The sequence below is a fragment of the Asparagus officinalis genome, chromosome 6 (assembly GCF_001876935.1).
Source record: "Asparagus officinalis chromosome 6, Aspof.V1, whole genome shotgun sequence".
In the NCBI taxonomy this organism is placed as follows: domain Eukaryota; kingdom Viridiplantae; phylum Streptophyta; class Magnoliopsida; order Asparagales; family Asparagaceae; genus Asparagus; species Asparagus officinalis.
This window is the reverse complement of record NC_033799.1, coordinates 5,798,000-5,849,123: the sequence shown is the minus strand read 5'-3', so window position 1 is coordinate 5,849,123 and position 51,124 is coordinate 5,798,000. Positions and strand designations below refer to the sequence as shown.

The 51,124-nt window shown below is 36.8% G+C and overlaps 6 protein-coding genes across 7 annotated transcripts; 2 read left to right on the top strand and 4 right to left on the bottom strand.

Moving 5' to 3' along the window:
* Positions 1,068-8,557, bottom strand: LOC109845352 (eukaryotic translation initiation factor 3 subunit K). The gene is made up of 8 exons (XM_020414600.1): positions 8,330-8,557; positions 4,507-4,563; positions 4,323-4,373; positions 4,160-4,222; positions 3,908-3,958; positions 3,753-3,819; positions 1,532-1,614; positions 1,068-1,442 (listed from the first exon to the last, which is right to left on the bottom strand). The coding sequence occupies exons 1-8, from the start codon at positions 8,429-8,431 to the stop codon at positions 1,239-1,241; spliced, it is 678 nt and encodes a 225-aa protein (XP_020270189.1). The 5' UTR covers positions 8,432-8,557; the 3' UTR covers positions 1,068-1,238.
* On the top strand, positions 17,043-24,054 carry LOC109845351 (sucrose synthase 2). 2 transcript variants are annotated; one of them, XM_020414598.1, is made up of 17 exons: positions 17,043-17,274; positions 18,200-18,267; positions 18,506-18,650; positions 18,988-19,117; positions 19,327-19,478; positions 19,568-19,760; positions 20,465-20,583; positions 20,671-20,887; positions 20,964-21,059; positions 21,143-21,316; positions 21,411-21,527; positions 21,661-21,827; positions 21,924-22,148; positions 22,475-22,793; positions 23,235-23,479; positions 23,565-23,703; positions 23,789-24,054. In XM_020414598.1, the coding sequence occupies exons 3-17, from the start codon at positions 18,553-18,555 to the stop codon at positions 23,843-23,845; spliced, it is 2,448 nt and encodes an 815-aa protein (XP_020270187.1). In that variant the 5' UTR covers positions 17,043-17,274; positions 18,200-18,267; positions 18,506-18,552; the 3' UTR covers positions 23,846-24,054. The 2 variants fall into 2 exon arrangements, with proteins under 2 accessions (XP_020270187.1, XP_020270188.1); XM_020414599.1 differs by lacking the exon at positions 17,043-17,274 and adding an exon at positions 18,099-18,120.
* Positions 24,330-28,440, bottom strand: LOC109845550. The gene is made up of 6 exons (XM_020414812.1): positions 28,319-28,440; positions 27,960-28,152; positions 27,220-27,361; positions 27,014-27,115; positions 24,702-24,775; positions 24,330-24,575 (listed from the first exon to the last, which is right to left on the bottom strand). Exons 2-6 carry the CDS (start codon positions 28,135-28,137, stop codon positions 24,469-24,471), a joined length of 603 nt encoding a protein of 200 aa, XP_020270401.1. The 5' UTR covers positions 28,138-28,152; positions 28,319-28,440; the 3' UTR covers positions 24,330-24,468.
* Positions 40,041-41,426, bottom strand: LOC109845094. The gene is made up of 2 exons (XM_020414284.1): positions 41,202-41,426; positions 40,041-40,951 (listed from the first exon to the last, which is right to left on the bottom strand). The coding sequence occupies exons 1-2, from the start codon at positions 41,417-41,419 to the stop codon at positions 40,210-40,212; spliced, it is 960 nt and encodes a 319-aa protein (XP_020269873.1). The 5' UTR covers positions 41,420-41,426; the 3' UTR covers positions 40,041-40,209.
* LOC109845053 lies at positions 42,208-47,442 on the top strand. Its single transcript, XM_020414239.1, has 5 exons — positions 42,208-42,313; positions 43,001-43,874; positions 43,947-44,147; positions 45,140-45,335; positions 47,019-47,442. The coding sequence occupies exons 2-5, from the start codon at positions 43,041-43,043 to the stop codon at positions 47,201-47,203; spliced, it is 1,416 nt and encodes a 471-aa protein (XP_020269828.1). The 5' UTR covers positions 42,208-42,313; positions 43,001-43,040; the 3' UTR covers positions 47,204-47,442.
* Positions 47,791-48,873, bottom strand: LOC109845664. Its single transcript, XM_020414935.1, has 3 exons — positions 48,355-48,873; positions 48,187-48,267; positions 47,791-48,104 (listed from the first exon to the last, which is right to left on the bottom strand). Exons 1-3 carry the CDS (start codon positions 48,871-48,873, stop codon positions 48,045-48,047), a joined length of 660 nt encoding a protein of 219 aa, XP_020270524.1. The 3' UTR covers positions 47,791-48,044.

Below are 51,124 nucleotides of genomic sequence, written 5' to 3'. Positions count from 1 at the left end.
AACCCTAGCGCGAACTGGTAAATAAGTTGGGGGGTGGAAAAGGATGGACCTTAACGGGGTGTGGAATGCATGCGGGCCGTGGGTTGGAAATCCGAAACCCGGTAAGCGTCTGCCCTTAAAATTAGGAAGGGCAGCAGAAGGGCCCGGAAATCTCCATCAACGGGGGCCCAGCCCATGCGTGCTCCAACAGGCCGTGATGCGCTATGATTTACGGAGCGTTCTGAGCCCGTTTCGGTTCGCTGCAAAAAAAGAAAAAAGAAAAAAGAAAAAGCGACAGCAATGCTGCTGGCAACGTTTGTCTTGGGAAATCAAACTTTAAATTAGTTGTTTGGGTATAATATAAATTTTTTGTAGGAAATATATTTTCGATATAAACTTAGTGTTTAGTTGAAAAATAGTTTGTGGAAACGCTACGTAATTTTGTCATATAAGAAAACTTGTTGTAGGTGGATTTTTAGTTTAGATTTTTCTATGAGGTGAAATTATGAAACTACATTTATTTTTAAATTTTCTTTTTTAAGGGGGAAACTATTNCAACATTTCCTAACTATAAAATCACAAACCAACCAACATATTTATGAATCCGATTGCTCTTTTACTCCTCCATCTCTATTTTCGTCCAACGAAACAACACCTAAATTCCTTTTTCTCTTCATTTTTATTTTTCGGGTGAACTTCATACAACTTTAATTTTTGGGTAAATAGTATATAACATAACCACCCTCCATCAATACTTTCAATGACATCTGTCATCCATCAACATATTTAGCAGCACTTTATGCGGCAAAAAAAAATATTCAATTCATCCTGTAGATTTTACGGTGATGACTGGAAGTATTTCAATACACGATGCATCTACAAGTAAATGGTAACATATTTAGTAAATTCCATCCTCCGCAACATGTGAATTTTCAACCCCCTCGCTGATCTGAGCCACATGTAACGAATTGTAAATCAAGATTATTTCTAAAGCGTGTTGATGAGTTACTTTATTTTATTAGCAAAGCAAAACTAGGATACGGTCGTGGTATTTGAATCGCTAGTTTAATCCTTCGCCACCTTCGAAGAATTGAAAATTGCAATCCATAACCCTCATAATTGCCAAAATAACCATCATAATTAAAAGCGCAACAATAAACTCTTAGCTCCATCAAAAATGAAAGAAGAAGAGAGTAATTCTTATACAGTTTTTAACACATCAAATTCGCATAGAGAAGCGAGGAAGTGCAGATGTGAGTTTAGCTGAGAATGGGAAAGATCCTGGTGACGTGCTCCAATGGGATGCTGTCAGCTGTGTTCTTCTTAAGCTCAGGGTGGTTGAACTCGTTGCGAGGAAGAACGATAAGCTGAGAGCCACCTTGTCCCCTTTCGAGGGCCCAACCAGAGTTGGCTACTTGGTACTCCAAGAACTTGTCAAGGGAGGGAACTTCAATGTTTATGGCCTGTTTTAAGAGGCAAACCCCAAATATATATTGTTGAATATAACTTAAATTTCGGCAGTGCAAGAAATATAAGTAAAATCAAGACCTACCTCTGCAAGGACAGCCCTGGGCACCTTCTGGTAAGTCAAGGAAAGGACATGGATGGCATAATTTTGAACTGCCTTATCGAAACCTGCAGCAAAAACTCGCATCATGATTTCAAGTGGGAATGATTTCAAATTTTACTTCAAATAATCTTCACTTAGTTTCATCCCATCATGTATTGAGCGTGCATGTGAATTTTCACAGTACATACGAACATGTGGTATCTGAATATGAAATAGACTTAAAAAGAAAATTAAGAGGAAAAAGAAAAAAGACGGGCTAAACATGCACTATAAAATTTGCTATGCTACTAGTAGCATTAATCATTTGCCAAATGTTGGACGTAGAGAAATTTAAATCCATTCTGTTATGCATTACATTCAATCCGTCTATGAATTATTAACTGGAGAAGAGTAAATATCAGAAAAACCCCTTAAGTCCTTAACTTTGGACGATTATCGTTTCAAAGCTTATCCGCCCCCCACCCCCCCCCCCCAAACACCTGCGACTGCAGGTATAAATTATCACGAACCCCGTTAACTTTCAGATTTCTCAGAACACCCCCTTTAACTCTTGATTTATTAAAAAAACTCCAATTTAGTGGGTTCTCTAATAAATCTCAAATTATAGAGTGTCATCTGATATTGAAGACGTATAGGGGGTGTATTATAATCGCCCAAAGTTTTTCTTTTTTTTTCATTTTTTGTGCGTGTGTGTGTGTGATGTGGGTGGGGTCGGGGGGGGGGGGGATTCTGTTCTTAATATCTTAGCCTTGATGGACCATTTATACATTTGATTTCACCATAATTAGTGTGATGATGCAGTTGCTATCATAAACTGTCACGCTAAGAACGAACAAGAGAAGCAGCTTAAAAAGCGGAAGTTGTAGGGAAGTTATACAGTCAAGTGAATTGTAACGACATCATGACAAAACAAGAGGAAAAAATGCACATGCACACCAGCCTTCCCTCAGACTCAGCTGCTAAGTGTAATAAGTACAAAATGACATATTACTGTGTGGTCAGTAGAAATCCAGCATAGGTGATCTTGGAAAGTCCTTGCTCTGAGTGTGACACCCCCCAAACCCCACCCAAACAAAAACCCCACCTCCTCCTATTTCAGTTCTTAGTAACACATTATTGGTCTTTGTCACACACATTCAAACGATTGTCTCTTATCATTTAATTAAGATACCTCTGGTTTTTCACTCATTCGTTGATATCCAATTGCAAGTCGTGAATCTAAACATGCTACTATCAGCTAGAAATACATTTGGACTTTTTTGTCCACATAGCACTTCCATTCCAGCAGCCATCTGATAGTACTACTTCAGTTTCATGGGTAATCCGTGGTTACAGAATTCTCTAAAAGCACTTCCTCTACATAAGCTATCCTGCTGGTCCTGGCAGTTCATGCTGCCAACATCCTATTGGATATCCCGATGAATAGTTCAACCTAGGTGATGAAAATCAGCACTCCATCAGTGTAAAACAATTACGGTTTTCTTGGTACTTTGCAGAATATGAAATTGAAACCTTCTGCACTCTGTACTATATAAAATATCTCTCTAGAACCTTTGACAATTTACGACATATAAGCGTGCAACTTAGAACCGAACCCCACATAGCCAAGTTCGTTCATCCAGAAGGGGGAAAAAAGATGATCCCTAATGTTAGGGATAAGAAAGGACTTCTCTGCGTGACCCTGGTAGAATTCAGGTAACAGTATAGATGAACATCTTATCCTATGCTATAAAAAGCCCAAGTAACTTTGTGAGGCAACTCAAAGTATGCACAGTGTCTTGAAACAAATTTTAACATTTTTATGATAAAATGAAGCTTGTAAACTATCTACAGAGCAGATGAGAAATTTTTGCTAAATAGGAGCATAAATAATGGAAACCTGGCGTGTTTGCACCTGGCAGGTGTCAATAATTAGATATAGAAAATTTACAACAGTACAAAAACCCAAAATATGGATCATAGAACAGGATCTGAATTCAAAACAAAATGCAGGGTAATTTAAAGAAGACAACAAAATGACTGTGTAGTTTACACCAAAGTTTGGTTACTTTGAGAGGAGATTCTAAAAATGATACAGGAAACCAGAATTACGATAAAAGGCCATTTTAGGAATGTTATGAAAGTATATCACAGGTAAAGCTAGGTACAAGAATTTGATGATTGGTGCTAAAAGATATGAGGAGAGATGATCGAATTATCATACCTGGAACAACATCAAGTATGCTGCGATTCTTTGCAGCTTCATCCCAAAACTGGTGAAATCTGGCAGTCTATGGTTCCAGCACAAAAGAAAAATTAACAATCAGCTCTGAATCTAAGAAGCACAGTGTAAAATGATATACTGAGACAAATTCAAACCTCTAGATAGTGTGAGAGAACAATCAATGTCTTGAATTGCTCCTCCAGTTGCTGATAAGAACGAGAAAGGAGGGAACATACAGGCACTCTTAGAATAGTACAGCAGCTTAAAATACAATGAAGTATAAATTCAAAAGCAGATAGATAATAGATTGTTTCGATGAAATGCAATCCTAACCTCTTTTTTTTTAATAATTTCACAAAAAGATTCATTTGAAAAGGGAGAAAAGAAAGACAGTGAAAAGCCAATACCACTTGCTCTGGGATTAAGAAGAGACATAGGCTGAAATCTGGTGCTGGCATTGCCATGAGAGCCTGTTACAAAGGGATATAACAAAGAAAGTACCATATTCAAATTTAAATATAAGGAGAAGCAGAAAATTTTTTGCAGCATGTTGTATCAAATTTAACAAACCTTTATCAAGATACGAGCTACAATTTGGATGTTCATTCTTTCTGGCTCAAACTGCAAGAAAGGATGTTAATTGAAGAAAAGACGAGTGGGGTGTAAAACCAAATTCTATGAAATGTGTGTTTGCCATGCTTGTGTGTATGAATGTGCGCAGAGGCACATCTGTTGTTGAATATAGGATCCCAACCTGATAAAGTCGAAGAAGGCAAAGATTTGCATCCAGGCTGTAAGTTTGAGAAGAAACCTGAGGAAAAAGTTGAAAGAATTCATAATGCAAAAAGTGAAGCTGGCTGAAGTGTGTGCAGGAAAAAGGCATAATCCACAAAACAACCTATAAACAATTGCTCGCACCCAAAACCCAGAAAAATTAAGAGAACCCCCTACCAGTCAAAACTAGGGGTGAGCACGGTTCGGTTTTTACTACGGGTGAGCATGGTTCGGTTCAAACCGAAAAAACCGACCGAACCGAAACTAACAGTTCAGGTCGGTTTTATCTGTGAGGCGGTTCGGTTCGGGTTGAAAAATTTTCAACCCGAACGAACTATACCCATTAACAATCAAACCCTAACCGTTCAACCATTCCCTCAAATATCAACGAAGTCTCAAACCCTAAAATCCTCCAGCCGCCTCTCTCTCTCTCTCCCCCAACTCATGGCGAGCTAACCCACCTCTTTGCCCAGCTCGCTACCAATCTCCAGCGATCCACCGCCTCAACCTCCACCAACCCCTCCTCCTCCTCCGATCCGTCAAGCGCATCTCGTCTATCGCCGCCTCTTTCAGCTCGCAAATCCCAAGAACTAGGGTTTTGGACGCCGCCCTCTCGCTCATGTGCTTCAACTCTTCTCAGGTCTCAATCTCCTTCATCCCATCCTATGGTAAATTACAAGAGCTTTTTTTATTTTTTTTTTCTCTTTTTCAAGAAACCCCTAGTTCTATCTGTTTGTGTTTCTTACGTATGTTTGTTTTACATGTCTATGGTTGGGTAGCTCATTTTCCTTTTTTTTATTTAATTTTTATGCCAGTTATAACCAGTATGTCAATTGACTGAGTACAATTAACATTATGTTCCACTGATTTTTAATAATACAGCCCTGGGAATCTGTATTTAGTAGTTCAGAGAAGCTTTTTGTTTGCCATTCTTATGACCAAGTTAGTATAATTGTTTGGTTATGTATCTATAGAGTATAATTTGAATACTGCTGTTTCTTTTCCTTTTACACAGTCTGCAGGAAATGCGTTTTTCAGATATTAGATGATGAGGAAGTGGACTGTTGCCCCATATGCAAAATTGATATCGGTTGCGTACCAATTGAGACGCTCAGGTAAATTTAACTGCTGTGATTTTTTTCTCTCTTAGTTTTATTGGTATATTTCATATTTGATGAATCGATTGACTTGTTTTCAGCCTAGCTGCTTACTGATTTCCTGATGTAGTGCGTTTATATCATGCTGATATTATCTTTCTAGTATTATTATTATATTCAGCTTTATTTTTTCTGGAAATGGTTGAGGGCAGAAAGAGGAAAGTACCAAAACAACACAAAAGTATGTATTTTGATGATCAAACAGCATGAAAATGTTTATCTATTTAGTAGGACGTCGCTTGTTTCATTACTTTAATGGGAATTTAGAATGCATCTTGATTAGAACCGAACAAACCGAACCGAACCGTACCAAACCGATTTGCAACGATTCGGTTCAGTTTTGAATTGTAGGTGGTTCAGTTCGGTTGTTCAAATTTGCGTAAAAACCGACCCGAACCGAACCGTGCTCACCCCTAGTTTTTACCAAAATTTGAACAACCGAACCGAACCACCTACAATTCAAAACCGAACCGAATCGTTGCAAATCGGTTCGATGCGGTTCGGTTCGGTTTGTTCGGTTCTAATCAAGATGCATTCTAAATTCCTATTAAAGTAATGAAACAAGCGACGCCCTACTAAATAGATAAACATTTTCATGTTGTTTGATCATCAAAATACATGCTTTCGTGTTGTTTTGGTACTTTCCTTTCTGCCCTCAACCATTTTCAGAGAAAATAAAGCTGAATATAATAATAATACTAGAAAGATCAGCATGATATAAACGCACTACATCAGGAAATCAGTAAGCAGCTAGGCTGAAAACAAGTCAATCGATTCATCAAATATGAAATATACCAATAAAACTAAGAGAGAGAAAAAAATCACAGCAGTTAAATTTACCTGAGCGTCTCAATTGGTACGCAACCGATATCAATTTTGCATATTGGGCAGCAGTCCACTTCCTCATCATCTAATATCTGAAAAACGCATTTCCTGCAGACTGTGAAAAAGGAAAAGAAACAACAGTATTCATATTATACTCTATAGATACATAACCGAACAATTATATTAACTTAGTCATAAGAATGGCAAACAAAAAGCTTCTCTGAACTACTAAATACAGATTCCCAGGGCTGTATTACTAGAAATCAGTGGAACAGAATGTTAATTGTACTCAGTCAATTGACATACTGGTTATAACTGGCATAAAAATTAAATTAAAAAAAGGAAAATGAACTACCCAACCATATACATGTAAAACAAACATAGATCGTAAGAAACAAAGAAACACAAATAGATAGAACTAGGGGTTTCTTGAAAAAGAGAAAAAAAAAATCAAAAAAACTCGTGTAATTTACCATAGGATGGGAAGAAGGAGATTGAGACCTGAGAAGAGTTGATGCACATGAGCGAGAGGGCGGCGTCCAAAACCCTAGTTCTTGGGATTTGTGAACTGAAAGAGGTGGCAATAGACGAGATGCGCTTGACGGATCGGAGGAGGAGGAGGGGTTGGTGGAGGTTGAGGTGGTGGATCGCCGGAGATTGGTGGCGAGCTGGGCAAAGAGGCGGGTTAGCTCGCCATAGTCGCCATGAATTGGGGGAGAGAGAGAGGAACTGAGAGAGGCGGCTGGAGGATTTTAGGGTTTGAGACTTCGTTGATATTTGAGGGAATGGTTGAACGGGTCGGGTTTGATTGTTAATGGGTATAGTTCAGTCGGTTCTCATAGATAAAACCGACCCGAACTGTTAATTTCGGGTCGGGTCGGTCGGTTTTTTCGGTTTGGACCGAACCATGCTCACCCCTAGTCAAGACAGAAGAAGTTTGATAATAAACTAGAAGCTACTTGGACGAAAATGAATTTGAGGCCACTGACGATCACAATTTGGAAATTTTGTAAAATCCATAATGCAAGGGAGATAATTATGCGACTATAGATGATAGCAACACAAGGACGAGATAATAAATTGATATGCTAATGGTACATGAAATAGGTTTATGACACTAATCATAGTTACTCAGCTAAACTCCCAAAATTCTGACTCCCAAAACTTTGAAAGACCATGTACGCATGCCCATATGCTCAAAATACCCCTAACATTTTGAAGGTTGCTGCAAAGAAAGAGGAGTTTTTTTGGAAATCAAGAGAAATGACAGTGTGTAATCCAATATGTGTAATTTTGAATTGGAACCTAGGAAAATATGATCCATATTACATTTTGTCAACATCATGGTAAATATTATACATGGAATTCTAATAATGAGATTAAATATCAAGAAAACTAATTTTTCAAGGAATATCTTAAAGAGTGATTAATCCAGGTGCATATCTTTCAGAACATTTCGCTTTTCGAACATTTCATCGAGGCAGCTATTCTCTAAAACACAAAATATTAAGTTCTCATCGATCGCTAAATGAGTGCAGGATACAACACAGAACAATTTTAACTTCCCTGAATTTAATGCTTTTTTGGATCCCAATTCTTAAAAGCCTAAAAAGGAACAGTTTTTTTTTTACAAATCCATTCAACAAACTATATTCTTTTCGTAAAAGAAACTAAACTTTCGCTCCCATCATAAACTCAAACCATAAATCTATAGCCTATTTCAAACAAACGCATAATCAAACCGATTAGCATTAAAACAACGAAAACTTATCCTAAATCGCAGTCCGCTGATCGAAATATGAACTCAGGTTAGGGTTTCACCTGCTCGTTGACGTAGTTCTCGAGATCGGAGAGGATGTCGGGGTTGTAAGGATTCACTGCCACGAGCTGCTCTACGGTGTACGAGAGCTGTTCTTTCGCCATTTTTTTGAGATTCGAAAACCCTAACTGAGAAAAGCACGCGGCTTTTGAAAACTCTAAAAACCCTAGAAACGAAAATTTTAGACGAGGAACCGAAGGAGACTGGTTTTTCGGGTCGGATAAGATTGAGTCGAGTTCGACCCGGTATGGCTGGGTAGGTTAGAGCAGCACACAACTCTAACGTGGTTAAGCAGCAGAATATTAGTGGGCTACGCGCTGTTATTCATTCTCATTCCCTTTATCGAACCCAACCCCTCATTTATTGGGCCTGGCACCAGCCAGCCCATCTTACCGTTCATTTATTGGGCCTTCATACAATGGGCTACCTTTGTATCTCCACCCGCAATGTTCCATACAATCATGAGAATTCAAGCAAAAAAACTACTTGCTGTCCAAGCCAGATCCAAATCCGCCGAGTTAAATATGTAAATAGTTAAAATTATTCAAGAGAATCTAGTCGAATTGGTAGTTATCTATGAGTAACACTCCGAACTCTTAGGTTTGACTCTTTTGTAGAGCACCCACAAAAATTTATTTTCCTGGGATATTCGAGACGTCCGTTGAGGATGCGATGCGAAGGATTGTGGAGTTTCCTCGTCAAACAAAGAAAAAAAATAGTTGAAATTATATTAAAAAGTTATGATGTTTGAAAAATATTACTTAAAAATGAAAATAAAAAACAAATTCTCTACCTAATGCACTCCATACATCTCAAGTCGATCTCAAAATTCCATGCACTGCAAATTTTTTTTTTTGACAAGGGAAACCTGGTCACCTCAGCTCAGCATAACTCCTTTGGAATCCGCTAGCGATCCTGGTTCGATTCCTCTTGGTCCCCACTATTTTTCCTGCAAGGAGCTACCCTTAATACCAGTGGCTCATCCCCACCGACAGGGGTGGGGGCTAAGCCAGAGAGCCCAGAAAAACCTCGGGTCCCCCCTCCCACCCTAAACTTGAGAGGACCAGGTGAATGCAGCTACATGGATTTGAACCCCCGACCAACTAGGGAGATCTCCATCTCGCACTTTCGTGGCGCTAGCCAGAAGTCCCACCCGCGGTTGGTTATGCAATTTGCAATTTGCAATTTGCAGCCGTGAAAGATTTCCTTTAAACTAGACCAACAATAAAATGGTGCAGACAAAAAACGTATCTTTAATTGCTTTTAAAAATCTCTTGCCTCTAACACCCCCACAGGCTTCGACCTTTTTCTCTGCGTTCTTTCATGATGATATCTTCAGTTGCGTGCCGCGCCCAAGGAATGAGTTATTCTAGTGACGATTGCCTGTTCTCTGATTTCTAAGGATAAGTTATAGTATTGAGTGATTGATATTTCCCTCTAATTGAGGAAGTATTAAGCGTATATTTTTTTTTTTTGCTATAAAATTATGCAAATAGATGATAGGCTTCAATAATTACGCACGCAATCAGTCAACAATTGGTTTCCTGCTGCACATTATTAATTTTCGATTGTCTGTCCTGCAGATGACAAGTACCGATATATATAAAAAAGCTAAAATGTAACTTTATAATAGAACATACTTGGATAAATGAGCTTAATTTCAACTCAAACAGGCTAAAAATCAAAAGGGGTGTGAATATGTATTAATTATGGAGGGAATTTGTGAGCCCGTGATGCTTCAAATTATAATTTTGTGCGATCCTAACAACGCAACTGTCATAAAAAGGCAAAAGGGCATCGTGCAGAAATGAATAAATCAGAGAATAAAACGTCCAAAAATAGAAGCGTGACTGGAGCTTATTAAATTTCAAATGGGATTATGGGAGGGCGGACGTTGTTCTGTCGGTTCACGATTACTAGTGGTCTCTGACCAGAGCAGTGAATAAGAACCCACTTGCATGATTACACACATTTTTCACCAACGTGGTAGGGCCCATTACTAAGTTTTTCCTATGGAAAAATCATATGAGACTAATAAAATCCTAAGGTGCGTTATGTCTGGCAATTTCAAAAGGAAAAATTTCCCTAAAGACTCAAAATATGAGGCTAACATGGAGACATGTGAGATGTCCCCCTCCTATTGCATAATGAGCTGGTCATCACTGTAGCAAAGCTCAACCCCCACTCAGACCAATTTTCACCTAGTTATAAAAAACATCAGATCTAGAACAGATTTATTTTGTCATATCAAACAAAGAATGTACTTTTAAACCGGTAAATGCTACATTGAAACTAGTACAGATAACTAAAATCAATGCACGTATTTAAATAAAATCAGTACAAACAATATATTGAAATTATCAAATTAATCAAATATTGGATGCTTGTGTTATCTCTATATGATTTTAGAAAAATTTCCCCAATAACCCAAAATATAAATAAATATATGACCAACATTAGGGACAAGTGAGGTGTCACGCTCCTATTGCATAATGAACTGGACATCATTAAATGATGGTCAGCTCATTATGCAATAGAAGGGTGACACCTCACATGTCCTTCGTGTTGGTCCAATGTTTTCGGGTCCCAAAGTCCATGATTTTATATAGGGTGGCACTACAGGCACACCACCAACCACACCTTGGGACACACTCCTCTCTCAACTACAGTACACGGGACCCACATGAAATTTTTTTAAAAAAATCATATGGGCTCCGTGTACTGTAGCTGAGAGAGGAGAGTGTGTCCCAAGGTGTGGTTGGTGGCGTGCCTGTACCATTTTCCTTTTATATAGAGGATCCTCAGTGGTATTTGCTCCTTGATCCAACTAAGCATTGAAATAATCATTTTTCTATGCTCATTTATTTTATTTATTAGGTGAAGTGATTCGAAGTCAAGTACTGTCCTTAACTGGGACTCAAGAGCTACTCCTAGGTTCCGCAGTGGGTTTTAATTAGTTGTTGGGTTAACCTAAACCACAACTTGCAAGCTACCATGGGACGCACTTATTAATGTTTAATTAAAGAGTAGTTGACAGCATCAACTCCCTTGAAAGCAACTGAACGCATAGCCCTAATGACGTGGCGTGAATGACGTGGCGCGCGCTGATTCGTCCACTTCTGCATTTATCGTATCTTCCAACAATAATGCAATAAGATAAAATTAAATGCTGCCGCCTACAAATTCTCCATGAATCAATTGCAAAAGAATAATGATATGTTTGTTTATTAGTGTTTAGTTGACGGAATCATAATTTTGCCACGCTGTCATTTAAAAGCTTTGTAACCTACGTTAACCTATTTTTGATGTGACGAACTTTTAATAAGAATTCGCAAGATTTTGATTGGTAAAAGGAAAGGATTACATCATCCGAAAGAATCATACATAACACCTTATTTTTTTCTCTAATATTTTAAACGCAAAGAGCCTCTTTGCTACAGTCCAATACCCCTCTTAATTAGCTCTGTTCTTCGGCCTTTTCCCTTTTTAATTTTCTTCTTTTTTCCACCTTTTTAACAAATAATAATTCAATCTTTACAAATTTCAACGCTTCGGAATTGGACGCCTCTATTTATGTTGCATCATTACGTCACATCCCGAAAAGCAAATTTTTGTTAATTATTCACGAGTGAGGCGAGCGAGGTTGTGGGCGTTGAGAGCTTTTATGCTTGAAGGGCAAGCAGAACCTAACTTGAGAAGCAATTAAAGGGAGTGACTAATTTGTTGGTCCATCTATAATCTCATCACAAAATTAGTTTGGACAATTTTTTGAAAACACGCAATTTTCAAATTTATATAGTAAAATCGTTTTTTTTTTTTGAAAAAAGTCAGCAAAACCGATCATTTTCAGATGAAAATGGTCGGTTTTGCTGCGGAAGAGTTTTTTTAAACTGCATGGGACTAGCAGTCTCGTGCATTTCGTTTTTCGAACTGCACTCAGTAGATAGTTTTAAAATACACGGGACTGCTAGTCCCGTGCAGTTCAAAAAGAAAACGAAATGCCCGTGCAGTTCGAAAAGAAAACGAAATGCCCGTGCAGTTCGAAAAACACTTCCTCAGCAAAACCGACTATTTTCATTTGAAAAGAATCGGTTTTGCTAATTTTTTTTAGAAATGATCGATTTGTTTATATAAATTAAAAAAATAGCTGTTTTCAAAAAATTGTCCAATTAGTTTCTCTTCGTACACTAAAGTTTTCCTGCTGTATTTTTTTTTCTCCTCTTAAGTTATGCATGCCTAGTAGTTGTGAGTTTTTATGTCCCACAGGCCACAGTTGAGAAAACATAGCATGATCATATTCTCATCTAAGATTTGAGATAGAACTCTGAGATTTAAAAAAAAAATACAAGATTGTGAACAAAGCGGCCAATCTAAAGCTTGGGAGCAAAACAAGGGAGACGAGTCACGAGCTATGAATATAACGATTAGCTTAGGGTTTTTTTTGTTAATTACGAGGGAGAACTGCCATACGATGAGCATATTAAATTATTACTACTTCGCGCTATCGTTTTCTTCCAGATAAATTAATCACCCATATTAACCTCTCTTTAGAAAACGAAATAAGAAAGAATTATCAACTTTGTCTGGTCGTGGTTTAACCGTATGTAACATGTCATATACTAGTTTTCACCTCGTGCAAAACACAACCTCTATTTTATAATTCCGTATTTAAATGCATTTTTTTGTATGTTCTGCAGTAATATTTTTTAAATGTCACATTATCTTTGACTGAGCTAAAAAATAACGTAACAATAATCTTTTTAATCGCCACAGTTCCGATGCTATAAAATAGATTTTTCCCTGCTCCAAAGTTAGAACACAGTTACTCTTTTGGATCTTTTCGCTGAGAACCAAACAAACAAAAACAACGGTATACAGATGCGAGTTTGATCCCGCTACTAAATCACAAATGTTGCCCACTCAACTCTAGCTGGAAGCAAATAATAAAAAAAGAGGTGGGATCATTTATACCACCATTAAATAATGCACTGATTTCTACTTAGACCCCTGTAGTTAGGGCATCTACAACAGCTTCTCTAAAATTTTCTCTAAAATGGGGAAGCAAAAATCATATTCTTCAAATTATTTTTACACTAACTTCAACAGTTTCTCCATTTTGAAGAATTTATTTTTTTCCTCCAAAAATTTGAAGAATGCTGCAGATTTGGGGAAGCTTCCTCATTTTTTTCTCCTCCATCCCTATTTTGGGGAATGAGATGGGGAATCTGTTGGACCAAAAACCTAACTATATTCTTTAAAAGTGGAAAATGGAGAAGCTGTTGGAGATGCTCTTAAACATGTGGCACTCTTTTATTAAGGGATGGGTCGTTTCGACGGTGTGAGGGTTCGAATTTGAGCTCTTTTTTTGGGAAGTGTCAGGGGAGATGGTTTGGAGTTTGTTTCGAATGAAAAATGAGTGGAGAAAGTTGTGTGGAAAATATCTTTCTTTTATTTCTATTTTTTGTTTCAAAAAGAAAACACGAAATGAAATCAACATCTCCACTATTTAATTCATTCCTAACCGTTCAAGTATAATTTCCACATTATTTAGTCCACTTTATCTAATATTTAACCAACTTTGGTGAGAGTAACACCCAAATTTGAAGCTTTTACCTAAGACGTTAGTTTTTCGCTTTTTTTAGGGGCACTTTATTTCAGCTTCTCTTTTCCATGTTGAGTTTTTCGAACCAAACACCTGGGAAAGAGAACTATAGAAAACTTTAAAATTCCAACTTAGGGGCTGTTTGGTTGTATGTTTTTACCGTGTAAAAGGATGGAAAGTGTAAAAAAGTGGGTCCCAATGTCAGTTTTCATCACTTTTAATTGTTTGTTTGTAGTTGTGAAAATAGTGTAAAGTGATTTTATATGCTGATGTGGCTTGTAAAGTAATTTCATAAAAAAAGACATGATTTTAGGAGAAAGCTAATATTGAAATTAGAAAAAATAATAAAAAATAATTCCAACCAATATGATCATTTGAGTAGGGACCACTTTTTACACTTTCCAAACAAACAATTAAAGTTACATTTGCAAACCAAACAAGTAATTTATGATTCCAATGGAATCAAAAACAAACAAAGAAAAGTATACAAGTGAAATTATTTTTGCAATGGGACTAGCAGTCTCGTGCATTTCGTTTTTCGAACTGCACTCAGTAGATAGTTTTAAAATACATGGGACTGTTAGTCCTGTGCAGTTCAAAAAGAAAACGAAATGCCCGTGCAGTTCGAAAAACACTTCCTCAGCAAAACCGACTATTTTCATTTGAAAAGAATCGGTTTTGCTATTTTTTTTTAGAAATGATCGATTTGTTTATATAAATTAAAAACTGCACGGGCATTTCGTACTTTCCAAGTTGTGTCATAAATACACAATTTTACCAACAACAACCAAACAGCCCCTTAAGGTGTCAGTGCATGAAAAATCGTGTTTTATATCCCTTTTAGGGCAGCTTTTAAGTTTCTCCTATTAACTGAAAAAATAATAATAAAGGAAAGATATTTTTACACATGCACCTCCCAAATTATCTATTTTTGCAAATTTACTCTTAAATTCTAGAATTTGCGGACTTATCATTATGTTTCAGCGTTCTATCAAATTAAAAGCTAAAATAAGTTCGAATTTTTAACATTATTATTTTTAAAGGTTAATATAGAAATTTTCAAATAAACAACTAACAAAGGATGCTACCTTGAGGATATTTCTTTTTTTTTATGTTGTTGTTGTTGTTGTTGGTAGTAACCTTGAGGACATTTCTTGAATATAACTTTTGGAGAGCATTTTATACCAGGGCGGCAGAAATTGAGGGCAAATTACCAATTATGTCGATGAGAGGGACAAATTTGCAAATATGCATGTCTTTTTACGTGTAGGAACCTCTGGTAAATCCGCCAGCAGATTTCATTCTTATCCACCGGCTGTCAGATTCCCAAAAGTTGACCGTGCTGTTTGAGCCCAATGCGTCAAAACCCGAATCCGAAACTATCGCCTGACTTATTTGAATCCAGAAAGATCCAAACACCGTGCCTGCTTATGCTGATCCGAGGGAACAACGTACCCTTAACTCAGGGTCTCCCCAATTTAATCGGACAGCTCACCAATTAATCTTGTGGAATCGTGATTCTGATGTCATTAATGGGCCGGATCGTGGGTGGGTATCTGGGTCATTTTCATATGGGCCCACCGGTTAATTTCGATTGGTAGAGAATTGAAGAAAGTTTTTGTTTTTTAAATGGAAAGAATTGAAGAAGGTTAGTATATCTTTTGTCACGCCTAAAGTTTGGTTTAATGGATCTGACTTGCGAAGGGATAAAAGTTGATACAAGTCCTAATTAGGTAACATTGGGTCCACTTACGTAACTTGAGAGGTTGACCTTAGGATTTATGTTTATTAGGGAAAAGATCCATGTGGCATGGACCCCATTAGTAGAGTGAACTTGGAGTTTAGGGGTAATTATTTTGGTAGGTTAGGGCGAGTTTTAGTGGTTGGTGGTGTGGAATTGCTTACAAGTTTATCCAATTTGATTTTTATTACAAGTAATATTTTAAAGTTTTATTGAATTTGGTTGAATATTATATATTATTTTATAAGTTTGTGATGTGTCAAGCGTTTCAAAATGGAAGTTTCATGTACTCTTTTCAAACTCGGAGACGATCCAAAATGTTCAAAAAATGTTATCTGTTCTGATATAAAGTAGTATTTTCTTTTATAATTCAACATAAAGAAGTAATGTATCAACGTTTATACACGTGCTTTACGAGCACTGGTTAAAGAATCCGAACTCCAAACTTCAATCGAGATAGATTCACTTCATTATCAGAATTTTCTTGGTCACTCTTTTGTTAGTGAACAAATCAGATCAGAACTATATACATGCACGCGAATGGACAGATCTTTGCCCTCCATAAGGATAATGAAAATCCAAATCTAAACCCCATCACCCCTCGTGAGCGGCACAAAATTTACTTACATGCGGATAATTTTGATATGACCTAGACTCTTGCTCTTCTTCTATTCTTAAATCTAACATACACCAAAAAGTTCATCTAACGTGAAGATTAAACAAAAGCAGACTTTGTAATCTCAGCATAAAGCACCTCACAAACAACGTTGTCTTTTTCTCTTAAAACATTAGAAAATCTAATACCCGTGATAACTCCTATCCAAATGATCCACGAAAGCTCCACGGAAAAAATGGTAACGTCCGTCCCCTAGTTATTGAGTCTCTAACAAAATTGAAAAATTTCTTAAGAAATTCCCCGTTCAAACATATATTCGACCATCATAATGCACATAATTCCTATCAGACCAAGCAGAATTCAACTCAAAAAATTTTTATTACATCTAGAACCCCACAAAGGTCAAACCCAAAATCAAACCATCAATCTCGGGTCAGAACCCAAACCCAAATCCAAACCCGTTAGCTAAACCAGCACAAATCCAGGACGCCCAACCGCTTGTCCTAATCCTAAACAGAGCATCAGAAACAGGGGAATACCCACCAAAGAATAAATTAAAAAGAAAAAACATAAAATTAAACAAACTTATCTTAATCCTAAGCAATAGAGGATTAAACAAAGCAAATTGTGCCCTCAGTCCTCAGAAAACAAAGGTGGGGGAAAAAGGGAGCAGTGAAAAAAAAACCAGGAGCCATGGCAAGCGGTGGTTTTTTTCAAACAGAGGAATTGGGTCCTTCAAGGAAAGAGACAGGCCCTTTCTCTTCAGTCCCCAATGGTTACCTAATTCACCATCATCATTTTCTAGAAGCTATTTCTCTCTCTTTCTCCAACTCTCCTAAAGTTCTATTTAAAGGGGTCCCTTCTCCTCTCGTTTCTCATTGCATTCGTCCGTTGCTTAATCCCCCCCGTTCATTATTTCATTTACTTTGTTTCTCTTGCTCTCTTTGCTCCATTCGGTTTTGGTTTGGTGATCCTTGAGAGATATTAGGTAATGGTTTCTTTCATTAGTGGAGAAAATGGCTAGAAAAATATGAAATTTTCGCTGACCCAGAAAAAAAGAAAGAAAAAAAAGATCTTTTTGGGTTGAGACATGGGCATGTTTAGTTTGATCATGATGAGAGTAGCTTTGTTGGTAAAAATACCATATGGGTTTCTTTTTTCTGTGCATGTATTATCTGAAAATACAACCCAAATCCAATCTTGCAGTTGGCGAAGAAAAAGGAGAGGACAAAGTTTGTCTTTTGGTTTGAAAACTGAGTAATTTCACTTGACCACGCTGAGTTGCTTGTTCTAATGGAACAACCTTTTTTTTTTCCTCGCATAGTTTTCTAGGAAAATATGGTATAAGCTTCAGAAGTTAGAGACTTTTCTGGCATCATTGCTCTTTTGTATGTGAGGGAAAACGATGCTGTTTCCTTCAATAATTTGCTTATATTTGTTAATGAAATATATTTGAGCATATCCCCATCACTTTTACTCTAATTACTTTATCTTATATATTTGGGAAGTATTAGACAGTGCTAGTAGTTGAAAGAATTCCCATAAATACAAATTGCTTCGGGCCATAATGGTGGTCCTTGTCTTGGCTTTTTAAGATTATTATGGGGGGGAAATTTTGTAGGATGATTAGTATATGCTCTTAGGATTCTGGGTTTTTTCTGCTGACAGTATTGGTGACGTTAAGGTATTTTTACCTACTTATTTGGAAATAGAATGTTACTCTTCTTTTTTACTTTTATCAATCTTTCCCGGGAAAAGGGTTTTTTTTTTACCCCCTATCTAAATAAATCGATGTTCTCTCTTTGTTGATCGTATACCATCATTCTATTTTCTGGTAGAGATTTTTGATCAGTCTCTAAAACATCTCATTTGTTGGTTCTTTTCTCTGATCTGTTCCTTTGAACTTTCCACAGGTCTGAAGTTGAATTGCATCGCAGTCAAAAATCAGAACTTTACTGACAAGCTTGATAAATCATCAAAGGTATTTTTTTTTCTTATATATGCTACAAGCTAATAATCTTTCTAATGGTAGCTTGATCCGTGATTAGTTCCTTCACATCAAGGATTCTTGACTCTCTAGAAGTTCTCTCTGTAGAAGTCAAATAGTCCAGCTTCTGTTGATTGCCAGAAAATTCTCAGCTTCCATCAATGTCTTAGTCCATATGAGGCTCTTTAATATGTTGGTGTTCATAAATTTGCATGTCTCTTGCTGATTGCAGTTTGGTTCATCTTTGTGCGGCTTGAAGTTGGAAAGAAGAAGCCAGCCATGGGTGATCGCGCTTTGACTCGCGTCCACAGTGTTCGAGAGCGTGTAGGAGATAGCCTCTCTGCTCACACTAATGTATTGGTTGCCCTCTTCTCAAGGTATTGAATCTACTCGTCTGGGCTTCTCGGCGTTTCTTAAGCAAAAACTGATGCAAAAGTTCAAGCTTGATGATATAGAACTTTTGGGTTTTTAGATTTTTTTGCTGCATGAGGATTGGTACTGGTCCAATCCTATAGTGAAACTTCTAGTTTTTATGAATCCTTGTGTGACTCTCGACTCCAGCCTTCTTCTGAAAAACTAGAAATCAGTAAAAACAGCTAATTTATGCAGTGATTGAAACCCAATTCTAAGTGAGAGTTGACGTGCATTCTTAGGATTTGTGAAGTTCATATGATCAACTTTATCACGTCTCATTATGTGATTTTGGCTTTACAGGCTTGTTAACCAAGGAAAGGGTATGCTCCAACCCCATCAACTGTTAGCTGAATACGAAGCCGTGATATCTGAAGAAGAGAGGAAGAAGCTGAAGGATGGGGCTTTTGAAGATGTCATCAGAGCAGCACAGGTAATACAAATAGCACATTGAATCTACTTTTATATCCTTCGCATCTGTTAGGAGCATCTTGCATCCATTCAGTTCAGGTGTGAGTTTGATTTAACAGTTTTATACTATGAAATTAGTCCCTCAAATCATTGAAATTTCAATTAGGACTAAGATAAATGCATTAAGACTAATATTATGAACTAGGCTTATGTAAATTTTGATTGTGACAGGAAGGGATAGTCATACCTCCATGGGTTGCTCTTGCTATTCGCCCTAGGCCTGGAGTCTGGGAATATGTGAGACTAAACGTTAACGAACTTCGAGTAGAGGAACTCACAGTGCCTGAATACTTGCAGTTTAAGGAACAACTTGTCGAAGAAAAGTATGCGATCTTGATCTTATATGTGATCTATTTTGTGATCTATGTAAGTTCGTTTCAAATACTAACCGCAGAACTTCTTTGTTTTGCAGCCCTGATAATAATTTTGTATTGGAATTGGATTTTGAGCCCTTCAATGCTTCATTCCCTCGTCCTTCACTGACGAAGTCTATTGGTAATGGAGTCCAGTTCCTTAACCGTCACCTCTCTTCCAAATTGTTCCATGACAAGGAAAGCATGTATCCACTGCTTAACTTTCTTAGGCAGCACCACTATAATGGAACTGTAAGTGTTCATTATCCTTGTCTCGTTTATTTTCTCTTTGTTGATCTCATATTTGTTGATATCATTATTTTATAATTATTTGTCATTTATATGGAGATTGCTTATTATTTAGTAATGCATTAATAAACAAGATTCAGTCTTTTCAAATAAATAAATAAACAAGATTCAGTTAGTTTCCTGCACAATATATGGTAACGTAGGAGCAAATTACCACCATGGGGAGCAAATGCTAAATGGATTTTAAAATTTTCTTTGTTAGCGATGTTGAAGTAGTTACTAATGATAAACAAGAGCAAGTGACCTTACTGAATCAAAATAATGATCTGAAAAAGGGAGTTTAAATAATCGCATAATTCATCTTATAATTTCGTCGTGTATTGGTATGTTCATAGATGTACCCTTACTATCTCATCTGCCTTCTCTGTTTTACTTTGCCCTTCGCTGTCTCACTGTCATATCTGATCCTTACTAATTTTGTTATTATGAATGAATGGTTGACAAAAAAATTGACATATGAAAATGTAAACGTCAAGTGAAAAAAAGTTCGACCTGCTTATAAATTTAACACTAAAGTTCGACCTGCTTATAAATTTAACACTAATTTTGACGGTCGTACAAAGCTAGCAATTATATTTTACTTCATATACTTCATGTAGTTCAGACTATATGTCAGGTTCTCTTAACACTTGTGATGTATCATACAGACAATGATGCTGAACGATAGAATTCAAAGCCTGAGTGCTCTTCAGTCTACATTAAGGAAGGCAGAAAAGTATCTTTTGAGCATTCCACAAAACACACCATACTCTGATTTCACCCACAGGTATTTACCATACAATGCAGCACTTTCCAAAAATCCTTTACATGTTATAGTCAAGATCAATTTAACAGCCATATAAATATTGTTCAGATTTCAAGAGCTTGGCCTGGAAAAAGGTTGGGGTGACACAGCTAAACGTTCATATGACACAATTCATCTGCTACTCGATCTTCTCGAGGCCCCTGATCCTTGTACCTTAGAGAAATTTCTTGGCACCATTCCAATGGTCTTTAATGTTGTCATCCTTTCTCCTCATGGATACTTCGCTCAAGCTAATGTTTTGGGCTACCCCGATACTGGTGGCCAGGTATAATACTAAATCAAATTTCCATTCTTCGATTATTTGTTTTATATTCTGTATTATAACAAATATTATATCGCAGGTTGTTTACATTTTGGATCAAGTTCGTGCCTTAGAAGAAGAGATGCTTCTTAGAATTAAGCAGCAGGGTCTCAATATCACACCTAAAATTCTAATTGTAAGTAAAAACAATATATACACATTTGCTTGCTTATTGTTTCTCCTCTCTTTTATTTAGAACCTTATCCTCTTTTTATTTAGGTGACGAGATTGCTTCCCGATGCTGTGGGGACCACCTGTGGCCAGCGACTTGAAAAGGTTCTTGGAACTGAGCATACACATATTCTTCGAGTTCCATTTAGATCGGAGAAAGGAATTCTTCGCAAGTGGATTTCACGTTTTGAGGTGTGGCCTTACCTCGAGACCTATACCGAGGTAATTCTATGAGATAATATTTTTTTTCAGTTTCTCCATTGTATTTGAATAAGTTAAATGAGGATCTCACCTTATATTAATGTTTCATTAAAAGGATGTTGCAAATGAGTTGGCTCGAGAGTTGCAGGCGACCCCAGATTTGATTATTGGAAACTATAGTGATGGAAATATCGTTGCATCTCTCTTGGCACACAAGTTAGGAGTTACTCAGGTTTGAATGCAAAAACCCTTAACATTAAGTTGTCTGTGTGCGCGTTTTGTTTTTCTTTTTTCTTTTTACTTTTTGTTTTGTTTTGTTTGGTAAGGGATGATAATCATTAATATCAATCTCTTGATTGATGCAGTGTACTATAGCTCATGCGTTGGAAAAAACAAAGTATCCAAACTCAGATATTTACTGGAAGAAATTTGAGAACCAGTACCATTTCTCCTGCCAATTTACAGCTGATCTCTTCGCCATGAATCACACCGATTTCATCATTACAAGCACCTTCCAAGAGATTGCCGGAAAGTAAGAACTAAAATTTTGATCTTTTTCTAACTAGTCAATAACTTTATCATGAAATTTTCGAAGGCAGTGACACAAATTTTTATCTTCTTATCTCAGTAAGGATACAGTTGGTCAATACGAATCCCACACCGCCTTCACTCTTCCTGGTTTATACCGAGTAGTTCATGGAATTGATGTCTTTGATCCAAAGTTCAATATTGTCTCTCCTGGTGCTGACATGTCCATCTACTTCCCTTACTATGAGGAGAGCAGGAGGCTGACATCTCTTCACGCAGAAATTGAAGAGCTCCTCTTTAGTTCTGTCGAGAATGCTGACCACAAGTAATCTCATGCTCATTATGCTCATATCTGTCTCACTAAAGATCTCTTTCCATTTGTATCGGGTACCCTATAGTATGGTGCAATTGCACGGGGCCTTAAATTCTAGTAAATCCTGAGATTACCGATTGTATCGTGTTACCCTTAGAGCGAAAAAATAAACATGCTCTAGATTCACCTGGGTAATTACAGTCAGTAATTTTCAGAATTACTCATCGTGTAGATATGCAGACTCTGGCGTCACCCGTGTAACTACACCATACCTCAGGGTATGAAGATTGTAATTAATCCATCTTTTTATTGAGTAAAAATGTTTTTTGTTCTTGTAGGTTTGTGCTGAAGGACAGGAACAAGCCCATAATCTTTTCAATGGCAAGATTGGATCGCGTTAAAAACATAACGGGTTTGGTTGAGTTGTTTGGTAGGAACCAACGGCTCAGAGAGCTAGTTAACCTTGTAGTGGTGGCTGGTGACCATGGCAAGGAGTCTAAGGATAAGGAAGAGCAAGCAGAGTTGAAGAAGATGTATAGTCTCATTGAGGAGTACAAGTTGGATGGTTCGATCCGTTGGATCTCTGCTCAGATGAATCGGGTTAGAAATGGAGAACTGTATCGATATATCTGTGATACTAAAGGGGCCTTTGTACAGGTACTCCACTCTTACTAGAAAACTCATTGTGTTTTATGGCTGGAAATATGAGCACATTATAGATACTAAAATCATGGCATTACTAGTGCCTAACTTCTTGCAATTATGGGTTAACTTCAGAAGACCGCCATGCACTTTGGGGGTGTTGCAGATAACTCCCTGCACTATGTTAATTTGAGAAAATACCCCTCAACAATTGGGGTGCTGCAGATAACCCCCCTGAACTTTGTGGTGTCTCAGATAACCCCCTAAACTTGCAACTTGTCTCAATGGAACCCCTACCTGTAAATGAAAAACAACCTGTAAATGAAAAACAACTTAAACATTTTTGGGAGGGGGGGAAATCCCCAATTTAGATGTCTGTCGTTTACTCGCCTTAATCTATATGTTTGCATCTGTGTCATTATAAATTGTTTAACAAAACATTTCCATCTTTGTTAGCCGGCGTTCTATGAAGCATTTGGACTCACAGTTGTCGAGGCCATGACATGCGGTTTACCCACATTCGCAACGTCCCATGGTGGGCCCGCAGAGATAATAGTCCACGGAGTTTCAGGCTTCCACATTGATCCGTACCAAGGCGACAAGGCTGCTGAGCTCCTTGTGGACTTCTTTGAGAAATGCAATCAAGATCCAACCCACTGGGAGAAAATCTCTAAAGGAGGCCTTAAACGTATCGAAGAAAAGTAAGACTTGTTTTTTTTCCTCCTCCTTTAATATGTGGGGTGAATTTTAACAGTTTTTTGTGATGTATATTTGAATTGTGTTTAGGTATACTTGGAAGTTGTACTCTGAGAGGCTAATGACATTGGCTGGTGTTTATGGATTCTGGAAGTATGTCTCCAATCTTGACCGTAGAGAGACACGTCGTTATCTTGAGATGTTCTATGCCCTCAAATACCGCAACTTGGTAAGTTTTTTGAATATATGATACACTGAAAATTAAGCTATGATATGAGTACTTATGTTGTAAATTTCTCAAATTTTTGATTCAGGCACGATCGGTTCCTTTGGCTGTTGATGGAGAGAGCGCGATGAACGGAACCAAATAAAAGAGAGAGAGAGAGAGAGGCGAGCTCTGTAGTTTGTTTGGCTGTTAGGGTTAAAAGATTTTCTTCGCTCAATTGTATTTTTCATTGTTCCTTCGCACGAGCTCGATTTGTTATCTGATTGAAGACAGTTTGGTGCTTTCTTGATGTTATTGTGGCGGCATAAGGCTTCAATGCCAAAGTATTTGCAATTTAAAATCTGTCGTTTCCTATGTTTTTTTCCCCATGTAGTCACCAAAAAAAAAAAGTACTTGTTTGGTGCAAAATAACGCAGTTTCCTGAGGAGGTTGCTACTTTTTACAAGGTTCAATGTTGAACTTAATTTTGTGTGATTCTTCTGAAGAAAAGGCGACACGGTTTAACAATTTTGTTTCAAACAGAATTTTCCAAATAGAAGTTTACGATGATTGACCAACTGTGGTTAAGATGGGTGTCAAGCATCCAAGAGATTATGTGCGTATTAAGCCTCTTACTGAATCATGCCGAATTCAAGTAATCTAATCTTGGAAACTCATTTTCACACAGAACGTTAAAAAAGTATCATTAACGTTTAAATTAAAAGTACAAGAGCCTTAAACGGTGGTAAAATGTCAGATACATACATTTGATAAGGAACATTTAAAAAATCAGCCACTGCTAGCCATTTCCCACAGCCTGTTGCTCGTCTCATATGAGGGTAAATCGTTATCGAGCTCGAACTTCTCAGCTCTCTTCATGTTTCTGTCTACAACAACTGATACTCTTTCATTAAGGAGATGCGGTAATGTAACGATGCTATGAAATGAAAGCAAACTTTATGCAAGTAAGCTATGTAGCAGAATATGAGAGCAAAATCAAGTACATGTAGTGAAAAGGATACAGCCGGAGATCTTGGTCTGATCATCTAATATTGGGATGATATTTGTTACTGAAGCACACATGGACAGTAGATTCCTGCAAGAAAAGGCAATTGTTATGCACTTAAAGTGGTGCTTAGGCTGACACGCTCACGCACGCGCACAAAAAACCATGATAAGTTAGTTTTGATAGTAAGCATCTACAGATTTATAAAAAAAAGGCGAAAAAATAGAACGTTAAGGAATATATGCGGTACTAATCCTCTCTTTTGTCTCGGTCCCAGATGAGGGTGATAAAACCATATAATTGTCTTTGGAAATGGAAACGACTCTGAATTGTTCTTTAACCACAGAGACATTTGTCTGATACACTAAAGCCATTTCCCACATACAAGGATAGACATACATGTACATGTTATATTTATGCACAAATGCATTGTGACCTGTAATATAGAGTTTCTGTTAATGATTTAGTATTGCTAGATACCTCATAAAACACAAATGCATTGTGACCTGTAATATAGAGTTTCTGTTAATGATTTAGTATTGCTAGATACCTCATAAAAGATTCAGCAATAGGCAGCAAATGATTGAAGTTTCTGTTAATGATTTAGTATTGCTAGATACCTCATAAAAGATTCAGCAATAGGCAGCAAATGATTGAAACATGCATTTTTTTATCAGATATGACAGGAGACGTCAAACATCAATATTAACTTATTAAATAAGCCTCTGACAAAGAAGACGCAAGTTAGTAAGAATATAAGGACAAATCAGTTACCTCAAATGATTTCCTTTCTATTACACTCAGAATATACTGCTTGTACCATGCCTGTTAGCAAATTGGTTGAAAGAATAATACAGCAAAATAGGAAGGCAGGTTCTACTAAATGATTCCCTTCAAGGAATACAGATGCCTTTTGAATTTACTCAGGAAACTTGAGAAATAGCAAGGAGCAGGGGATTAGCAGTTCTAGAGACGCACACAGGTGTTGACATGCATTTGACAACAGTAATTGGATGAAGTAGCAGTATTTCTTGCCTGTGCTAATGCATGTCTACACATAAGCTGCTTAAAAGACATCAATTTCTGAGACAAGGCAGAATATTTAAAATATTATCTGTTTCTTCTGTTTACATAAATAACCTATCTTTTCAGAAATAATTATGATTGCTGCAGTGACCTTACTTAGCAGCAGTGAGTTGCCAAAATACCAAGTTCAAATATATAATTACCAAAGAGTGCAAAAGAACTACACGTTTGCAGAAAGTCACGAATTTCTCTAAGTTAGCTTCTTGCAGCAGAGGACTGTCGAAAGGTTTTTATACTGATAAAAGATATGTACAAACATGTAGAGAGCATCAAGAAGTATAATCTAATATATTATTCTCTAAGTCACAAGGGTATTTCAAATCTCTAAGGACTCACAGGAACTATTTGGAAAGTGCAAGATAAAGAAACATATTTGATCCTCTGTACTCTGTATGATATAATTTTAACATTCTAAACCATGTCGTAGACATAGTCACAAGTTGGCCTTCAGGCCAAGAGGGAAAACAATTATGAATTCTGCAGATCATTCAAAACAATCAATTTGACCATTACACACATCTAAAGTAGCCCTGCAGGGTTTCATTTTCACCGCAAGAACACTAGTCTGGATCCTGGAAGCATTGAAAAAACAATAAATTTAGAGTTCCCACCATTTTAATTTTGGATCATGGAAGCATCTACTATATTTTTGGGTTATGAAAGCATTAAATTAAGGAGAAAGTTGTGGTTATACAATTAAAGATGAGAAGCATTGGTAAAGGAGATCATTATAATGCAAAAATTCCTGTATATAAAGTCTTAAGTGGCTTCAGATCCGATCTCTATAGTTTTACTCCTAATTAACAACCAAAATATTAGACGGAGCAAAAATATATTTCTTTCCTATTTTTAAAATAAAAATTTGAGGAAATAGCTTGAGTTACCCTCCTAGAAATAGTTCCAACAAAAAAAGAAGCTTTTTGCGGCCTGCTATGTGATTAACAGTCGTCTCCCTCCCTGTGTTCTTTCTATGTGCATAACAACAAATGGCAATATACAAGAAGAAGAGATGTCATACTTGATTATTATTCTTAGGTTTATCACTAATACCCTAGCTGAAGTCAATAATTTGTTTGTGAGGGTACTTATCATTCTTTTACTGAGGAGCAGTTCACATGAACAGTCAAAATTATGTGCAGTGAGTAGTGCTCGGTAGGAGTTAAGCATGATAGGTAATTCAACAAAAGAAAGTATGAATTATAAAGGAGAAAAAATAATCAGAGATGACGAGTAGAGACTCACTGTGCCCTCAACAAATCTTTTTCTCTTTTTTTCACTAGTTCTTTCTGTTCTTCAATGGAAACTCTCTGACGTTCTAGGCCATCAAGCTCCTCATGAATTGCTGTGTTGAAACATATGGAAAGCTATCAGATTTAACTGCACATCATTCACTTCTGCGCTTATACTCATAAAATTTACTAAAGATGCTGAAATCATTTAACACTTATCTTAGTTCTTCGCAGAGTGAGCTTTCTCTTTGGAGTTTCTCTTCCAATTCACTTTGAAGGTGTTCTATTTCTGCATCAGGAACAGTTCCCCTCTTTGTTTTGTCTATATTTTCTTTGCATACACCAATTCTTTTCTGATATTCTGCAATATGGTAATAGAAGCAAATAAATGCTCTAATATGATGCAATACAACTGTAAATTCTCTTATTTCAAATGTGAGACTTATTTAATTGAAGTGCAAGTTTCCCTACCAAAACCCCCATCAAAGCTTAATGTTCTTGTTTTGTGTATATTAGGAGCTCTAGTCTGTACAGTCTTCATTTGTCAATGCAAATTAATCATAAAGAAACCTCCATAAGCTAAAAGCCCAAAAGCAAACCCTCAATTGTTACTTATGAGAAACCTTAGAAAATTAGCTTCTATAAGCTTTAATATATATCATCCCCTCTGACCGAAACCACTTCACAGATATAACATTATATTCATACAACAAATAACTATTACAAAGACAGACTGCTTCACAAATTTGACCTCATAAAATCAGCATTGCGTTTGAATACATGCAGACAATCATCTTCATAGTTTCAGTATCAGAAATTATTATATATTAGCAGCATAAGCTCCCTCAATACTCAAATGACCCCAATTTCATATCAAAATCGATTCGGGTTAATAAATTTCCTTCATTTATCATAATTTCTCCTGCTCTTCATAACTTACTAAAGAACAGAGATTTCACCTTCTAACGACGCTTGAACTTGTTGAGCATCCCCCTGAGTTGCAGCACCAAGCATCTTTCCCCCTTCCATGGATTGCTTCAAGCTCTCGACATCCTTTTCATTGTTGAGTACTCCAATTAGGTCATCGCCAAAAGAAAGAAGCTTTTGTATATCCACTCTCACACTGAGATCTCCCATCCAAAAACCACTCAACTGGAAAGTAATTGGGAAATTTTTAATTTTTAGGGTAAATTTCTGAAGGTCTAGAAACGCATAAAAGCAACAAAAAATAAAAACAAAAACTAGGGTTTTCGAAACCCTTGAACAGAACATCAAATCGTGATTGAAGAAGAACTTAATTAGAAATGAAAAAGATTACCTCTTGATCTCAATTTCTCGTTCTAGGTTTTCAGAAGAAATGAGGACTGAGAACGATTCGGAGCGGGAAAAAGAAATTTTTTTGAAGAAGACGGAGCAATTTCAAGGCTTTTCAACTGGGCTCTTTTAAATTTAGAGCTTGGGGCCTTGTTTCTCCTTTCAGGTTTATTCAGATAGGTCCTTGATAAATCTGAAAATAATCAAAACTTTCAGATCACAAAATCAAACAAGATACTAAAACAAGGGAAAAATGTGTCCAGGCCCCAAAAGTGGGAACTTCGTGTGACTAGCCCCCTTGTACTTTGCCCCATGTGGAATAGCCCCAAAAAATGGGCTTTAATGTTTTAAGCCCCCTCCACGTCAGCTTTATACTAAAAGCAGATGATATTTTACAAAAAAACCAAAACTGCCCTTCTCTTTCTTCCCCAGACGAGTCCTGGAAGTCACTTCTCATTAATGCGATATGATGGTGAAAATGGAGGGAAATTTCCCCCTTTTTTTACTCCATCTAACTAGTTAGTTCTCCATTACTCCTCCTCCTCAGACCAAAATTCTCTCCATAACTCTCTCCATCATGAGCAATAACTAGTTAGTTCTCCATTACTCCTCCTCCTCAGATCAAAATGGCTAAAAAGGACATCATCTGCATTGTCTCTTCGCAGTATAAAGCGGTATTCTTGAAGATTAATTCTTCAACCACCATCTTGGATCTCAAGTTTGATGCGGCAGAGAGGTTAGATCTTCCATACGAGTCATTAATTTTGGCATACGAAGATCAAACAATTGGAAGCTTAAAATTTCTCATTGAGAACGATGGTGATCTGACGTCTATGGTGGAGCATTGCCACAATCTTGGACTGAAAGAGGTTCACGTGCAAGCTTTTAAAGAAGGAGATGATTCTTCGAATAAACAGGAAAACGAGCAAGTCCGACAAGACATGTAGGTTAACTGTAAAATCAATTAACTTAAGTTCTAATCGTCTTCTTGTTAGTTCTATACTAGGTTTAACTGGACTTCAGTTCTAATGTTTTATTTGTCATTAAGCAGTTCTTTGTTATGCTCCATACTAGAGTTCTAATGTTTTATTTGTCAGTTCTAATCGCTATTTTGTTAGTTCTACTAGAGTTATTGCTGGTTCCACTATAGTTCCCATATTGTTAGTCCTAATTGTTATAAATTAGATATAACGTGGTATAAATTAGACAATGTAGGTATAAAATAGAACTAACAAGCCATCAGTTAGAACTGACACTAACACACTACAGATTAGAACTAACACTGTGCATATTATTAGAACTAACACGCTACCGAATAGAACTAACACTGTAGGGGATTAGAACTAACACTCTACAGAATAGAACTAACACTGTGCAGATTAGAACTAACACTCTACAGAATAGAACTAACACTGTGCAGATTAGAACTAACACTCTACAGAATAGAACTAACACTGTGCAGATTAGAACTAACACTCTACAGAATAGAACTAACACTGTGCAGATTAGAACTAACACTCTACAGAATAGAACTAACACTGTGCAGATTAGAACTAACACTCTACAGAATAGAACTAACACTGTGCAGATTAGAACTAACACTCTACAGAATAGAACTAACACTGTGCAGATTAGAACTAACACTCTACAGAATAGAACTAACACTGTGCAGATTAGAACTAACACTCTACAGAATAGAACTAACACTGTGCAGATTAGAACTAACACTCTACAGAATAGAACTAACACTGTGCAGATTAGAACTAACACTCTACAGAACGGAACTAACACTGTGCAGAATAGAACTAACACTCTACAGAATAGAACTAACACTGTGCAGATTAGAACTAACACTCTACAGAACGGAACTAACACTGTGCAGAATAGAACTAACACTCTACAGAATAAAACTAACACTGTGCAGATTAGAACTAACACTCTACAGAATAGAACTAACACTGTGCAGATTAGAACTAACACTCTACAGAATAGAACTAACACTGTGCAGATTAGAACTAACACTCTACAGAATAGAACTAACACTGTGCAGATTAGAACTAACACTCTACAGAATAGAACTAACACTGTGCAGATTAGAACTAACACTCTACAGAATAGAACTAACACTGTGCAGATTAGAACTAACACTCTACAGAATAGAACTAACACTGTGCAGATTAGAACTAACACTCTACAGAATAGAACTAACACTGTGCAGATTAGAACTAACACTCTACAGAATAGAACTAACACTGTGCAGATTAGAACTAACACTCTACAGAATAGAACTAACACTGTGCAGATTAGAACTAACACTCTACAGAATAGAACTAACACTGTGCAGATTAGAACTAACACTCTACAGAATAGAACTAACACTGTGCAGATTAGAACTAACACTCTACAGAATAGAACTAACACTGTGCAGATTAGAACTAACACTCTACAGAATAGAACTAACACTGTGCAGATTAGAACTAACACTCTACAGAATAGAACTAACACTGTGCAGATTAGAACTAACACTCTACAGAATAGAACTAACACTGTGCAGATTAGAACTAACACTCTACAGAATAGAACTAACACTGTGCAGATTAGAACTAACACTCTACAGAATAGAACTAACACTGTGCAGATTAGAACTAACACTCTACAGAATAGAACTAACACTGTGCAGATTAGAACTAACACTCTACAGAATAGAACTAACACTGTGCAGATTAGAACTAACACTCTACAGAATAGAACTAACACTGTGCAGATTAGAACTAACACTCTACAGAACGGAACTAACACTGTGCAGAATAGAACTAACACTCTACAGAATAGAACTAACACTGTGCAGATTAGAACTAACACTCTACAGAATAGAACTAACACTGTGCAGATTAGAACTAACACTCTACAGAATAGAACTAACACTGTGCAGATTAGAACTAACACTCTACAGAATAGAACTAACACTGTGCAGATTAGAACTAACACTCTACAGAATAGAACTAACACTGTGCAGATTAGAACTAACACTCTACAGAACAGAACTAACACTGTGCAGATTAGAACTAACACTCTACAGAACAGAACTAACACTGTGCAGATTAGAACTAACACTCTACAGAACAGAACTAACACTGTGCAGATTAGAACTAACACTCTACAGAATAGAACTAACACTGTGCAGATTAGAACTAACACTCTACAGAATAGAACTAACACTGTGCAGATTAGAACTAACACTCTACAGAATAGAACTAACACTGTGCAGATTAGAACTAACACTCTACAGAACAGAACTAACACTGTGCAGATTAGAACTAACACTCTACAGAACAGAACTAACACTGTGCAGATTAGAACTAACACTCTACAGAACAGAACTAACACTGTGCAGATTAGAACTAACACTCTACAGAATAGAACTAACACTGTGCAGATTAGAACTAACACTCTACAGAACAGAACTAACACTGTGCAGATTAGAACTAACACTCTACAGAATAGAACTAACACTGTGCAGATTAGAACTAACACTCTACAGAATAGAACTAACACTGTGCAGATTAGAACTAACACTCTACAGAATAGAACTAACACTGTGCAGATTAGAACTAACACTCTACAGAATAGAACTAACACTGTGCAGATTAGAACTAACACTCTACAGAATAGAACTAACACTGTGCAGATTAGAACTAACACTCTACAGAACAGAACTAACACTGTGCAGATTAGAACTAACACTCTACAGAACAGAACTAACACTGTGCAGATTAGAACTAACACTCTACAGAACAGAACTAACACTGTGCAGATTAGAACTAACACTCTACAGAATAGAACTAACACTGTGCAGATTAGAACTAACACTCTACAGAACAGAACTAACACTGTGCAGATTAGAACTAACACTCTACAGAACAGAACTAACACTGTGCAGATTAGAACTAACACTCTACAGAACAGAACTAACACTGTGCAGATTAGAACTAACACTCTACAGAACAGAACTAACACTGTGCAGATTAGAACTAACACTCTACAGAACAGAACTAACACTGTGCAGATTAGAACTAACACTCTACAGAACAGAACTAACACTGTGCAGATTAGAACTAACACTCTACAGAACAGAACTAACACTGTGCAGATTAGAACTAACACTCTACAGAACAGAACTAACACTGTGCAGATTAGAACTAACACTCTACAGAACAGAACTAACACTGTGCAGATTAGAACTAACACTCTACAGAACAGAACTAACACTGTGCAGATTAGAACTAACACTCTACAGAACAGAACTAACACTGTGCAGATTAGAACTAACACTCTACAGAACAGAACTAACACTGTGCAGATTAGAACTAACACTCTACAGAACAGAACTAACACTGTGCAGATTAGAACTAACACTCTACAGAACAGAACTAACACTGTGCAGATTAGAACTAACACTCTACAGAACAGAACTAACACTGTGCAGATTAGAACTAACACTCTACAGAACAGAACTAACACTGTGCAGATTAGAACTAACACTCTACAGAACAGAACTAACACTGTGCAGATTAGAACTAACACTCTACAGAACAGAACTAACACTGTGCAGATTAGAACTAACACTCTACAGAACAGAACTAACACTGTGCAGATTAGAACTAACACTCTACAGAACAGAACTAACACTGTGCAGATTAGAACTAACACTCTACAGAACAGAACTAACACTGTGCAGATTAGAACTAACACTCTACAGAACAGAACTAACACTGTGCAGATTAGAACTAACACTCTACAGAACAGAACTAACACTGTGCAGATTAGAACTAACACTCTACAGAACAGAACTAACACTGTGCAGATTAGAACTAACACTCTACAGAACAGAACTAACACTGTGCAGATTAGAACTAACACTCTACAGAACAGAACTAACACTGTGCAGATTAGAACTAACACTCTACAGAACAGAACTAACACTGTGCAGATTAGAACTAACACTCTACAGAACAGAACTAACACTGTGCAGATTAGAACTAACACTCTACAGAACAGAACTAACACTGTGCAGATTAGAACTAACACTCTACAGAACAGAACTAACACTGTGCAGATTAGAACTAACACTCTACAGAACAGAACTAACACTGTGCAGATTAGAACTAACACTCTACAGAACAGAACTAACACTGTGCAGATTAGAACTAACACTCTACAGAACAGAACTAACACTGTGCAGATTAGAACTAACACTCTACAGAACAGAACTAACACTGTGCAGATTAGAACTAACACTCTACAGAACAGAACTAACACTGTGCAGATTAGAACTAACACTCTACAGAACAGAACTAACACTGTGCAGATTAGAACTAACACTCTACAGAACAGAACTAACACTGTGCAGATTAGAACTAACACTCTACAGAACAGAACTAACACTGTGCAGATTAGAACTAACACTCTACAGAACAGAACTAACACTGTGCAGATTAGAACTAACACTCTACAGAACAGAACTAACACTGTGCAGATTAGAACTAACACTCTACAGAACAGAACTAACACTGTGCAGATTAGAACTAACACTCTACAGAACAGAACTAACACTGTGCAGATTAGAACTAACACTCTACAGAACAGAACTAACACTGTGCAGATTAGAACTAACACTCTACAGAACAGAACTAACACTGTGCAGATTAGAACTAACACTCTACAGAACAGAACTAACACTGTGCAGATTAGAACTAACACTCTACAGAACAGAACTAACACTGTGCAGATTAGAACTAACACTCTACAGAACAGAACTAACACTGTGCAGATTAGAACTAACACTCTACAGAACAGAACTAACACTGTGCAGATTAGAACTAACACTCTACAGAACAGAACTAACACTGTGCAGATTAGAACTAACACTCTACAGAACAGAACTAACACTGTGCAGATTAGAACTAACACTCTACAGAACAGAACTAACACTGTGCAGATTAGAACTAACACTCTACAGAACAGAACTAACACTGTGCAGATTAGAACTAACACTCTACAGAACAGAACTAACACTGTGCAGATTAGAACTAACACTCTACAGAACAGAACTAACACTGTGCAGATTAGAACTAACACTCTACAGAACAGAACTAACACTGTGCAGATTAGAACTAACACTCTACAGAACAGAACTAACACTGTGCAGATTAGAACTAACACTCTACAGAACAGAACTAACACTGTGCAGATTAGAACTAACACTCTACAGAACAGAACTAACACTGTGCAGATTAGAACTAACACTCTACAGAACAGAACTAACACTGTGCAGATTAGAACTAACACTCTACAGAACAGAACTAACACTGTGCAGATTAGAACTAACACTCTACAGAACAGAACTAACACTGTGCAGATTAGAACTAACACTCTACAGAACAGAACTAACACTGTGCAGATTAGAACTAACACTCTACAGAACAGAACTAACACTGTGCAGATTAGAACTAACACTCTACAGAACAGAACTAACACTGTGCAGATTAGAACTAACACTCTACAGAACAGAACTAACACTGTGCAGATTAGAACTAACACTCTACAGAACAGAACTAACACTGTGCAGATTAGAACTAACACTCTACAGAACAGAACTAACACTGTGCAGATTAGAACTAACACTCTACAGAACAGAACTAACACTGTGCAGATTAGAACTAACACTCTACAGAACAGAACTAACACTGTGCAGATTAGAACTAACACTCTACAGAACAGAACTAACACTGTGCAGATTAGAACTAACACTCTACAGAACAGAACTAACACTGTGCAGATTAGAACTAACACTCTACAGAACAGAACTAACACTGTGCAGATTAGAACTAACACTCTACAGAACAGAACTAACACTGTGCAGATTAGAACTAACACTCTACAGAACAGAACTAACACTGTGCAGATTAGAACTAACACTCTACAGAACAGAACTAACACTGTGCAGATTAGAACTAACACTCTACAGAACAGAACTAACACTGTGCAGATTAGAACTAACACTCTACAGAACAGAACTAACACTGTGCAGATTAGAACTAACACTCTACAGAACAGAACTAACACTGTGCAGATTAGAACTAACACTCTACAGAACAGAACTAACACTGTGCAGATTAGAACTAACACTCTACAGAACAGAACTAACACTGTGCAGATTAGAACTAACACTCTACAGAACAGAACTAACACTGTGCAGATTAGAACTAACACTCTACAGAACAGAACTAACACTGTGCAGATTAGAACTAACACTCTACAGAACAGAACTAACACTGTGCAGATTAGAACTAACACTCTACAGAACAGAACTAACACTGTGCAGATTAGAACTAACACTCTACAGAACAGAACTAACACTGTGCAGATTAGAACTAACACTCTACAGAACAGAACTAACACTGTGCAGATTAGAACTAACACTCTACAGAACAGAACTAACACTGTGCAGATTAGAACTAACACTCTACAGAACAGAACTAACACTGTGCAGATTAGAACTAACACTCTACAGAACAGAACTAACACTGTGCAGATTAGAACTAACACTCTACAGAACAGAACTAACACTGTGCAGATTAGAACTAACACTCTACAGAACAGAACTAACACTGTGCAGATTAGAACTAACACTCTACAGAACAGAACTAACACTGTGCAGATTAGAACTAACACTCTACAGAACAGAACTAACACTGTGCAGATTAGAACTAACACTCTACAGAACAGAACTAACACTGTGCAGATTAGAACTAACACTCTACAGAACAGAACTAACACTGTGCAGATTAGAACTAACACTCTACAGAACAGAACTAACACTGTGCAGATTAGAACTAACACTCTACAGAACAGAACTAACACTGTGCAGATTAGAACTAACACTCTACAGAACAGAACTAACACTGTGCAGATTAGAACTAACACTCTACAGAACAGAACTAACACTGTGCAGATTAGAACTAACACTCTACAGAACAGAACTAACACTGTGCAGATTAGAACTAACACTCTACAGAACAGAACTAACACTGTGCAGATTAGAACTAACACTCTACAGAACAGAACTAACACTGTGCAGATTAGAACTAACACTCTACAGAACAGAACTAACACTGTGCAGATTAGAACTAACACTCTACAGAACAGAACTAACACTGTGCAGATTAGAACTAACACTCTACAGAACAGAACTAACACTGTGCAGATTAGAACTAACACTCTACAGAACAGAACTAACACTGTGCAGATTAGAACTAACACTCTACAGAACAGAACTAACACTGTGCAGATTAGAACTAACACTCTACAGAACAGAACTAACACTGTGCAGATTAGAACTAACACTCTACAGAACAGAACTAACACTGTGCAGATTAGAACTAACACTCTACAGAACAGAACTAACACTGTGCAGATTAGAACTAACACTCTACAGAACAGAACTAACACTGTGCAGATTAGAACTAACACTCTACAGAACAGAACTAACACTGTGCAGATTAGAACTAACACTCTACAGAACAGAACTAACACTGTGCAGATTAGAACTAACACTCTACAGAACAGAACTAACACTGTGCAGATTAGAACTAACACTCTACAGAACAGAACTAACACTGTGCAGATTAGAACTAACACTCTACAGAACAGAACTAACACTGTGCAGATTAGAACTAACACTCTACAGAACAGAACTAACACTGTGCAGATTAGAACTAACACTCTACAGAACAGAACTAACACTGTGCAGATTAGAACTAACACTCTACAGAACAGAACTAACACTGTGCAGATTAGAACTAACACTCTACAGAACAGAACTAACACTGTGCAGATTAGAACTAACACTCTACAGAACAGAACTAACACTGTGCAGATTAGAACTAACACTCTACAGAACAGAACTAACACTGTGCAGATTAGAACTAACACTCTACAGAACAGAACTAACACTGTGCAGATTAGAACTAACACTCTACAGAACAGAACTAACACTGTGCAGATTAGAACTAACACTCTACAGAACAGAACTAACACTGTGCAGATTAGAACTAACACTCTACAGAACAGAACTAACACTGTGCAGATTAGAACTAACACTCTACAGAACAGAACTAACACTGTGCAGATTAGAACTAACACTCTACAGAACAGAACTAACACTGTGCAGATTAGAACTAACACTCTACAGAACAGAACTAACACTGTGCAGATTAGAACTAACACTCTACAGAACAGAACTAACACTGTGCAGATTAGAACTAACACTCTACAGAACAGAACTAACACTGTGCAGATTAGAACTAACACTCTACAGAACAGAACTAACACTGTGCAGATTAGAACTAACACTCTACAGAACAGAACTAACACTGTGCAGATTAGAACTAACACTCTACAGAACAGAACTAACACTGTGCAGATTAGAACTAACACTCTACAGAACAGAACTAACACTGTGCAGATTAGAACTAACACTCTACAGAACAGAACTAACACTGTGCAGATTAGAACTAACACTCTACAGAACAGAACTAACACTGTGCAGATTAGAACTAACACTCTACAGAACAGAACTAACACTGTGCAGATTAGAACTAACACTCTACAGAACAGAACTAACACTGTGCAGATTAGAACTAACACTCTACAGAACAGAACTAACACTGTGCAGATTAGAACTAACACTCTACAGAACAGAACTAACACTGTGCAGATTAGAACTAACACTCTACAGAACAGAACTAACACTGTGCAGATTAGAACTAACACTCTACAGAACAGAACTAACACTGTGCAGATTAGAACTAACACTCTACAGAACAGAACTAACACTGTGCAGATTAGAACTAACACTCTACAGAACAGAACTAACACTGTGCAGATTAGAACTAACACTCTACAGAACAGAACTAACACTGTGCAGATTAGAACTAACACTCTACAGAACAGAACTAACACTGTGCAGATTAGAACTAACACTCTACAGAACAGAACTAACACTGTGCAGATTAGAACTAACACTCTACAGAACAGAACTAACACTGTGCAGATTAGAACTAACACTCTACAGAACAGAACTAACACTGTGCAGATTAGAACTAACACTCTACAGAACAGAACTAACACTGTGCAGATTAGAACTAACACTCTACAGAACAGAACTAACACTGTGCAGATTAGAACTAACACTCTACAGAACAGAACTAACACTGTGCAGATTAGAACTAACACTCTACAGAACAGAACTAACACTGTGCAGATTAGAACTAACACTCTACAGAACAGAACTAACACTGTGCAGATTAGAACTAACACTCTACAGAACAGAACTAACACTGTGCAGATTAGAACTAACACTCTACAGAACAGAACTAACACTGTGCAGATTAGAACTAACACTCTACAGAACAGAACTAACACTGTGCAGATTAGAACTAACACTCTACAGAACAGAACTAACACTGTGCAGATTAGAACTAACACTCTACAGAACAGAACTAACACTGTGCAGATTAGAACTAACACTCTACAGAACAGAACTAACACTGTGCAGATTAGAACTAACACTCTACAGAACAGAACTAACACTGTGCAGATTAGAACTAACACTCTACAGAACAGAACTAACACTGTGCAGATTAGAACTAACACTCTACAGAACAGAACTAACACTGTGCAGATTAGAACTAACACTCTACAGAACAGAACTAACACTGTGCAGATTAGTAAAATTAGAACTAATTTGTTATAAATTAGAACTAACTTGTTATAAAATAGAACTAGCTTGGTATAAATTAGAACTAATGTGGTTTAAATTAGAACTAACTTGTTATAAAATAGAACTAACTTGATATAAATTAGAACTAACTTGGTATAAATTAGAACTAACATGGTATAAAATAGAACTAACTTGGTATAAATTAGAACAAACTTGGTTAAAATTTTAGAACTAACTTGTTATAAAATAGAACTAACTTGGTATAAATGAGATATAACATGGTATAAATTAGGTTTATAACGTGGTTTAAATTAGAACTAACATAAATTAGATATAACGTGGTATAAATTAGATATAACGTGTAATAAAATAGAACTAACAAGCCATCACACGCTACAGACTTGAACTAACACTGTGCAGAATAGAACTAACACTGTGCAGATTAGAACTAACACTCTACAGAATAGAACTAACACTGTGCAGATTAGAACTAACACTCTACAGAATAGAACTAACACTGTGCAGATTAGAACTAACACTCTACAGAATAGAACTAACACTGTGCAGATTAGAACTAACACTCTACAGAATAGAACTAACACTGTGCAGATTAGAACTAACACTCTACAGAATAGAACTAACACTGTGCAGATTAGAACTAACACTCTACAGAATAGAACTAACACTGTGCAGATTAGAACTAACACTCTACAGAATAGAACTAACACTGTGCAGATTAGAACTAACACTCTACAGAATAGAACTAACACTGTGCAGATTAGAACTAACACTCTACAGAATAGAACTAACACTGTGCAGATTAGAACTAACACTCTACAGAATAGAACTAACACTGTGCAGATTAGAACTAACACTCTACAGAATAGAACTAACACAGTGTTAGTTCTATTCTGTAGAGTGTTAGTTCTATTCTGCAGCGTGTTAGTTCTAATCTGTCTGTAGCGTGTGAGTTCTAATCTGCAGATTAGAACTAACACTCTACAGAACGGAACTAACACTGTGCAGATTAGAACTAACACGCTACAGAATAGAACTAACATAGAATAAGTTAGAACTAACAATGCATAGGTACGAATTAGAATGAAACAAGATCAGTAAAATATGGAACTTACACACAATAGTGTCATGCAACCTGGGACATATGCGACCTTTTGCTTCTTCTTTCCCTCCAAAGCAACTCCAATGCCCCTGATAATTTCATTATAAAAGAACGGGGCCCATGCAACAGAATTGACCCTCTGAATGCTATCCAGGTACCTGAGTAAGGGTCTAGGGATACCTTCCCCTGCTATGGGACTCCATATCATAGAGCATTGGTACAAAATTTGTAGCAGAGCAAAATCCTCGATATCCCGCTTTTTGGTAGATTCAACAAGCCGTTCAAGTAGCCCTTCAAGATGTTTACGTTGGCTGGTTTCTGATTTTTTTAACTTCTTACCCTCTTCAGAAATGAAAAGCTTAGCGAAGTATTCCAGCCATATTCTGCTTCTTGAGTCCCTATTGTTCCTTATGTCCTCCCCATAAATTGGGAAATAAGTATGGTTGTGGACCCATTGCAAATCAAAACTAACATTTTTCATACCCCCACTTTTTGAATCAGGTATACAAAAGGTGTTATTATCTCTATCGAAAAAGCTCAGCAGCAGCTCAAGGGTGGGCCGATCAGCCGCAGGAGCCCCAAACAAAATGTAGTGCTGAAATATAGAACCGCAGTATGCATCCCTATGCCACTGACGGATCTTCGGGGCAAGGCGCTTCATAAATGCCCAATAAGCCCCGATATTGGCCGTTAACCTTAGTGTTTCTGCTGAGCCTGTTAGAGCAATTTTTTCCCTGCAAAAAATTTTCGAATTTGTAAGTTCAATAAGACATATGAAACAATATTAGACCTAGCACTAACGGGAACAAAATAGAGCTAACACGTAATATTATAGAACTAACATTGGACTCATATTAGAACTAACATTGGACTTAAACTAGATCTAACGTTGGTATAAATTTAGAACTAACATTGGACAAAGCCTAGAACTAACAATATTGGGTTAATCTGCATTGTCTGTTCGCAGTATAACATAACACTTACTGTTTTTTTGAGGGGGGTTCGTTGGTACGACCAGCCATTGTCGTCCTCCTTTTCTGGTCTCGCCATTGTAATGCCTCCTTTTGCATTTCGATTAGGGTTTTCGTAGCTTCCGTAGCTTCCTCCGTGCTGCCACCCGCAGATGAAGCGCCTTTTCCTTCCAACTCGGCTCGGTGCCCGACCTCGTAGTCGTTACTGGATTTTTCCGTAGACGACGACATTTTTCCGGCGAAAACTCTAGAAACGTTGAAATTCGTACAGAAATTAGGAAGATGAAGAGTTCTTGATGACGGTGCTAGGTGGAAGAGAGAGAAAGAGAGGGAGAGTACTTGTAAAGGTGAGGGGCACATTAACCCAGCTCAGTCCCATCAGAGGGCAAGATAGTAACTTCCCCTGGGCTTTTTCTGAAAAGAGTCAATTCGGGGCCTCGTCGCAAATACTATGCGTATTTGGGGCTATTCCACATGGGGCAAAGTACAGGGGGGCTAGTCACACGAAGTTCCCACTTTTGGGGCCTGGACACATTTTTCCCCTAAAACAAACCCATATTTTCCATTTTCTATACACCAATAGTACTGTTTACACTACCATTAAAAAAAGTTTTTATTGATTGAGATGTGAATATGACCAAAGAAATATTAGATTATTAATATTTTTATTTGATCCTCATAAAATTAATTGCTTTCTTTTAAACTTTAATGAGTAAATTTGACATACATATTTAAGTTTGTTGGAGATATTACGAGTTTCATGATTATTATCTAGCTCCATAGAAAAAGGTATATACTACTAATTTCCAAAAGAAAAACAATGGTCTAGTAAATATTTATCTAAATCCAATTTACTATCTCCAGGTAATTAGATGAGCCAAAATTTTTGGAAGATGTTTATCTGCAAAAAAAAAGTAAAATGATTAATTTCACAAGACAATTCTACTATCAAATATCAAAAACATGGGGGTCCATATGCAAAAGTTCTCTCTTCTCTGGAATAAAAATTCGAGCTTTATCTGAAAACCCATACGCCTCCTCTTTTGCTTTGCTGTCCCCAGATCAATTTCCTCAAAATTTGGGAATTAATCAATTCCGTAATTTATCATCGACATCAAATTTCTGGTATCCCTATCGTCTCAAATCTCTCAATTTAGATTCTTTTCCTCTTTTCCGCAAAATTTTCAGTTATTTTTTAATTCTAGGGATTGAATTTCTTGCAGTTTAGATTCATTTCGAGGAAAAATTTGGAATCTTTTGGTATCATTCATTGTTATAATCCATCACAAGACCCCTAAATTTGTGTGGAATATGATTGGTTGATGATCAATTTGCAAAAAAGTTATCTTTTATGCTATCATATGCTATGCTATTATCTGGAGAATGAATTTGTAGCTGCTAATCTTATGTTTAGAATATTGTAAGTGGAATTTTACTTTGATCATTGTCCGTCAACTCCATTGATAGTGAGAATTCTTTGCTGATAATTGCATTTTGAACTAAGCAACTTGTATCATATTGGTGGAAGGTAATTTATGAAAGCACTGTTAACATTGAATTACTTGGCCTTTAACCTGTTGGGTTTATTTAATATACTTTTCTCATGTACTAATGAAAAATATGAATATTGTAGAGCCATTTTGCTTTATGTTATCGATCTCTAGGCTTCTGTAGGCTCTTCAGCTTTGCTGAGGTTTTGCGAAGATCTTCATTCTGGGTTCCAGTGCATTTAATTTAATAAAGTTGATTGTTTTAGTGCCTGCCTATGTGATATAAATTGTCGAATCGTATGCACTTGTGCTATACTTGCAGAAGGAATTTCCCCTTTGTCAAATCTTGAATTGCAAGAGATATGGTGAAGATAGAGGGCACAATTCCGTTTTCTTCAGCCTACAAACATGATAGGGAAAGCCGAGATGATGAAAATTTTATATCAGATTTATGGGGTGCAGCAGAAAAGGTTACAAACTCAATATCAACGGGATCATTGAAGCCCAGTAATCTTTATTCATCCAATTTGATTGGTGAATATGATTGGGAAAATGATCTGTCTATTTGCACTCAGCCCAGAGCAAACCCTGAAGTGAACTTGAAGAATTTATTTGGTGGCTTAGTTTCAATTATATTTGGCCACGTTAAAAATTTTAGTGGTATCCAACATCAGCAAACTTCAAATTCCAATGCATCCTTTTTAGGATCTGGAACCGATGGGGATAGTTTTCTACATCCCTCAGTTTGTGTGCCAAGTGCACCACCATTGCTTATCGCAGAAGCTGTCCACTATAGTGCTTACAGGGAGGTACTTGAAGCAGAACCACCAGAGTGGATTCCGGATAGTCATGCTAATTCTTGTATGAAGTGTGATTCTCCTTTCACAGCGATAACTCGGGGAAGACATCATTGTAGATTTTGTGGAGGGATTTTCTGCAGAGCATGCTCAAAGGGGAGATGTTTGTTACCCATCAAATTCCGGGAGCGAGAACCTCAAAGAGTTTGTGATATTTGTTATGACAGGCTTGACCCTTTGCAGGGAATCTTAATTAACTCTATCAGCAATGCCATGCAATCAGCAAAACATGATGTTATGGATTGGACATGCACTCGAGGATGGTTAAATTTGCCTCTGGGTTTATCAATGGAACATGAGATATACAAAGCAGCAAATACTTTGAGGAGCTACTGCCAGGTTAATGTTCTTACTATTTTAATTTGTTTTGTTGTTGTTTAGTTTCAGAGGTCACATACTTTGAATATGCAGGTTGCTCGGTTAAACCCCGAGAAGTCTATTCCTCTAGCGATCCTGAAGGGTGCTAAAGGACTTGCTATTCTGACAGTTGCTAAGGCTGGGGCACTTCTTACTTACAAACTTGGTACTGGTCTGGTAGTATCTCGAAGATCAGATGGGTCATGGTCTGCTCCATCTGCTATAGCTTCTGTTGGGTTAGGATGGGGAGCGCAGGTAGGCATATATCTTCTTTTCTTCTTCTTTTTTTTGGGGGGGTGGGGTCTTCTATCAGGTGTACAACTAGCCATAACGTTACTTAATCATATATCATCTAGTATACGCCTATTTCAAGTTTTATCACTTATTCAGTGAAAGGTTTATAGTAAGTTTGAACACTATATTGTTTTTTGTAAAATGTAATATAAGGAAGTCCTGAAAGTTGTGAAAAAGGAGAAAACAGTTTAAGAGTTTTGGCTACAAACTACTGCTAACATGTGTATAAATGTTACCCTTCGTCAGGTTTAATGGTTTTCATGTATAATGCACCAGTATCAGTCTCACTGTAAAAGTTTAGGACAGAGGGAGAAGAAGATGACGAAGGGATTGGGAGAAGCTAAATTATGCTTGTATTAGGATGCACAGGCAAAGTATTATTTCAAGGTTAGAAACTGTAGGCACTGGCTGATACTTCGGAGAAACGTAATAGGAAAGCAAGTTCCGACTTTTATTATGTGGTTTTTTTAAAAAAATTGGAGGCAAAGTTACTTTTAACAAAGCTAAAAACTATAAAATATGCAGGTTAGATATATGAAAATTCTTGGGGGAGATGTAGGGGGATGGTATGTTTCTTCTAGTATATGTACTTATGTAGTTAGATGTCCTGGCCAGTAAGTTCGGAACTTAACTAGAAAAAAAAAAGAGCAATGGTGGACAGTTCTCGAGTAATTCTGCAAAACATGAGATTGGTTATTATTTGCCAGTTGTCTTTTCTGTATGGTGCAATATAGTTTCTACTTGGATGTTACTATCTTGTATTAGTTTGTCAATATTGAGCTTGATTTTTTTAAAGAAAAGGTTTGAGCCATTTACACGTACACTTGCAAAACACATGCAACAAACTAGTTTTTGAGAAAAAAAAGTTATGCATATGAGGTCATATTTCTACTTGGTTTGGCATGTTCTTCATATGATAAACTCTACACCCCCTTTTTTGTTCCATTGTACAGATTGGGGGTGAGATTATGGATTTCATGATTGTGCTTCATGGCTCTAAAGCTGTCAAGGCATTTACCAGCCGCATGCATTGTTCCGTTGGGGCTGGTTTGAGTGTTGCAGCAGGACCAGTTGGGAGAGTCGTTGAAGCTGATATCCGGGCTGGAGACAGGGGGTCTGGCATGTGCTATACTTACAGCTGTAGCAAAGGTAACATTACTTGAGCTCTTGTGCTGATGAAGTTCGTGGTAGATTTTCATATATTGTGTTTATTATTAATGTGTTATGGATGAATAATTTTAGAATTTACTGGAGCACTGATCCCAATTTATCATGTCTGAGGACTCCAAATATCAGCCTCGTTATCCGTTTTAAGTATGATGTCCATAGAGGGCACCTTGGAATCAAGTAGACTCCATTAAAAATTCACAAGTTGAGATTACTCGAGCATAATATTCACACCTCTAGGTATGGAAGTTTCTTGTCAGGGGCTAATGTAGTTAGGGCGGACCTACAATATCTGCAAAGCTCATTTATCTAGGATCAACTTTAAATATGCCCCTTGAGTGAAAGAGAATGAGAGAATTTCACACGTTTATTCTGAATCTGGACTGCTTATTCCTCTCTTATGGAAGGCATCACTGAGGAACTTTGCCTGACACAAACAAATGAGTAGGATTGTAGTCATTACTACTAATGTATTGGAGTATGATATCATAAGTTGTGATGCTCTGTGCACTATTTCAAATGGACTAGTAACTGTGCACTATTTCAAATGGACTAGTAACTGTTGGGGCTGTTAAGTCCTACTGATGACGTATTTCACCGGTGATCATGATATTAACCCTTAAAGTTATTTAACTGCAATTTTCTTTAGTATGTTCGATTGTACCAGTTGTTCAAAAATACTATTTATCCTACTGTGGTGCTTAAACAAGATATAAGTTTAATGGAGTGTTTTCATACGTATTACCAGATAATGCATTTGAATGATGTTAGTAAGTTTAAGTAATATGTAGTTCTTGAAAAACTATAAATATGAACATTTATATACTAAAAGCTTTGATTGGGGAATGATGTTTGGAAACTTATTGACGTTATGAACGGTTCACATGATCGACACTTAAATGAATCAATGATACAGACAAGTTTACACGAGCAAGATTTTCATAGGACTATGAGATATTGGATTTGAATGGGAATGATTTGTCTCCAAATCCTTTTGAAAGTATCCAAGTGTATTATTACTCTTTTAGTGCATGCATGTGTGAGAGAGGGAGGAATATGGGTTGTTTGAGGAATATTTAAAGATTCTTCGCGTTTGAATTTGCTGTCAGAACCTGCATTTTTTTACTATCCACTGTACTTGTTTAGTTATTTATTTATTTGCATCCTTAAATGTGCATGCATGTTATAATAATAAAATGAATTTTGATTTATTTTTCCCCAACCAAGCACAAATAGACAGTCCAAGATGATGCGTTGCTTAGACTTGCACTATAGGAATATAAACTTTCGGTCCAGATATTTAATCTTGTTCTAAAAGTTTAGAAATCGCTATAAACTAAATTTTATTTGATCTCACATTCTATACCACTATACTAATCAATTCATTATTTTGACTGTTCATTTTACATCTTGGTGATGCATACAGAAAGGAGGTTTAAAAAAATATGACTTTTTTTGGCTTTTAAACACTTAGGGATGATAAAGGTGAGCCGAACCAATCACATGCATTGCCAAACATAAGAATTTGACCCTAAATGTTTCTGAATGAAGCCACGTCTCCCTTCCTCTGTGTAAACATGTATATTACTTTAATTTATGAAATTCAACTATTTTATTCCATGGGACCTAATGTATCTTTTTCTATATGTAATAAAAAAAATTCAGGTGCTTTTGTTGGAGTCTCACTGGAAGGAAACATTGTTGCAACTCGGACGGATACCAATCTAAAGTTTTACGGTGATCCTTATATGTCTACAACCGATATATTGCTGGGGAATGTGGAGTCTCCCAAAGCTGCAGCTCCTCTGTACGCTTCTCTTGATGATCTCTTCTCAAAGATAGGACGTTAGAAGCTTTTACATATGGATTTCTCTTGTATATATCTTGTTAGTCTGGAATACTTGCTTGAAAGTTGAAACCCCTGATAGGTCTCTTTTGTGGTCTTCATATACTTTACTATACTCTCAAAGATAGCATGAATTGTATATTCTTGTTGAATAACATTGTTTCTATATCAGACAGTAGCTACACTTGTGTATATATGTTGCAGCCAATATATGTGATTTATTGCACTTTAAAGTATTTTGAAGTTGCATGGTTTTGGTGCACGATGCATTTGTAGTCAATTAGTTGTATGAAAAATGTAAACCTATTCCAATGTCCCTAAACTGAAAGGGAGAAGAAATGTAAAATCATCAAGACAGTAACCAGTTTCCTTCATTTTAATTCTTACTCGAGATTCTTTGATGGTTTTGCTCTTGGATGAAATACTTCATAACATTTTGAAGTTGCGTGGATTTGATGCATGCTGCATTTATAGTCAATTAGCCATTAGAGTCCAAAAAATGCGAAACTATTCCAATGTCCTTAAATTAAGAAGGGAGAAAGAATGTATAATCATCGAGACAGTAACCGGTGTCCTTCATTTTAATTCTTCCTTGAGATTGTTTGATGATTTTTTCCTTATATGAAACATTAAAACAAATTGATTGCTTACAAGATTGAATAGAATGTTACAACCAATATGTAGCACTACATACAAAAGCTTGTGCTTCACAGAGGTATACAGACTTATAAATAAAATGCTTTAGGTAACTAGTGTTATTAGCTAAATCTATGTCGATATGGAAGTGCCAGTTTCATCCAATTTTGTTGTCTCCAAAAGTATAGTAAAACATATGTAGTCCTGGTTTATAGAAGCGATAATGAGCACTTCTGTGATAGATGAGGGAAGTTATTGAGGAGCAGAGCCTGCAAGATTCGACACATGTTTACAGTTAGTTACTTGTTAATCATACCATACACAAAAATATGAAAACTTATAGGAATCTACCTTGTGTCTCTTTATTGATTCTATCCCTTTGCTGAGTGTCACGATACCATAATCGAAACCTATCCTGCAATCAAGAGAAACCTGCACAACAAGAAGTCAAGGAACAAACACACACCATTAATACCATAAAATATCAAAGCTTGACATTTGATTAAGAAGGGAACGAACCTTAATTCTTGCAAGTGGAAAGTTCAATACATGTGGCTGGACTCCCATACATCCGAGTATTTGCACCTCTACATGAGTACCGTTGATAAGGTCACTGAGGTTGAATTGTTGAATCGATACATACATCATCACTGTCACATTTGTACCGTGAGCAGGCTGATAGAATTTTGGGATATCAACTGTTCCTACTGGCACTTTTTCATATAACACCCCGAACTCTGAGGGGCTGTATTTGATACCGAACTTGTTGGGATTTTGAGTAATGAAGATCAAGGAAGCCATTGAACAGGAAACAGAGATTTCTTTCGCAGAGGTAACATTCAGTTTGAAGGCATTGAGGTGTATGGAATGGAGATGAAAAACGGGTTTCTTCGGTTTGAGAACACAGAGTATTAGAAGAATGGCTGCAGATAATAATGTCAAGCTGAGGAAGATGAAGAAGATGAGGCAGCAATATCTCTTAGCAATTGGGTAATTAGACTCTACCTTCTCAAATTGATTTATGTCTTGTGTCTCCATGTCTACAGTCTTGAATTGCTCTTTTGGTGTTTGTTTTTGTATATATTTGTGAGTACATTAATAGAAGCCTTGTGAAAATGCTAAAGCTTTTATTCCTTTCTTAAAGTTGGCTCACATGCTCTATTGCAAGTATCTTCCTAATTTGTTAATGGCTTGTGCCGATGGATGCCTTGGTTCAAAAGAAAATTCAAAATTCACCTTTTAGCTTGTGTGCCATTATATTTTCACATTCTGTTTAGCTGCAATTGTGTACCTCTTCCAATGTATCCTTTGATGAATGAGTTGCTTATGCCGTTATGCCTTGAAGTATTTCGACCATCTAATTTACTAGCAGGTGTTGTTTGAAGTCAGAAGTAAACCACTTTATTTATTTATTATTTTATTTTATTTTATCTGTAATGAAGCCACATGGAATTAATTGGAGCCCAGTGATGTTGAACTCCAAGAGTAACACAAATGGGCCCATAAAATGTAGATGGGTATGTAGCTCTGGGCAAGATGGAAGGTAGGGATTTAGTTATGGGCCTAATCTAAGCCGGCAGGCCTCTCCTCGCTTCCTTATGACAGACATTTATTTCTTTCTTTCTTTTTTTATCTTACTGCTGATCATTTTTGTTTGAAATTTGGTCTGCGTTGTCAAAATATAGTGGAGGGATCACTAATTTTAATTCTAACCATTATTTATTTCATCAGCGGTCGTGACTAAACATTTTGAATGTGAAAATAAGAATGAATACAATTTACGGGGATACGATCACTGCTATATGTAAATAAACCATAATCTCTCTCACAACCATATATTATTTAAATTAAAAGGTAACGGTCTCTCCGCTACTTTTCGCAACTTGAGAGAATCCAAATACTTTTTCTCCCAAAACATAAAGTCTATAGACCAGTTTAATATCAGAAAATGAAGAAGTTTTGGTCTAATTCAGTTTATAAATAAGTAAATAACCACTTTCATAAATTTGGCTGAACAAAACCAGCTAAAAGTCCTCATTGAGTTTTTTGCCAAACGAGGTCATACAGCTGCCAAACATGGCTTATATTCTACTTTGTTTCTTGCATAAAATCCACAACAGTCCTCTGTATCTAGCTAGCTCTCGATCTGCTGTCCATCTTCCAGTATTGCATCAGTCAAAGGAGCCAAGCATAAAAATATTCGCCCACCATCACCATGCTATGTTTAACTCGTATTTAGCTGTAAATCATAAGTTTTAACATTTAGAATATCAAGGCCATAGACAAGAACTTGTTGCCTTTGCATGGAATAGTCAAGTGATAACTGGTATATTTAAATGCAAGCTGATAAAACTCGATCATTGAGTTAGGCTAAAACCATTAATCTGGTACCAAACCCATTAGTGGTTTTGAAAGTCCCCACGCATAAATTCCATCAACTTGGTGTGATAGCAATTTGGTGTTCATTTAATGAAGAATTGAGTCGTACGCAAGATATATACTTAGGGGCTGTTTGGTTGCACACTTTTTGAGAAAACTTTTCTCAAAACATCTGACAATGTCAAATTTGTAATCAAAAATTTTCCAGAGATTTTTGTAAATTGTGTTTGGTTCAACAAAAAATTTACAGAAATATTTTCTATAAAATATCAAAACCTACCAAATTTTACAAAAAGAAATTTCCTCTCAAAATGAGAGGAAATCACCAGAAATCTGACACATACCATATTTAATTAAAAACCTACTAAATCTTGTTATTTTCTATAAAATTATGAGCTATTTTCTTGTTTTGAACCAAACAAGCAAAGTACAAAAAACAAGAAAATTTGTACTTTTTGATTTCTCAAAACTTTTCCTATAATTTTTTTAAGAAATACAAGGAAATCATATTTTAGGTGAAAAACATTTCCTATAATTTCTAGAAATTCTAGAAATTGAACCAAACACCCCCTTAAACTCCCAAAATTTCTCCGTCATCCCTTCGCATGGGAGAACATCTCGTCTTGACCCTGAGAATGGGGAACATCTACTAAATTTTATGTTGGCGGTGGATAAGTAATGCATCTCTAATATCTTGCCACTCTAATTACCATAGTTGAAACAAAAAGATAAGAATATTTAACTAAGTGGGGGAAAAGATCAGTTCATGTTTGAGAATTGCTATAAGAAATAACAGGAGCAGGGGAACAGGCGGAACAGGCGGCGATTGGGAGTGGGAGGTGACCTAAAGGTGGTACGGTTCTCGAAGCGCCGCTCAGTCTCTTTTCAAGACGGTAAGTTCATTATCTCT

Bases quoted from the DNA above. Each gene is read 5' to 3' on its own strand.
- LOC109845352 (XM_020414600.1), bottom strand. From the start codon at position 8,431: ATGGCGAAAGAACAGCTCTCGTACACCGTAGAGCAGCTCGTGGCAGTG. The intron at 4,374-4,506 runs GTTGGGATCCTA...CCTTTCTTGCAG, and splicing joins GCCTTCTTCGACTTTATCAG to TTTGAGCCAGAAAGAATGAA. The intron at 3,959-4,159 runs GTATTGGCTTTT...CGTTCTTATCAG, and splicing joins TCTTAATCCCAGAGCAAGTG to CAACTGGAGGAGCAATTCAA.
- LOC109845351 (XM_020414598.1), top strand. From the start codon at position 18,553: ATGGGTGATCGCGCTTTGACTCGCGTCCACAGTGTTCGAGAGCGTGTA. The intron at 19,479-19,567 runs GTATGCGATCTT...TTTGTTTTGCAG, and splicing joins GAACAACTTGTCGAAGAAAA to CCCTGATAATAATTTTGTAT. The intron at 23,704-23,788 runs GTAAGTTTTTTG...TTTTTGATTCAG, and splicing joins CCCTCAAATACCGCAACTTG to GCACGATCGGTTCCTTTGGC.
- LOC109845550 (XM_020414812.1), bottom strand. From the start codon at position 28,137: ATGGGAGATCTCAGTGTGAGAGTGGATATACAAAAGCTTCTTTCTTTT. The intron at 27,362-27,959 runs GTGAAATCTCTG...ACCATATTGCAG, and splicing joins AGTTCAAGCGTCGTTAGAAG to AATATCAGAAAAGAATTGGT. The intron at 24,576-24,701 runs GTATCCTTTTCA...AAAGAGTATCAG, and splicing joins TCAGACCAAGATCTCCGGCT to TTGTTGTAGACAGAAACATG.
- LOC109845094 (XM_020414284.1), bottom strand. From the start codon at position 41,419: ATGTCGTCGTCTACGGAAAAATCCAGTAACGACTACGAGGTCGGGCAC. The intron at 40,952-41,201 runs GTAAGTGTTATG...AATTTTTTGCAG, and splicing joins GAACCCCCCTCAAAAAAACA to GGAAAAAATTGCTCTAACAG.
- LOC109845053 (XM_020414239.1), top strand. From the start codon at position 43,041: ATGGTGAAGATAGAGGGCACAATTCCGTTTTCTTCAGCCTACAAACAT. The intron at 43,875-43,946 runs GTTAATGTTCTT...TTGAATATGCAG, and splicing joins CTTTGAGGAGCTACTGCCAG to GTTGCTCGGTTAAACCCCGA. The intron at 45,336-47,018 runs GTAACATTACTT...AAAAAAATTCAG, and splicing joins TACTTACAGCTGTAGCAAAG to GTGCTTTTGTTGGAGTCTCA.
- LOC109845664 (XM_020414935.1), bottom strand. From the start codon at position 48,873: ATGGAGACACAAGACATAAATCAATTTGAGAAGGTAGAGTCTAATTAC. The intron at 48,268-48,354 runs GTTCGTTCCCTT...CTTGTTGTGCAG, and splicing joins TTCCACTTGCAAGAATTAAG to GTTTCTCTTGATTGCAGGAT. The intron at 48,105-48,186 runs GTAGATTCCTAT...CGAATCTTGCAG, and splicing joins AATCAATAAAGAGACACAAG to GCTCTGCTCCTCAATAACTT.